Here is a 72,089-nt window from a genome sequence, read left to right on the forward strand (position 1 = left end):
AATTCTTTTTTTTTATTGCAGGATATATAGTTAAAGTCTGCTGTAGAATTAATTATGTCGATCAACACATATGATGATGCAGGATTTAAGAATTCATATGTGAATCACGAGCAAATTAACTAACGAGATATTGGGATTATTCTAAATTACGTGTTTTGTGTATTTTTTTTTCCGGTAACTTGTTGATTAATAATTTAATATGAGACTTCTTTATCTTATTTTCTTAATTTTGTCATTTGTGTGAATCATACTTTAATTTTTAAATGTATTCACATATTTTAATAATCAGAGACATCTGAAATATCTATTTCAAAACCTAAATGGATGAATTCAAATTTGAGATGTTTTTTTATTAAAATGAGTTTTTAAAGAGCAACCTTCATTCGTATTCCTTAATTTATCTCCAATAATATGTTGTAATTTTCAATTAATAATTGGATGAGTCAATGACCCGTCAGTGATCTAAATGACTCTTAAAACAATTTTACGTTTTTACAAACTTTTTAATGCTTTATCTCAAATAATCATTCTGATTAAGTTAATCTTATAGCAGAAAATGCATAAAATTGTGCAACATAAAATACTATATGTTTAATATTATTTTTGTAATTTTCTTAGGACTTAAATGTAATAAAGGTCATTTATACATAACAATATTCAAATGTAGACCTAAATATATCAAGAAAAGAAAATTTAGGTATAAGAAGTAGGTGCTGAACAACCTATAATCGAGCCACATACGTATATACCACCATATAGATTTCTGACTTAAACCTTAAGTAGTTTTTTTCATAGGGAATATTTGAGACATAACACCTCTATGTTAAGGAAATAATATGTAAGTCAGTTAAATAGAAGGTCGGTATAGTCGGACCGCAATGGATTAGACCAACCATATTCGCACATGTATGTTATGATTCAGACCTAGATCACGCGCTCTTTTAAAGAAGAAAAATGCAGTTGTAACTTGTTTGCACATTGTTATAACTAGTTTAAAAGCATTATTGTATCTATACGTAAATGACAAACATAGACACATTGTTGTAACTAGTTTACACACACCATTGTGTTTAAAAAAGCATCAACATCTTAAAAGCACCGTCTTTTTGGCAAAAAAATAAAAATAAAATAGAAATTGAAAATAGAATTACGTACTTTGACTCTCCAACGACAATGAAGATTGAATATCTGTTTTATCTTTTTATTTCACATTTATGTTTGCTAAGTATTTTTTTATGTTATATATTATTTGTATCTAAAAAATAAATAAAGGGTTATTGAAAACGGACTTTAAAGTTGTTTGTATAGGTGAAATATAATTGCGCACTTCGTATGTTTATTCCATGGTTAATTATTTGTTAGCAATGCTTTAGCATGTTATGAAGAAGTGATTGATATGGCTACTTGTTGATCTATTGATATAGTTACAAAGAAATGATTGATCTAGTTTTTATAAAGTATAAATTTATTGTTTATAGATAACCTCAAAATATATTTATAATATCTTATCAAGGATTTAATACTTACCCGCACAAGCTATATTTATTTTACCTGGGTTCGTTATATTTCCTTTTCTGTTACTTTTAGCTCATTGAATTTACCTTTTGGTTGTGATATTTAGTATATACTTTGATTTGGAAACGAATCGTGCTTACGATTATTATGATACATCTCTCTTCAATGTTACTGATCCTCTAGTACTGTCTATTAATTATCTTGTATTAATGTACTACATATTTATATGTTTTGGAGTGTTTCGAAACCAAGATCAATAAAGAATTATCATGGTTTTGTAATCATTCTTGGGCTCTTTGTAATCCTAAAGCTGATTAAACTAAGCAATAATCATACACTTTTTCAACTTATGATTGATGTTCATGTCAAGATTACATAAATTAGAAGTTCGTGTCAACAAACCATAACACCTAATATGACAAATCATAGCAAGTCCTTTTGTCTTTCCAAACATAAGCATCATGATATATGCACATTCAAGAGTATTATAAATAATCAAGATTTCATGATTTACCATTTCTAGTTCAATAAACATATATGAATCCATGAATAGATGCTTAAATCATGAGTTTTTCAATATTGCATACCCCCCCCCCCTCCCAACAGTTGAATGTCATAACAAAGACATGGTCATGGTGAAGGATTCGATTTATGACATGGTCACTCTTGTTTAACATGATCATGCAAAGCATAAAGGCTGGTTTTTTCTTGTTCTTTTTTTTTCTTCACATAACATTCAAAGTCTTATAAACACCAATCAAACCTAGAAACTCACAAATAAAATAAATATAAGTGGTTGATCTCATAAAATTTCCAATACATGTGCAGGGCCGGCTCAACGAATGTGGGGGCCAAAATTAAAACAAGATTTTGGGGCCTTTTGATAACAATTGTTAAGAACAAAAAATTGATTATTACAAGTTTTGAACTCATAATCTATACTTTAATAACAACCAAGTTTACCGCCACACCAATTAATACATTAATTTGAGTTTACTATACTCATTATAATATATCTATATATAATGTTTTTTTTCTGGATTTGGAAGCCTTAACTGAGTGTGGGCCTAAAATCTTAACTTGTTTTCGCTGTCCCACGAGACACCCCTCTACATGAGTACATGTACATCATATGGGGTCAAGAATGTGTAATAAATTTGTGTAATTTTAGGCACAAACTTGCTTTAAAGTGTGGTTGCATAAACTTGCTTTAAAACGTGGTTCATAAGCTTAAATAATTCAAATTTTCTCATAAAGTGCGCACGCACACACCTCAAATCGTGTTTGGATTAACTTGTGAGTTTTAGTAACAAATAACGGTCGCTTTCTACAATAACAAGTACAAGAAAGCCAAGTCATAGGCAAGAAGCCAACAGCCTAATAGCTATCTCTCAACCTCTCCTTTATTAACAAAATGAAAGGACGACACCTTTATAGGTGATGAAGAAAGAAGAATCATGGTTAACTTTAGAGAAAAATAACTCAAATATGCCCAAATTAGAGCTTTTGGAAAACTAATAAACAAAACCCTTTTGGTTTCATTCACTCATTTTAAAAAAGTCATCACGTTTAGATAATGCAACAAACTAATAAACTAACCCAACCATCTTCTAAATGTATGTTCAAGGTAAGGTAAACTTTGTACCGAGAGGGGCGAATCAACCGACTTATAAGTTCAAGACGAAATTAAACGGAGTTAACACTTTGAAAGTAATTGACAAGAAGTGAGAAACCTCGATGGTTCAGTTGACACTTGCACAAAGGAAAGTTTTTGGACGAAAGTTTATTAAATGATTAAACCTTAAGGATGATTTTGACATGTACTCAAAAGGTTTTTTCAAATTAAAGTTATTAAAATATTATTTAAGATCCACGATTTTCACAGAAAATATTATATAATTTAGCTATTTTGACAATTGAAAAAGATTTGTTAGTTGACTACAAAATATTCAATTAATCTGTTTATATATAAAGCTAGAAAAATATATATACTTAATCTAAGCATTTTTATGCACATAATTATATTATAAATATACAAAAACAAATATGTTTTAAACTACGCAAACTATAAACTTTTTAGTTATTATTACGGGTCCTCAACCGGAATAAAGGAGAAGCTGTTATACCAATAAAGTTTAAAATAGAGTAAGAATTTTTTATTTTGGTTTTAAGAATAACATGTGATATATATATATATATATATAGGTTTAAGTTCAAGAAAGAAATCAAATTATTGCAAGAAATGAGTGAAATGAATATGAGCCACTAATTTTATTTTAGGTTTTAAATATTTAAAAATAAATAAAAAAGATGTAAATGCAACAATAAATTCACTATCTCTCTCCAATTAATACAACTAATATAACCATAATAAATATCTCTAATTAATATATCTAACTATTTTAACTATAATAATTAAAAGGATAAAAGCACTACTTTAGTTTTATTTTTTATTTACACATTTTTCATTTTATTCAACATAAATACAATTTATTCATATAATACCATTTCTTTATATTAAAAAAATAATTTCCACTCAATATATTAGCATATATCAACGTATTTAAGTTCAATAAATATACAACCTACACAGAGTTATATAACCTACACTTGTTTCGAGCAATAAAAACGTAAAATATACAAAAAGCATATAACTTACATATGTAATTCGACATCAACAATTATATAAACTACACAAAAATACGCATACCCTTCACATGCGTAGGTCATATGTTTTTCGTATGTAAGCTATATGTTTTCTTATTCTTAGAGCAAATGTAGGTTATATGTTTTTGTGTAGGTTATATATTTTTTATTGACATTTAATGCAACCATGTGTAAGATAGTTTTTTGTATTATTCATCACAATGTAACTACATGTTGATAGATATTGATATGTTGAGTTTGAAGAAATTGGTTTTGAATAAAAGAAATTAGTGTATGAATAAATTATATTTGTGTAAGTTAAAATTTTCGTGTGTAGGTTATATGTTTTTTATGTGTAGGTTATATGTTTTTGTGTACGTGTGCGTGTGCATTTTATTGATGATGAATTTTGTGTGTAGGTTAAATGTTTTTCGTGTGTAGGTTATATGTTGTCTTATTCTTAGAACAAGTGTAGATTATACGCTTTTATGTAGGTTGTATGTTTTTTGGTTGATATCTAATTCAAACACATGTAAAATTATTTTTTGGTATTATTCATCATAATGTAAGTATGTGTTGATGGATATTAATATATTGAGTTGGAAGAAATTAGTTTTGGATAGAAAGAAATTTTAATATATGAACAAATTATTCTTGTGTAGGATAAAAATTCAAGAAACAAAAAGTAAGTTATAAAAATAAATGAGTTCTTAATATTTTCCAATTATAATAATTTAATTAGTTATATTAATTAAATAAATAAGTATTATGGTTTATTAGTTATATTAATTGAACAAAGAGAATAATTAATAGTTTCTTTATTTAGCTTTAAACATTTAAAACTTAAAACAAAACTAGTGGTCCATATTCATTTCTTACATTTCTTACAATAATATCATTTCTCTCTTGAATCATCCCATATATATATATATATATATATATATATATATATATATATATATATATACACACACACTCAACACCATCCATAAAATTCTTTAGAACTTAAGAACTTGCATTTTCAAAACCAAAAATGCATTTTCTTGTCACAACACATATAAAACTATTTGGACTCATCAAGTGTCATAGAGTCACTACTTCACCATGTTTAGCCACCTTAATATGCCCCTTCTTTCTGAAAGTTATAATGAGTTTGAGTCCAGTCCAAGACATTGTTAAATCCATGGTTCAAGATTCAAGACTTTTCGTGTTTCAGTTAAGCCGGATCATCGGCTTAGAGGCCAGTAATGGAGGAGGAGAAAGAAGATTGAGTCGAGTTCGTCGCCTTGTTTACGACCGGTTGGTTTACACTGGAAGATCAATAGCTTCTTTAGGAGATGAACACAACTTGCATACTGTATCAATGGTGGCTCTCTAAGGTTAATTATAAGCTTGTTGTATAATCAAATAATAATAATATTATAGATTTTGGAATTAATGCTGATGGATCCAAAATGTACTTCATTATTATTCCAAAACTTGTTTGTTAGCCTTGACTGCTAGAAATGGTGACAACAGCTAAATCATTACATTTTTGGATCAGCAGTGGGCTGCCACGTCCCTGTTATTTTGTTGTTACTTTTGAAACCTTTTTTTTTGTTTTTTATGATTTGTTTATTTTTGATAATATATGCTGTAATTTTCAGATCTTAGTTATCTTTATTTCATTATAAGTTTATAACTGGTAAACGTAACTACGTGTTGTGGTGGGGTTTTACCTTGATTGAAAACCATAAAGACGAATATCGATACCGGTTGTGAAGGATATCGGCATGTGTTTTACATTGATTGAAAACCAAAATAACGACACTCATATCTATGTTGTTTGTCGGCATCGGTTCACTTCGTCATGGAATCGGTATGTTAGCGACACTCAGTATTGTTTACAATAGAAAAAAATTGTTTAAATATAGTTAGCATGGTTTATAAATGTCACACCCCGACCAAAGGCGGCGGAACATGCCAGGGTGCAACATGATTGGACAAATACACAAGACACTATTTAAAGTGACAATAGTTAATCAACTCATTTATTTCATAAATCAATAAACAAACACATCTCGTTCATATAAGCAAATTTGGAAACAAGTAGTAATCATATTGTTCGTTTTACTAATACCCTAATAGTCTTGGTAACGTTTTTCATCAAGTTCTCGAGTCAACAAAAGTCAAACCTGTAACATGCATAAAATAATATTTTGTCAACACGTATGTTGGTGAGCAATTTCATAGTTTGAGTATATAGAATACGAGCGAAATCCACAAACGTATATGAGACTATAAATAAAAGCATCAATCGTGGAATATAAAACATATGTAATGAGGATCCTTTCTATTCGATAACAACCGACATACTCGGATAATGAGGCCCTATTCTACTAGCACAAGGTTAAGTAGTTAGGGGAGCGTATGATCATACTTAATGAGGCTCAACAACAACATAAAAATAAACACTCGCTCACGTAAAGCATATGAGGCATATAACATACAATAGAGCAAGTATTCCAAGTATCATATACCCTAAAGTTTGTGGTTTGAGAAAAGTGCATAATAAATCATTCTTGTTTTGAATAAGTATGCATGTTACCCCCAAAACATAAAAGGGAAAACGGGGGATGAAATGTACTCACCTCGATTGACGAATCGAAAAATAATAAATGATCGAAATGTAGAAAGCTTGTGAACGAAACGAACGAATCCAACTTGAAAGCTAAATGAAAACGAATAAATAAAATATATTAATGAACTTGAACTTTAGTTGAAACTTCATTTGAAACATTGAACGAGAAGGTTCGGTTGTTAATCAGGTTATCGGTTAATTTGTTAACAATTAGGGACTCGTACTTAATTGGTAATTTAAAATAAAATAATATTATTTTATTGGGGCTTTTAAATAATTAAACCAATATTAAATAAAAACAAGACGGGTTTAATTTAAGAATTCGGTTTTATAAAAATGAATTGATAATAAAGTTTATAATAATATTATTAATGATAGGATAGTAATGATAATAATAATTCTAAAAAAAAGATATGTTATATATATATAGATATATAAGATAATAATGATAACAATAACTATTTCTAATAATATTAATATAATTATTGTTAATAACACTAATATTAATAGTTAAGGAATAAAAATCTTTGATACAAATTTAAAGTGATGTTGATAAAAATAGTAATAATAATAAGTAATATTGATAGAAAAAACGATATCATTTGGTTCGATTTCTAAACGAGTTCACAAAGTAACCATATTAATACCATTGGTAGTAATTAATGATAAAGTATGATTTTGATAGATAATAATAATATGATCTTTTATAATATTAATAACAACTTTAATATTTATAATAATAGTAAGAGCATTCTCAACCATCCTCTATAATTTTGTGAGGGGAATTTGTAAATTATAGGGTGGGGTTGTAAGTGGTTGTGAGTTTAAATTATAGGGTGGAGAGAGAAAAGATAGTGATTTTTTGTAAATTTGGGGGAAGGTAGTGATTTTTTGTAAATTATAGGGTGGAGAGAGAGAACTGTAATGATAAAAGTATAAAAAAATATTATTTAATTAAACTGTAGAGAGAAATATGATGTTATATAGTGCAATTATGAAGATGGAGATAGAGAACGGGCTGGGAATGCTCTAACATCAACAATAATACTAATACTAATAATAAAATAGTATTAATAGTTTTAAAAATAATTCTTTTATATTATATATATATATAATGATAATAATAATTGTGATAGTAATATATAATAGTAATAATACGAATTAAACCTAAAATAAAAATATAACTTTTATATATATTTATTTTTAAACATAAATCCAAGACCGATTTTAAGTGGTTAGTAACCCGGGTATATTCCGTCTTAGCTAACCAAACCCGATTTTCATCTTATCCCCAATTCAAAACAACACCAATATTCATCAAACCCGTTTCAAAGTTTAACCAAAAATTAACCAATACTACCAAACCAATTATTAACAATTTAAATCCGATAAATATGTAAAAACTAATAATACCAAAATCCCAAATTAAATTTACCTATTATATGTTCATGAGTCGTGGCTCTATACCGAGAAGGAACCGAGCCGAAACGGGGTCGTCGGAGGGAGATGACGAGAAGAGAGAGAGAGAACCGTAGAGAGAGAGAGACGCGAGAGTGAGATACGGAGGGAGAAAGAGACCGAGAGGAAGAGAGCCGAGGGAGAGAGCGAGAGAGGCGGAGCTGCAGTGCCAGGTAGGCGGCGGCCGGTTTTCCGGTCGCTGGAAAACGAAACCGAAGGAGAAAGGGGGAGCGGGTGGCTGGGGTTTCGGACCAGAGGGAGGTGGGTAGTAGTGGTGGTGTGTCGGAGGTGGGGAAGGAGAGGATGGTGGCCGGAATTCGCGTCGCCGGAGATTCGCGGCCGCCGGAAAACACAAAGGGGAAATGGGGGCGGCTGGATGTTATGTGTGTGTGTAGGGTTTGGTTTTGTTTATATATGTATATACATATTTTCACAACAGGCCCCTCAAGTTTCAATGAATGTTTAAAACGAGTTTAAAGGTTTTAAAAGCTCATAACAACTTAACGAAAATTAGTTTGAACCACTTATGTTTTTCTTGACGACTCTATAATATGACAAACATCGATTTATTGGTGATCGAGATATATAATAATATTATACAATAATTAAATAAGGTTTTAAAAGTATTGAGTCGGGTTTACAATATGAAAGTTTACAAAACGAATATAAATCGAGACTCAAATTTGACGAATGTCACAATAAACTTTTGGGTTCAAAAGATTTCAAAACAAACCATAAGGTAAATATTAAGGTTCACATTGTGCATCTTAATACCATAATTAAGGAGGTAACTAAAAATTCAGAAATTAATTGAGTTAACAAATTGCAAACAAACCAAAGGTTTGTGTCCAAATTGTAAAATAACCAAAGGTACTGTAGCATTTTGGTTCTACTTTAGTATACAGTATGATATATTTCTAATAAACAAACCAAAGGTCTGGTGACAGTTGTTGGTCTGGTGGGATGACGGAAGTTGTGGAGGTTGTTTGGTTGGTGATGGTATGGTGGTGGTTTTATGGTGTAGAGAGAGAAAGAAGAGGGGTGGACGGTGGTGGTTAGGAGAGATAGGAAGGAGACATATTTTTATTTTTATATTTCTAATTATTAAATAAATATGTAAATTTATTAAACTACTCTCATGTGCCTTGCACGTGACTGTATTTAACGAGAAAAAGTTAAATGCGTTAGAAAAAACGTGCAAACATAGATGACGAGTTTTTTCATTTTGTCTTTCTTATATATACGCAGAAAAACAGAAAATACATGAAGATAAAATTACTATATCTTTGTTATTTTTGTAGGGTTTTTTTTTAAGAATTTAAGTGGAAATGAGGTATTTATACAAACTAGTTTTTATCTTTATAAAAAGGAAATCAAGATCAATGATAGAGGCTAGTCTTTAAAAACTACTATAGTTTATTTCACATGGGTACATCTTTATTTCCCTCTTCTGTTCCTTTTATAGCTCAATAGTTCATCGGATATACCTTTTAGATGAGATATCTGTAATGTGCTTTAACTGACAAACTAATGGGATCTCATACCTATAGTTTTATAAGGGAAGGTTAAGTACAAAAAAATTAGCATGCTAAACGTGAGAATCAAGTAGAATAATTATATGAGTTATAATAAGAAGATTAGTTTTCCTTAGGAAGGATAAGAAGTGATCTTGTCCACTCATTTGAGAATTGAATGGTTGAGATCAGATTAGAGAGAAAATCAAGTGTAAAACAAGGGTAAGGGCGTAATAGAGATAACACATTTGTTGACTTTCTCTCTCCACATGCAAGGCACATGTCAAATACCTCTATCATTTTAAAACGTCCATAACTTTTTTATACGACATTTTTTTCAAAACAGCTTCACCATAATAACGAGTGTTTTTTTTATCTTCTATATGAGTACCATATTGCTATATAAAAATAAAAAAAAATTCGTGGGTTTTTACAAATTGTGTTTTGATACAATTGTGTTTTATTTTTTCATAGTGTTATTTGCATTGTGTTTTTGTCATTGTGTTTTTATTTTCGTAGTGTTTTTTCCATCGTGTTTTTTTCATTGTGTTTCCATTGTGTTTTACCGGTGATTTTCCGGCGAAATTTTCGAAGACTTTTCCGTCAAGGTGATGGCGGTGAGCGGTGGTGGTTAGAGGTGCACAAATCGGGTTCAAATGGAAAACCCGAACCGGTTCCAAACCGGTTTTTTCACACCGGGTTGTAAAATGGCACCGGTTCCAATCAAGAACCGGTTCGGTTCCCGACCCGAACCGATGCCCAGATATGCGAACTTTTAAGAACCGGGTAGGGTATGAACCGGAACCGGTTTTTACGTAAAAACCGGTTCCACCGGTTTTTTTTGAAATTTAAATATTAGAGCCGTTAGGAACCGGTTCCAACGGCTATATAGCCGTTTTTGACCATTGGAACCGGTTTTTTAACTATAAATAGGTTATTTTAGTTTGTTTTTGAGTTTGGTGGTGAAACAAGTAATGGAAACAAGTTATATATAGGTTTGGGCATCAAAAACCGGTTCCAACGGCTATATTACCGTTGGAACCGGTTCCAACGGATCTATTGTCTCAAAAACCGGTTCCAACGGCTATATTACCGTTGGAACCGGTTCCAACGGCTAATTGGTGTCTAAAAAACCGGTTCCAACGGCTATATTACCGTTGGAACCGGTTCCAACGGCTAGTTTGACTTTTGTTTGACCCTTCAAAAAAAACCCGTCGGAACCGGTTTTTCCGGGTACGAACCGAACCGGTTCCAATTAAGAACCGGGTAGGAACCGGGTTGGAACTGGTACTGACATACAAATAGGAGAATCGGGTACGATTTTCGGGTACAAAAATACCCAAACCGGGTATTGTTCCAACCGGGTTGGAACCCGAACCGGTTCCGGTTCGGTTCCACCAGTTAGGTTCCGGAACCGGTTTTTTTGTGCACCTCTAGTGGTGGTTGTAGGAGATTAGTGAAAATTTAAGTGGGTTTTTAAGATTAATTAAGTGGGTTTTTAAAATTAAATTAAATGGGTTTTCAATATTAAGGTAGTAGACTAAAATACCCTCTATCCTAGCCTTCTTAGGAAAAAACAAACTTCTTATTTAAACCTTTTAGAAACTTCAATCAGGCTACTTAACTTCATTAACTAACAATATTTATAGCCTCAACAATATGAAAAACTGATAAACCTCACTTGTTTTCTAACATATGTAATTATTTTATTTAAATACTTATGAAAGATATTCCAGTAAGAAACAGTAAAAAAAATCAAAATAATAAATACAAAACCTGTTCAAAATCATCCAACAAACATGATATAAAGCCATCTAGATCAATCCACAGCCTGATCTTTTTAACCACAGATACATAAAAGATAACATTTTTTTATTGTTGCAAGAATTTGAATTCAAAATAATCTTATAGTGCTTAGATAGCCAACCAAACAACTTGATGCTGAAGAAAAGTGATTAACCGATTAACGCCTATCGGAGGCAACAGATTCAGTTGAGAAGAGGTACTTGACACGCGATAGGACAGAATCATGTGCAGGATCATACGGGTGGTCCTTTGAAGGAATCTCCAAAATAGCTGGAACTGGTTTGTTGTAGCTGTCGACTAAGAACCGTATCATATTTGCAACCTGTAATAATAAAAACATTGCAGTAAAGACCAAGCAACCGTGTCATAGTTGCAACCGAATCATTATGAGTAAACCGAATTCAGTAGTGACTGTTTTTATAACTAAGTGACGTGATTACTTACATATTGACTGATCAAGACTATCGCCACGTCATCTCGTGTGGTGAATTCCTTGAATGCATCCTCAATTTGTTTAACGGTTGTTTCTGAAACAATATGATACAATGTTTTCAAGTAAGCAAAGTGACTCTTTTGATTAACAAAACACGAATAAGAGTTTTAACAGAAATTTAGTTTTTGGGTGTGACTCAAAATGATCTTTTATCAACACTCATAGATCGAAAATCAATGTGATTAAATGTGTCTAGATGGCATCAGAAAACTTTAATGGAAAATTTAAAAAAATGTTGAAAGAAGGAATAATACTTGAATCAACAATGAGGTAATTCGTCTTCCTCCTCAAGTCAACGTTACCAACTCCAGCAAGTAAAAATCCAGTTACAGTATCCTGCATAAGATATAAATCGTTACAACTTAAAACTTTGCAAAAATATCCAAAAACATGGAGCGTTACTTGAATTTCCCAAGAAAACGAAATCACCAGCAGCCAAAACCAAAAAAATAAAAATAAATAAAGTTTATTATTACTAACCAAGAAAACATGGCAAATACAGCGTATATAATATAAATATTACATAATGTATCTCATATTATCTTGAAAGTCATCAAAAAGCATAAAAAGAAAGTTTTGATGTACAGGATTAATCTTGAAAAACCAGTCAAATAAACGCATATCAATTAGAAGAATTATACAAATTATGAGTTTGTGTTTAAAAAAATCATAATAAGATATGATCAAGCTAGTTCAATTCATCTCAATTGGAGAATTTTATTCTCTCTTCGCTGCATATATATATATATATATATATATATATATATCTCAAAGTCAAAGGGATGAAATATATACACTTCATCTAGGAACTAAAAATATAAATAAGCAAAGAATAGAGTGAAAAATCTTGGTAAAATGTAAACAGAGAAGTAGATATTAATATTACCTCATCTGCAATCATAGCAATGAGTGCTGAGTTATTAGTAGGAATTTGAGCTCGGCCCGCCATTTGAGATGCAAGATAAAACTACATGAAATAAACAAATGTTAACAAAGCAGATGATAAACATGGAATGCGTATGTGACTACACAAATACCTAACAATATGTGCTTTCTCATCTTCCTTTGATCACACACTTTCCATTCTTATAATATATCATTATATTGATCCATTAAAAAATAATTGAGACCACTAATTAGTAATAATGCACAACTTGAAGTTAAGAACAAATTTGATCAAGCATCATGTCTATCGTAAACAATAACAATTCAACATGCTACCTCATATCATAAATGATGAAAAACAACTATGACAGGAAGAAATTAGGGCTCAATTCTATTCAGCATGATTTTCCAGAAGTTAGGGTTGTAAACGAACTGAACCAAACGAGGCCTCATGATCTTTCGTTAAGCTTTTATCGGACAAATAACTGAACGAAATTTCTTGCCCGTGTTCATTCATTAAGGAAATACCATGTTTGTGAACGGTTCACAAACACAGACAATGTTTTATTTGATTTGGCTAACCGAAAATGATCAGTGTCAACGGTTAGAAAAAGTCATTACAAAGTATTAAAAACCTTCAATGAACAAACAAAATTAACGGACACATTATCAAACGTTTACGAACACAATTAAACGAAATTTTTTGTTCATGCTCGTTTAATCACATATTAAACAAACGAACAAAAACGAATACTCGGTTTGTTTACAGCCATACCAGAATTAAGAAGTGAGCAGAATATTACAAGGTGTTTTTTATGATTGATGAAATTAGGGATTCAACAAACAGTGTGATCTATTCAATAATTAATCGATTGCACCGGCAATTATAAATCCTAAGATCTCTATCATAATCTAAATTCTAGGGTTTCTGTGTTGTAATTGAATCTGTAGGCTAAAACATAATAATAAGAACCAGATCGAAATGAATTCGATTCATATTACTGTTCGCATACATCGATCTTAATCGAATCAGCAGATGAGTGTGTGAGAAATAAAGATCATACATACCTGGTGATGGTTTCTACAGAGCAATCGTAGTGATGAGATTTTATTATGTGAAAATTTTTATTTATTTTGGGGCTGCTTAATTTCTACAGATCGAAAAATATATTTAATATTATTTTATAATAATAATAATAATAATAATAATAAATCAAACCGGTTTAAAACCAATTATGTAGAAACATGTTTGGAACCGATTGAAACCGTAAGTTCGGAACTGGTTTGTAATTTTCTTCACCGAAACCGGTTCCAAACCGGTTAACTGAATCTAAATCGGTCAAAACCCCAACTGAAACCGGTCGTAAGCTGGTCAAGAAACCAGTTTCAACCCAGACCGAAACCTATCATAAACCGATTTTGACTTTTGTTTACCAAACCAAGTTGGTTTCAATCCAAACAGATTTTAATTTTTAAACCGGTTTGTGCACATCTAACTGTATGTTACGATCAGGCGAGTTGTATGTTGTAAAAGCATAACACGGTTAGTCTAGTCATAACGAGAGGAGCTTTTTTTTTCTGAGTTCAACTTTCGACGTGAAAGCAGGTATTCATTTACAAGAGAGAGATGTTCTAGTCTTTTCTCTCAAGGTTGCTACACCAACTATATCGATGTTCGTGATCGTGACACAATATGAGCATGTCGTTCAAACGTGCGAAGTAACCGTTGGTACATAGGTTAGTTGTCAAGCCTTGTTTCTCACATGTCGCACACTCACACCCCGCCCTATTTGGACTAATTCGAGCTAGGTCGGTTACGAATTATATCCGGAATTATTCTCTCTCCAAAGAAAGAATATGAGGTTATTTGTATGTGATAATTTTGGAAAAAAAAAATTGGTTTAATAAAACCAAACCTACTTAGTTTTGTTTGTCATTTCTTAAAACCATAGATAACATTTGACTATCTATAAAGTGTTAAAATTGTCTCTATGATAGACCGTTTTAGTTACACAAGGGTGGTGGGTGGGTGGGGGGGGGGGGTTGGGGGGGGGGGGCTTGTCACGTAGGACTCAAGCTCACCTAGACACTTCGGGGTGCGAGTAGGGAGTGAGCATTCCGTGAGTATACAAAGTGATAAAATTTGATAAATTTAGCAAACCAATTGCATGGAGACACCTAGCTAATTTTTTTTATAATACTACATACTTGATATTTAAAAGGAAAATCCACTCACTAGGTTTAATACGTTGTTAGTAAACTGTAAAAGTAGTCATTCATCACTCACTAGGTGTAACACATTGTTAGTTAAAGCTTGTTGTTTCCATGACGCCTACATAACCGGGCTCACTCCTCGCCATCTAACAGGCTAACAAGTATAACAATTCTATAAACCTATGAGTCTATAAATTTTCAGACTTATTCTTCGTTGTATGGTACATGGACGGCTACAACTTTCTCATATCACACCAGATCGCCTGGCCAAAAACACACACCAGCAACAAGCTTCCCATAGCCCACAAATAGACATCATATCAGACACAAACACAGCCACAACCACAAACAAAACACCAACCGAATTGAGGGTAGCTGTGGACGCTTGTTGGTTGATTGTTTATGACAAGCAGTATCGCATTGCCACAATTGCGATTAGACTGTAATAACAATCAACACCACTTTAAATTTGAGAAACAGTTTGACTTAAAAGGTCAAAGCATGCCTCTCACAACGTGGTACTGTTTGTCATAAATCATCGATTGTCCTCGGCCTCAAAAGAAACATACAAAAACATGATCGAATGGCAATTGAAATAAAAAGTCAAATTTCCAATTCAAAACAACTTTATTTTCTTGATAATCTAATAAGAAACAATACATCAAATGTAATAAACGACAGTACCGATATCCTTATCTCACATTATACAACAGTTCTCTTGAGAACCAGACATTTCAGGCGATCTGCAAGCCAATAGATCACAAGTCAGATCACATTAAATAAAAAAATTACCAATAAAAATATTTAACAAATTGAATAGTAAACAAGAAATGAAAAAAGTAACTACTCACAGTTGACCAAGAGCAGATATATCAAAGTCAGGAGCGAGTTCTTTGACAATATCATTAGGGGGTTGACCACATTCTTGCATTTTTTGCATGAGCTCAATGATCTTGTTGAAATTGCTCGGCTCAGTCTCATAGACCACGTTTAAATCCTTAATGAGCTCATGTTGATGAACATAACGGTTGTATTCCTCTTGGCTTAGTTTTGATTTATTATCTTCTAACCATTTCGGGTATCTTTCTCCAATTTCTTTCATGGGCTCATGAAGAACTTCTTTTGACAAAAGTTGCTGCATCATGGTCTCTACTATAGACTCCATATCCTACCAAAGTGGCAGATATAATATTGAGTAAATATATTACAGTTTTCGTACTTTATGTATGTACGAAATTTCACTTTTCATCCTTAAACTAAGAAAATAACATAAATCACCCTTTATGTTCATAGGTTGTCACAGAAAGGAGACGACTGCACATGAGAGCATTTTGGTCTTTTGACCCCAAAAGGTCTATTTTAACGATTCCTAGATGATCAAATAAATTTCATCCACAAGGCGCTCTTTATTGTTTTGTTACTTTCGTATAAAGAGGCAAATTAGATATGCAACTAATAACAAAGTTAGCGCAAAATATTTAAAAAATCACAAATATCAAGAAACAGCTTATTTCATAACAAACCATGCGTCAAATATTTAGATATTATATTATTTGGTGACAATCGAGGTTTTATACATTAAGAATACACTTCAGTCAACTTCCGACATGTTTAACTGACCCGTTAGAGATGACATATTTTGAGGTATTTTTTAAAGTCATAATTTATCTCGAAATGGGCCCTAGTAGTTGCTTGTTTCTTTAAACAATTTTTAATCTTTATCCATTTGGCGAGTTACAGATAAAACATTCGTGAATCAACCCATTCAAAAGTAATTGAGTAAAAATTTGCCACCCCAACAGTATTAAAAGTACCTGAGATTTTGCAAGTTCCTTGAAGTGCTTAACCAAATCCTCCATCATTTGGTCATCACCCAATCCATCAACACCACCTGGCTTCAATCCCGCTATAGACTCCAACCCCTTTACGGTCTCCCGAGTTTGCTCTCTCAACTTATTAAGAGTCTCTGAAGCATTTGACTCCTTCGGTGCCACCTTCTTCTTTCCTTTGCTCTTGCTTCTTAAATCAGGCAGACCCAGCCCTAATCCTTGAACCTCACTAGGTAATGAAGACGCCTCTTCTTTGTTCCCTCCACCATCTCTACTTCAATTATTAAATGAAATACAGAAAGAAAGCAAACCCTTAATTATTTATAGCTCAACCCAAACAGAAAGCATAAAAAACTTCATACACACAAGAATCACAGTTTTGTTTCTTTAAATGCAACATACATGTACAGATGTACTGATGCCACCTAAATTTGGTTTTACAAAGCACGCATAGGCAGCGCTTCCATCTACAAAAAAACATGGGGCGTGCAAATAGCGCATAAAAGTCGACCTAAGGCGCAGTCTTGACGCGCGCCTTTCGTGCGGGAGAAGGTTTTGTGAAACAGAATGTTATGCATATAGGTTCTTTATATATTAATTCTTATATAGTGCTTACTTATGTCTAAATTTTGAGTAACTGACGCCAAAAACCTATGATATTAAATAGATAAAAACTGTGCCTCAGTTTTAGACCCTGTCACCTTGGTGCGCCTCATGCACTTTAAAGAGAAAATAACCAAAATTAACTTTTTTGACGAAGCAGCTAAACAAAATAGACTTTGGCTTTCAGCCTTCATCACAATAGACATATCCAAAATGGCCAATCAAGAGATGACAAACAGAATATACAAACTAACACAGCTAAAATTCAGCCGACCCAAAAACTCATTGTTAAATACAAAGGGGTGCACACAATAGCCATTCAGACTTAAAGAAATTTAGGTGGAAGCTGGGATTTAGCTCGTGCTTTTATATCCGCCAGCTAAATTTCGCCCCCGCATTACACATGCATCTTTTTAATTCGTTTTCTTGTGTGCCCCATTGGACTTTTAAGGTTATTTGTGCCAGCTACATTCCAGCTGTCTTAGCTGCCACTTCCTATTTATCATCTATCGGATGGCTGGTTTTAACATGTCTACTTTGGCTAAGGCTGAAAATCAAAGTTTATTTTGTCAAGTTGTATGGTCAAGAAAGCCTATCTTGGACAGTTTCCCCTTTTATAAAACCAAGCTCCTAAATAAATAGTTAACCGATACATAGTGATATAAAACATTACGTCGTCTTGAGCATAACTTAAAGTAGAATAATCCACCTTTAGAACATACTTTCAACAAATAAGTAGTGATTCTGGACTAAAAAGTGTCAACCATGATTCATTTATTTAGCAATGAATTCCACAAAATTCCAAAATCAAAGCCCTTGCAAAGTGTATATTGAAACATATGCAAAAATGAAAGCTTGTTTGCAAAATATTATCCAATAATAGTTCACAACTTCACATGTCAAATCACTCTTATCAAATATCTAAAAATTGTATGTTTATACACAATTAACCACAAAACAAGTACAAACCTTTGGGAAGAAGAAGCAAGATTTAGGGTTTGGAAATCGTCCAAAGCACCTAATTGATTAGATTAAACACACAATTAATCAATTAATTAGTAGAAATGAACAAAATTAAAGTTAGTTTGATGCACTTACTGTCTAGAAGTTGGTCTAATTCATCTGAGTGGTCGGCCATGGTTTACTCTCTCTCTCTATAAACGCTTTTTTCTCTCTCTCTAAAAAAGAAAAAGATTCTGATTATGGAATTTGGGGGAAATCTTGATTGGGGAGAGTGGTGACGTCGCCCGACGGGATATTTTCACATAAGATATTATATAGTTGTGAGCAGGCTCTGTCCGGTTTGGTTTGTAAATGAGTCAAGCAACGAGCAAAAGTCTTCTCGGTTCGATTCAGCTCGAATGTATTTAATTTATTTTATATATAATTATATAGAAAAAAAAATAAAAATATATTGACAAAACACATAAATATAAATATATACAATTGTTTAGCCCTTTAAAAATTTTCCGGCATTTTTATGGTTTCGTTTGTTCGCTTCAAGTTTTCAGAATACCAGAAGTTTGTTTACGTGTTCATTATATCTCACGTCACACTTATTTTTCATAAATATACAACTTATTACACATTGTCTAACAACTACTAATTTGTTTACAAAATATATTATTACAATCTTTAAACTTGTTTCTTATTGAAAGTTTTTAAAAACATAATTGAAAATATACATATATAAAATATGAAAAATAATTAACAAGAAATAAACAAGTTGAGCATGCGCAGAGCTTGAAAAACAACTCATGAGCCAAGCTCGGTCATTAGAGATAGATATCAAAACAAGACAAACTCGAGCTCGTCTTGTCTAGCTTGCAAACGCTATTTAAAAAACAAGATAAAGTTTATGGACTATAGAAAGAGAGATGAATTTCTATAATGATCATGTTATCGTGATTCAGGAATACTTTTGTCGACAAAACCGAATTAAGATTATCATTAGTTAATGTGTAAGTATGAATTAATATCGTCAATATCACATGCAAGTATGGAATATTATCAACACCATATGATAGTTTGAATTAGAGGTGTGCGTGGTGTGGTTCAGTGCGGTTATTTACTAATACCGAACCAAAAACCAAACTTTCGGTTTTATGATTTTTTAAAACCGTCGCTTTCGGTTTTTTTGGTTCGGTTCGATTTTGGACGTGGTTTGTTTGGTTTTGCTAATCGAGCCAAAACATTTTGTGCAAAAAAAAAACAGTTGACCCAAGATATTGAAATTGGGCATTATTTTTTTTCCTTTAAACTAATGAATAATATAATATTGAATATTGGGGCTTCAAATATTAAAAGCTAAGAAAAGATACATTTAAAATCAAAATAAAAAATCAAAACTAAAAGTACTAGTATTATTAGCTATTAACCACAAATATATTTGTTAATAACCATATGTTAAAACTAAACCAATGGTCATCGGTATATTTTGTTTTAATGGTTACGGTTAAGATATTTTGGTTATTTCAATTTTTTGGTTATTTCGGTTCGGTTTTTTCGGTTCTTAACAAAATACAAAACCGAACCCAAACCAACATTTCGGTGTTTGCTAAAGTTCAAAACCGAACTGTCGGTTTCTAATTTGGTTTGGCTTTTTCGGTTCGGTATATTTGATTTTATCGGTTTCGATTCAATTTTTTCGGTTTTGTGCCGACCCTTGGTTTAAATTATTAAAATTCATTTTTTTAATTAAAAAATAAAAAAAATAAAAAAACTAAAAAAGAGATGCAAAATATGGGCCAAAAATCCTTTATGCGGTAAACCACAAGCAGCTCAGATAGACATACATACAGGTCAGCAGTGAAGTAAACCAATGGCTACGGCGGCGTTGTCACCGGCCACCGCATCCCTCCGCCTGAAACCCTTCTCATCCACTGTACGCTTCCTATCCTTCTACAACAACCACAAACCAAAACCTAACAACAGCATATTCCATTTCATCACCACTCCTCATCACCCGCTTAAACTCCCCAACCGCTTTAACGGCTTTGTAACTACCAGCCGATGCTTCTCCACGGCGTCCGTAACGTCGAACGAGGTTGTTGAGAAGTTGAAAACAGAATCTGTTGGTGAGTTCCGTAAGCGGTTGAGGATAGGTGATATTAAAGGTGGGGAGAGTGAGGGTTTGGATAAGTTAGGGCAGACGTTAACCGTTAAGGGATGGGTTCGAACGCTTCGGGTTCAAAGCAGTGTTACTTTCATTGAGGTAACTAACTAACTAATTGCTGAATTGTTTGTTAATTCATTGAGACTTTGTTTAGTTTAAGGTAAAAGTTAACTGGACTTAAGTGAATATGATTAACCGATCATTTTGCGTCTTCGTTTCAACTGAAATCGAACTGAATTTTGTATGTTTATGTTTTTCCAAATTTCAGCTTTGAACATTTAAATATATGTTGTTGCATAACTGTGCTTGGAGCCTTGGAACCGGCATATTTCAACTTAGAAGCTTTGTAATTGAGCTCGGGAAGACTATAATCGAATCAGTTTCAACTAGAACAAAAGAAAAAAAATTACATTGGACCAAAACCAACCTATAGCCGACGGTTAAACGGCCTATGGTTAACCGATCATTCCGTTATGGTTATGGTTTAGCTCCCATAACCGAACCAAACCGACTTTGAACACCGCTGTTTTAAGCAGTAGATGATATTATATGTGCTCATTTTGGTATTGTTAGGGCCCCTGTTATAAATAAAAGGCTAAATTACAATATAGTCTCAAACCTATTACCTTAGGAATGCAAACTTGATATGATTTGCTGCAAACTATATATACGCTACATCTGATTAAAGATTTAAAAAATTGGTACCTTTTTGTTAGAATAAGTTATAACCATGTAAGGTAAATTACATCTATATGTATTTGGTAGATAGTTAATTAGTGATGCATTCAGTGCAGGTGAATGATGGTTCATGCGTTTCAAACATGCAATGTGTGATTGATTCAGATGCTGAAGGTTATGATCAGGTAACATATCGAAACCATATAGAAAAGAAAAAGAAGAAACATTTGGCACTTGATTTCCAAAATTTCCCATTTTTATTTATCACATAATATATTCTTCATGTACTGAGTTGTTGATAGGTTGAGAATGGTTTTATAACAACGGGTGCATCAGTCTGTGTACAAGGAGTTGTGGTACCTAGTCAAGGAAAGAAGCAAAAAATAGAGTTGAAAATTAGCAAACTTGTTACGGTATATATTTGACACATCATTAAAATATATTTGTACCAAGTTATTTGTAAAAAAAAAATTATGATCAGATTTTTTGATTCACTTGTAGGTTGGTAAAAGTGATCCATCGTTTCCCATTCAGAAGAAGAAGGTCACCCGAGAATTTTTAAGAAGTAAGGCACATCTGCGTCCTAGAACAAACACGTTTGGTGCGGTATGATTTTATCATGTAATGGTAATTGGTTTAGTAGAATATTAGTTGTGTTCGTTTTATTATGCTGATTAAACTTGTTTAATATTTGTTTTAACTTTAGGTAGCAAGGGTTAGAAATGCTTTAGCCTATGCTACACACAAATTCTTTCAAGAAAGCGGGTTCGTTTGGGTCGCAAGTCCTATTATTACCGCTTCAGATTGTGAAGGTGCTGGCGATCAGTTTTGTGTAACCACATTGGTATGTACCTTATGTATTTTTCATTTTTGTAACATTATTTTATTAGTCAGTTCAATTTTATTTTACTTCTTGATCTTAATTGTTGTGGTAACAGATACCTACTTCCAAAGAAGTTGTTAATTCTCGGGCTGATGCCATTCCAAGAACAGAAAATGGCTTAATTGATTGGTCACAAGTGAGTCTCGCTTTTTTCTTCATTTTTAAATGTATTTTTAGATTTAATTTAATTCATGAGTTGTTTTCTGATTTGACAGGATTTTTTTGAAAAACCAGCGTTCTTGACAGTCTGGTCAACTCAATGGTGAAACATATGCGACTGCTCTTTCTGATGTACATCTTTCTTCATATGATAACAAAGTTTTTGAATCCGATTAATGAATGCGGTTATTTTATTATTTACAAAAACATTGAAAATTTACTTTCAGGTGTATACATTTGGTCCTACATTCCGAGCAGAAAATTCCAACACATCTAGACATTTAGCTGAATTTTGGGTATTCTTTTGGTTTTTCTCTATAACCATTTGAGTTTTGTATTTTACATTACAGAATTAAAGAATGCGTTTTTTGTTTTTTAATTTTCTATTTATATTTTGAAGATGATTGAACCCGAGCTTGCATTTGCGGACTTGAATGATGACATGGCATGTGCCACTGCCAATCTACAGTATGTCGTATGTTACTTCATCGACCCTTGATAGCTAGTAAATTACCGTATAACCCCTCTGCCCTGAAAAAAGTTTTATTGTCTAAAGGTGTCATATTAAAATTCCACTTTAGAAGCTTTGATATAAACTTAATATGTAATTTTCCACATTTTAGGTGAAACATGTTCTTGAAAATTGCAAGGAAGATATGGATTTCTTCAATAACTGGATTGAGAAAGGAATCATTGACCGCTTGAGTGTATGTTTGTTTGTGCAACTTATAATCATCCATCTGTAAATTATAATTTATTGTTTTCACTGTTATATATGCCTACATCCCACCCTCCCCAGACCCTACTTATAGCTTTGCTATTGGCGGGACTACACTGGGTATGATTGATTGATTGATATGTATAACTTGTGATTTTGTTCAACAGGATGTTGTTGACAAAAGCTTTGTGCGAATGAATTACACAGATGCAGTTGACCTGCTTCTAAAATCAAAGAAGAAATTTGAATTTCCGGTACTTAATTTTAATTTTGTTATGTACATCTTAAAGTTGCCAAATACTTTGCTTTTGAGAGTCAAACCTGTTATATTGTAGGTGAAATGGGGATGTGACTTGCAAAGTGTGCATGAACGTTATATAACCGAGGAGGCTTTTAACGGATGTCCTGTTATTATAACCGACTACCCAAAGGCATGATCTTTCCCCTACTGTACGAAAGTTAAAACTATTACCAGTTAATAAGTGGCTGTTTTTGAAAACATTCAGGATATCAAGGCGTTCTACATGCGACTAAATGATGATGGGAAACCCGTTGCGGCCATGGATATGCTGGTCCCACGGGTAATATTATTTGCATTCATTTAATACCATGTTCCTAATAACTTCTTAGTTATTAAATTTTTTTTGTCTGTTAGGTTGGTGAGCTTATTGGTGGGAGTCAAAGGGAAGAACGTCTCGATTTTTTGGAAGCCCGCTTAAATGAACTCAACCTCAATAAGGAGAGCTTTTGGTGGTATTTGGATCTTCGGCGTTATGGTACAGGTCAGCATTGTTTTTCTTTTAAAATTTTATAAAAGTTAGTTTCTTGAAATCAGCCTGTTGTATGCTCATACAAGTGTCAATGTTAAGTGAATAAAACATAATTGCTTTGTCCTATGCAGTTCCACACGCGGGATTTGGATTAGGTTTTGAAAGGCTTGTGCAATTTGCAACTGGAGTCGATAACATTCGGGACACGATTCCATTCCCCCGAGCACCTAGTTCAGCTGAATTTTAGGTTCATTTTTATCCAGGAAACACGTTTTTTCTCATTGTAACTTCTTCATATGCAAATTTAGACATAAAAGGGATGGTTCTTTTATCATAAGCATATTCAATTGTTTATTACAACTTATTTTTAATTATTCATTACAAATTTAGTTGTATACATGCATGATTGCAGTTATATTAGTTACATATTTTGACTTACGAACATCTTGAAGGGTGGCTTATTTCATTGATAACAAAACAGTAAACTGTACACTTTAAACCAAAACTTATTACTATGCAAGTGATTATGCTATATAAAACATTAGAAACCAGAAACAAGGGGTGCAAACGAGCCAACTGCTTGCGAGCTACTCGAGCTTGGTCTATAAAAAATCTCAAAATGTGCAGTGTTTTCGAGCCCAAGCCTCAAACAAAGCTCGTTTAGCTGTCGGGTTTGAGCTCTAGGCTTTAGTCTTGTATGGAAAGCTTGTTTAGATTTGTCGAGCCTTGAATATTTTTGAGTTTTAAACACCCCCCCCCCCTGGACTTATGTGTATTAACTTAATACTTCACAGCCGAGCTTAATGTCACGAACCAAATATTTGAAGATCGAGATGCTTTATTTGTGTTGTAACGCTTGGGTTTGTTGGCTCGTCCCGGACTTCATTGGGCACGGCCTCAGCGGGACGAGCTGTTGCCGCTAGCCTGATGAGTTTAAGGCAGGACGAAACCAGCAAGCCCTGATCATGAGCGGACCGATTGGCTGGCCTTCGGGCGCCACACTGAGTCAAAGGGATAGCTCCGTGACATTAAGCTCGTTTAGGGTTTTTCTCAAAGTAAACATTTTAAAAAAATGTAGATAAGTTAATTGATAAATAATAAATGAGTACATAACAGCTCACGAGTCAAACTCGTACTTTAAAAAAGGAGCTCTAAACAAGTCGAGTTGGGGCTTGGCTTTGCTCGTTTACACCCATACTAGAGACCATATTAAACTTGGTTTCTAAAGTTTAACATTATCAAGATCATCACCATTAGGAATACATAATCATGCGTACCTAAATAGATATTCCAACATATCGGTATCTAGTGAATATATCATTTTACGTTTAATATTGTCGGACTCCATTATCGATTTAAATTCGCAATTTAACAAAACTATGTAATTACTTGTCGTGTTCATTCTAATCTATCTAAAATAATCAAAAATAGCAATAATCATCCTTATCCTTTGATAATTAATGCCATCCCCTTAAAGAGAAACATTAGACTTTTTGTCAAAACCAATTTTAATGAATTTGATACGTAAAATAGTGGTACATTACATAATTAAATAAATAAAGAGAAGCATGCGTTTCGTTCTTGTGATATGTTCAAATTTACCTATCTACATATTCTAATAAAGTAAAATAATTGTGATACGTGTAAGTTAATACCTAAGCCTCACAATCTTTTTCCCTCCAAAAACTAAGATCTTAATTGACCATAATAAATGTCCACATTCACTTTCCTTTTTTCATTTTATTTATATTATATTTATACATTTTTATAAAAATAGATATTTACATATTATTTAACTATACATTCCAAAATACTTGGTGAAATGCAAACATTAACAACAAACCATGTTTGTTAAAGATTGAAAATAATATATAATTTCAAATGTTATCATTAAATATTTTTCTATGTATATTGTTGAAGATTATACATAAAAAGAAACTCGAACATGCTTTCATTTTACAAAGTAATTTTTTTAATTATTAGATCATAAATCTATGCTTAAAAGTTGATCCATTTATAAAATCAATTTATTTATCTATTATTATTATTATTATTTTAAATTGTCATATAAATTTATAAATTTTAAATATATGCTTTAAATCTATCAATATATTTTTTGGTTAACTTAGTAACTATATATTTCTTCAGTTAATTTAGTAAATATATATCAATCATTTTCATATATAACAAAGTTTATCATATTTAATTTCTTAGTTTTTTTTATCAAGGATTGTTTCGGGTTTTGTGGAACCGAAATTTGGTTTTTACAGTAAAATTTAATTTGATAGATAGATTGTTTGGTACATGCTAACTACATCTGGGTTAAAAATTTTTATTGGTAAAAAATGAGAAATTTAAGTATTTTTAAATTTTGAGAATATTAATAGATTTATCATCACATTTGTTATGGGTTCAACGTGTTGACTTGAAATGTCAAACATATGAAAGTTAAAATTTTAAGCATGACTTGGGTTCAAATTTATTCTCAAGAACATTTTTGAAAAAAATTAAAAGGTTATGGATTTAGTAAATTGACTATTTTTCCCTCGACTATTGAAATTTAAGAATAAATTGTGAACACTTAAGACATGCTACCCTCAGTCATATCAATGCTTCTAACTTGTATCAAATTTGAAGCATTTGTGTTTGAATTAATTTTTTCTTCAATAGTGATCCAAACATTGTATGAGAAATATGTCATGCAACACTATCCTCAAATGAATCAAAATAATCACAAAATTAAATGAGTCAACATGTTATTTTTTGTGTTGTCAAACTTATCAAAATCTTTTTCATGGTTTATCTCAGAGAAACATAGTTTTTAAAGAACAACTGTCGTTATAATTTTAATGTTCTCATTTCCTTCTATGGGTTGCAAATTCATAAATATATCAATAAAGGTAACATTCCTTTAGTATTTAGGCTGAATGGCCAAAACTACTATTGTATGAGAAGTCCTCTTCCTGCATTATTTCAATTATACATACATGATACTGACAATGAAAGTTTCAATAAAAAGAGCGTTCTCAGGTACGTTTTTGAGCATGCATTTTTTTATTAAGTTTATTTAAAAAATCATTTTGTGATATAAATAAAATCAATTTATATATACATAATATAGACACAAGCATAGATGTAATACATTTTTTCATATACGTTATGTAATTATTTTCTTACTTGTAATTTTATTATTTGGATAATCCCGTGTGTTACATGGGCTCTAAAACTAGTTTGTTATATTAGTCTAAAAGCTTAAAATTTATCTTTTCGTTGTAAATTTCGTCCATCTCATTAACATATTTTGGACTGAAATAACAAATGTAACAAACCAAATGAACGAAAATTGTAACGAAATGAAACTCTATGAACAAACATAACAAAATTTTAAACTTTTGAACTAAAATAGCAAATTTAATAAAGCATTGAGACGATAACCACACTTTAATCGTAAATAAAACTGCCAACATATTTTCCCAAACAACTGCATAATTCAATATAAAAAATATAAATTTGTAAAACTACCGAACATATAAAAAATATATTTGTAAAACAGCACAACATATTTTCTAAAAATGGAGTACGACACAGCATTAAAAATAATATACAAATATAAATTAATATATTATATTATCAACTCCCTCAACTTGGAGTAAACCTAATATACTTTTTAATGACGGAAGACCATCACAAAGTTTTGTTGAAACGTGTGGCGGTTAATTCGGTTAAACTTAGGGGTTGTTTGAGATTTCTTATTTTACCTCCTTTTAATTTATTTAAGACATAAGTTATAAGTTACAAAGTTGTAACTTATACCTTATACATTCACAAAATCTAACTTTTTCAAACACCTTATAACTTATAACCCCTAAGTTATAAGAAGCTATAATAAGGAACCTCAAACACCCTCTAGCTGAAACTTTGTCGGCTATCTACGATAATATGGTTATTGCTGACTACTTGATTAGTGTTAACCGTCCATGTAGGCATGTCAACTTAACCGTAGTAATTTGGTTGGTTAAATTGTTATGCTTTTTAGGTTTCTGGTTAACCCAAAAAACTCAATTAAAGTATACTGCGTTCTAAATACCATATATCAGGTATAGTCTTTCAATTCACATTTCACAAGGGGCATCGATATCGAACTAGTTTCAAACCTTTTAACTTGTGTCAATGTTTATTCAGATTTCACTTTGATATTAAATAAACCCACTTAATCAAAATCCCTTAATAACACTAAAACTCTACCAATGATTTTATTTTATTTTTTAATATTTAAACCTCTTTCGTTATTACAAAAACCAGGTGAAAAGGTCCTTCACCATAATTACACGTAATACATTAAGATATATGTTCAACTTTGTAACGTTGAAAAACACCTTTTATCTTAATTATAAAGAAGCAGCATACCTTTAATTATTTTTAGTAAGACTTGTATAAACCTTAGAAGAACCGTTTGTTAATTGAAGAGTAGAAGTAACCCATTGCCACATCATCCTACTTCTAATCTAAGCATGTCCCACATATAATAAACATGCTTATATATACATGCACTTATACACACACCTCAATAAGTTTCACAACCTATATTTCTTTATACCAGGTTTTATTTAAATTTGCTATTTCAGTTCAAAAGTTAAAATACGATGAAAATGGCCACCACGACCATAAAAGACAAGACATTCTCTGGCGTCGGAAACCTAATAAAACTCCTTCCGACTGCGACCGTCTTCACATTCCAGTTCCTACACCCGGTCCTAACGAACAACGGCCACTGCTCGACCGTCAACAAATACCTCTCCGCGGCCCTCATCACCGTCTGCGGCCTCTCATGCATATTCTCCTCATTCACAGACAGCTACGAAGACGAAGACGGCACTACCCATTATGGGGTAGCCACCCCGAATGGGTTCTGGCCGTCTCCGTCTCCGTCTGACTCTGTGGATGTCTCGAAATATAAGCTTAGGATCGGGGACTTTGTGCATGCGGCTTTTGCCGCGGTGGTTTTTGCAGTGGTAGCATTGCTGGATGATAATACTGTCCAGTGTTTTTACCCCGGGTTCGAGACGAATGAGAAGACGTTGATGATGGTGATCCCGCCTGTGATCGGGACGATTTCGGGTTCGGTGTTTGTGGTGTTTCCGAATACTCGGCATGGAATTGGGTACCCATCATCATCTTCAAGCAGCCAGAGCTAAGTGACCAAATGAAACATGCATGCATAATATTAATATTATGTATAGGTTTCATGCTTAAAGAAGGAGACATGCATGTTGTTTAATACTATGTTATTATGTTTGGGTTTGAAGTGTGACATAAATTTTTAAATTTTAATTTCAGGATATTCTGTTTGATGTATTTGATGAATATGGGATAGGTTCGGTTCGGTTATGAAACAAAACTGAATGATAACCAAAGTTGTATTCAAGTCCTAGTGTATTAGTGATGTCTTGTTTTATTAATTGGTAAAGTCTTGCAATAATCCTATATATAAGATTATCATCAAAAGTTTAAAACCAATATCCATCACTAATGAAAACAATCACTAAACAAATCTAACATAAAAGTAATAACTAAAATGTAATACTTTAAAAATAGTAAAAAAAAAATATCCGTTGTCAGAGATTTTTGTTCTTGTGGCAGGACTGGCAACACAACGACTGTTAAGTGACAACTGAAAGTATGGTTCCCGGAGGAACCCCAAAGCCAACTCTGAAGTTTGCGTGCTTACGATTAAGACAACATAGTCTAGCTAGAGTGGGGTAAGGGAGCTCTCCAAATTAAAGAGTGTGACGACCTATACACAAATATAAAGTCGTTCTAAAGAAAAAAGATAGCCTCTTGATGGAATGTCCATCGATGAAACGTGTGTATCAGACCATCAGTGAAATCCTTACTTACACCCGTCACCTCATGGTTTATCAATCGTAATTCAAATAACGTACAAGATGCATATTAAGATTGCTTATGTCATATTACTCATATCTCAATCGTAATTCAAATAACATACAAGATGCATATTAAGATTACTTAAGTCATATTACTAATTATATGCCAATCATAATAATTCAAATAACGTACAAGATCATACTAAGATTACTTAGTCATTATCTGTATAACCACTTTTATATAATTTTTTAAAACCTAAAGCCCTCACTCACGTATATGATATAATAACTTGTGCGTTATTTTAAAAATTAAAAGGTCAATTATGGGTTGTGTATTCACTTTAACTCACGTATCTGACATAATAAGTAATATTAAAATGCATCTTGTACGTTATTTTAAAAACCGAAAGGCCAATTTTGTAAGTAACTCCAATATGCATTAGCGTGATATCTGATATGGTCAACTATGTATATACATCATACACAAATAAGATAACTACTCGTGTGAACTTCACGGGCGACCCAACTATTTTGATGGCCTAAAGCGTATAAAAATCGAGACTCTTAATAGATGAATTCACATAATTTATAATTTTTCCTTTAAATTTCATCGAGCAATTTTCGTGTATCGTATATATACTTACAAAATTTTCAATTTTTGTTTTAGAATATAATACAAGTCAAAGGAGTACAAGTGAGAGATATATATGTGTGTGTGAAGAAATAAATTAGAAATAAAGTGAATAAAAGATGACCAAAGAAACAACTACAACAAAATTCATAAGAGAGTCGAACATGAATTAAATTAATTTCGACTAAGACGATGGGGGTTAGGTTAGTGTCCTCTCAAAGAGTCAAATTTAGCCCTTTTATCAAAATGATGGTGACCCTTTAAACTTTAAAGTAGAAAATGATAGTTTTTGAAAAAAGATTAGCTATTCATCACATGCTTAGATCTTGGTCATCTATTCCCAACAACAAACGATTAAATGACACATGGGATAGAATGGTAAAGATTGAAAAATCATTGGCAACCGCTCAGGCTTCGTTAACCGGAACTATCAAAGGGCATGTGGGTAATGGGTTTAATATTCTGTTTTGGTTGGATGCTTGGTTAACCGATGATACTTTGAAAAACCGGTTCCCTACTTTGTTCTCGTTAGAAGGGGTGAAGTCTTGTGTGGTGGTTGATCGTGTTAAAGTTAATGATGGAAGTTATTCGATAAAAATGGAATTGGAAAACTAAGCCCCTGTATGAGGAAGCGGTAACCAAACTAATGGCATTGTTAAATTTGCTTTATTATTTCAGTTTTAAGGGTGGGAAGACAACTGGGTGTGGGGTGGTGATGCTTCAGGGTCTTTCTCAGTTGCTTCGATGAAGAAGTTACTTTATAGGGTTGATCCTCCTTGCCCTAAGAGTATCTTAAAATTGAATAATTGGGTTCCGATGAAGGTGAACGTGATTGTTTGGCGGGCCCTTCAGAACCGTCTCCCAAATAGCGATAATCTGATAAAAAGAAAAATGTTTTTTGGTCCAGATATATATAGTAATTGTCTTGCGGCAGAGGAATCGCTCGACCAAATTTTTACATCTTGCTATGTCGCAACTATGGTGTGGCAAAGAATTGGAAAGTGGTGTAGTATTCAACCGTTTCAGGTTAAAGGAGTCCAAGACTTAATTGAGGTTGTAAAACTGATTCCAGGCACGGGGCATAAAAGAAAATTGGTATATTCCGTTGTTATGGTGGCCATTTGGTGCTTATGGAAGGTTAGAAACGAGTACATTTTCGAAAACAAGCCGGTGAAGATTGTTAAAGAGCTTGGAGACATAAAGGTTTTGTCATTCAAAAGGAGTGACGGTGCAACTTGTTGACCGCTTACCTGCCTCTCTATTGTAATTGGATCATTTTATATGTTTACGGAATAGAAAAATTCCTACACATTAAACTTTTTGTTCAGTTTAACTTTCGCTTTTATTTCTTATGTTTTACGAGTTATTCCAATATAGGTGGTCGTTTACAACAATGCGGCAATGATGCTACTTGGCATGATTTTAGACCTCCATCGCAACGCGGGTGGCTTAATACTAGTTCTAAGGGACCTTATGAAGGTTTTTGCTGCAGTAACAAAATCATATTTACCAAACCATAAACATCTACAACACATTTTATATCCAAAACAATTCATAACCAGCACTGAATTCACCCAATTAAACCCTTTTAATTCTTATTCTAATAATGGTACCAAACCAAATGAATATGATCTGGTTCACAAGATCCGAGAATGCACGAATTCGGGTCTTTATAACCATGGGTTACAGCTTCATTGCTACGTTTTAAAATCTGAGTTAACTGCCAATGGGTTTATTTCATCTGCATTGATCAATTTCTATGTTAAAATGGACTTGGTAAAAGATGCCCACCAACTGTTTGATGAAATTCCTGAACCGGGTTTAGTTGCTTGGAACACATTGATCTCGGGGTATGTTCGTTCGGGGAAGTTTCGTCGGGGCTTGAGTTTGTTTCTTGAGCTAGAAAGGTCGGGAATTTGTTCGGATTCATACTCGTATACTGCGGTTTTAGCTGTTTGTGGACGGTTGAATTTTATATGGTTAGGTAAGTCTGTTCACTCCAAGGTTGTTAAATCTGGTGTGGAATGTAGTACATTTGTGTCTAATTGTTTGATTGATATGTATGGAAAATGTGAGGTTGTTGAAGACGCGATCAAGATTTTCAACGAAATGTGGTTTAAGGACACGTTTTCGTGGAACTCGGTGATTGATGCGTGCACTCGAAATGAAAGGATCGAGCAAGCAGTCGGGTTTTTGAATCAAATGCCTAACCCAGATACGATAACATATAACGAGATCATCACGGGCATTGCAAGGTTTGGTGACATGGAACAAGCCATTGAGATTCTGTTGACAATGCCGAACCCTAATTCATCTTCGTGGAACTCGATTCTAACCGGATACGTGAACCATAACAGTCCAAGAAATGCCCTTAAGGTGTTTAATTTAATGCACTCGAATGGGGTTCAAATGGACGAGTTCACGTTTTCAAGTATTTTAAGTGGTGTGGCGCGTGTTGGTGCATATACATCAGGGATTTTAATCCATTGTTGTGTTTTGAAGCTCGGTTTTGATGAATCAGTAGTCGTTGGAAGTGCTTTGATTGACATGTACTCTAAATGTGGGCAAGTAAACATAGCCGAATTCATTTTTGAATCGGTGCCCGACAAAAATTTAGTAACTTGGAACGCAATGATATCGGGATTTGCTCATAATGAGAATTCAAGTAAAGTGATTGAACTATTCAAGCAAATGAAACAAACAAAAGATATACACCCAGACGGGATCACGTTTTTGAATGTGTTATCGGCTTGTTGGCATAACAAGACGCCGTTAGAAGTTGCAATCCAATACTTTGAATCAATGATACACAGTTACAACATAGACCCAACGGTTGAGCATTGTTCTTGCATGATCAGGCTTATGGGTCATGAAGGTGAGGTTTGGAGAGCTGAAGGAATGATAAGCCAGCTCGGGTTTGAGTCGTGTGGGGGTGTTTGGAGGGCATTGCTTGCAGCTTGTGTCGATTGTGGGGATTTAAAAGTGGCTGAAACTGCAGCTAGAAAGGTGGTTGATCTTGAAGGTGACGGTGACTTTGTTTATGTTATGATGAATAATATTTATGCGCGATTTGGTAAGTGGGAGGATGCAGATGCCATGAGGAAGATGATGAGAGACAAAAAGGTGTCGAAAGAGGCCGGTTTTAGCTGGATTGAATGATAACTTAATACTATAGCTGATATGATATTAGTTTAACTTATAGTCAATCATTTGTATGTAGATTTTGGAATTTTCTATAAAACGCATTTGTTCATTTCGTTTCATTTAGCCTTAATTGAGCACATGTACAAAAACGAATGATATCACACAAAATAAGGTAAAATTAAGCCAAATAATTGGTGAAAACACGAGAGCAATCAACAAAAGAAACATCTTAAAGTTATGTGTAAACATCTTAATGCGAGACTTGTTCAGGCATCTATTATGAGCTGCAAAAATAACTGGGATGAATCACAAAACCTGCCTTCTTGTTCAATGATTTCGGTCTGCTAACGGGTCACCTTGGAACCGATAAACCTAGCTCTAGTTCAAACAAAAAGAACCCATATCAGATACGGATACGACCCTCTATGTAGTCATGTTACAATCAAATATTTCAAGATCATGCAAAAATTGATTTAAAAAGAATCTTGTTTTGAATCTATATAAATGGTTTCGACTTCCTAATACTTGTGAACATCAATAAACATTAATTATATATAATCCAAGTAGGGTTCCATCTTATTAGCACGATGAAGCAAGCCCGTCTCTAATAACAGCATAATGTATCACGTTCCATCAAATTCATCTGAGGAAAACGAGAATCTCGTGTTACTATAAATACTCTACTCTCATCATGAATGCAAATACTTATAGATTTATATTATTTCCGCAGTTATGTTGTTACAGGTTCAAATAACAAGGAGCCTACTTTCAAACAAATCACAGGGTTCAACAAACAGTTCACATTTCAAGATCATGACTTGAGCCCACCTCTACAAACAGCAAAACGTATCACGATCCATCAAATGCATCTGGGAAAACGAGAATTCTTGTTACTATATACTCTAGTTTCAGCTAATTAAGCACAAATACGCGTCTTGTTGCAACACATTCAAATTATAACTATCCAGGTATGTCACAAATAATATATGCATCTAATAGGTGTGCCACCACAAAACTACCATCAAAGTCAATGTATTGATAGAGTAAGTTTAAATTAACCAACAGAATGAACACTAAAGACTTCTAGTGAAATAAAGCTCTTATCAAATGTTTGTGCTTTTGCATATAATAGCAAATAAACAAGAGTCGAAAACACTCAAAAAGTTCCCCTCATTGACTTGGGCAGAGTTTAATAATAATCTTAAAACTTCTAATTTGGTAAATATTCATACTTAACACGAACACAGGTCTTGTAAATCCCACTTTATTTCTTTCATGCGTTGAGAAAATTATGTGCCTGCAGGAACCAAACTCCAGTCAGATACCTGATCAATGCATCCTCTCACACTCTAGATACTTAATCAACTCGGTAATGTGTTTCTACTTTCTCTGATGCATAATGACTTTAACCACACTTATTTCATAAAACAAACGTCTATTCTAGCATCTTTTGATTCCACATCAACCTAGAAAGCAATGGGACTTTTTCCCTGAACAAATTACTTACTTCTATAACATATATAATTATTATTTAAATAAACTAAACCACATTTACTAAGCTAATCTTTGACAAAAGATAAAAATTTACTAACTACTTACAAGCATACACTATCAATGCAGCACTAAAGCACTAAGCTTTGCACAGTAGAAATCTAATTCATACACGCTACTCTCATAATGCACATTTAATATAAACAATGAGAAAAGAAAAATGATGACTATCATCTTATATAGCCTTTAGGTTAAGACATGCAACACTCTTGTTTCATATAGCATGCACACACAAATATTTTCACATGCATCAAAGAATCATGTCTACAGCAATGCAATATCGCGATTCGTATCCGACAAACATGATACAGAAAGTGAGAAAACATACTATCATGAACACAAGCTATAGAAGCAACACACGGATCGCATGGGAGAAGTTGTGACTCACAGTAAAACAACACAAAACATATTAGAGGCCAGGAGAGGTACGGCAGAGTGTACCCTGTGAAAGAGATCTGCAACTCCTTGAACTAGTGCTCAAGCAGGATGTCAATCTTGCTGCAGCAACTGCATTATGTAGAGGCAATAGCGACTGCACGCATCCAAGTTCTGACGGGAACCTACCAAATACATCATCACAAACTCTTTAATATTGAGTATTTGCAAACTACTGATCGGCAGAAAACTATTCAAAATCTCTTAAATTAAATTCAACCACAACTAGAGATTCAAACGAGGCAAGCCGCTCATGAGCTACTCGATATTGGCTCGTTAAAGGCCCGAGTCGAGCTGAGTTTAAACGAGCTTGAGCCTAAAATTAAGCTTGTTTTGTAAACAAGCCCAAGCCCTAGTTTCACTTGCTGAGCTCGAGTCGGATCGTGTGCCTAAACGAGCCTATTACTTATAGATTTTTATATAATATGTTAAATATATAGCTTTAGAATAGTTTTATAAAATTATGATAAAATTGAGTAAATAACATATATTATGATGTGTGAGAAATAACTGAACTGTTAACCAAAAACCGACGAAACTGAACCAAAATTTACTGAAAACCGAGAAAACCGAATTAAATGAAAATTGGTTACCGGTTTTTCTGTACCCAACCGAAATTAACCGAACCGTACCATTCATACTTTCATATATTTCTAGCTTTTATATCTGCATTTCATTGATTTCATATTTTATAGCTCCATTTCATGTATTTCTAAGCAAAAATTTTAGCATAAACCAAACAAGTTAACCGAAAACCGATTGGTTAAGAAAACAAATTAACTGATGACTTCAGTTCGGTTATATTATGTTATCTATAAATAATAAATGAGCCGAGCTCACAATTAAAAGATAATTTTTTGGTGAAATTGCTTGTCATTTCAAATAAAAGGATCCAATTACAATAAAGAGGCAGGTAAGCGGGCAACAAGCTGCGCCGCCACCCCCTTTTGAATGGCAAAACTGATCCTACTGAAAATAAATTTATCGTTCTTTGGCGTCGTTGAGTTACTGTGCACGACCCGCTGAACTCTTTTTAGAAACGCAGCAGCATCGGGAGCAAGAGACCCAAATGTATCAAAAGCAAAAGGAATGAAGGCGTGTTGATTCTCCCCACACGCCTTCTCGTGCTTAGCAATTTTTCCTGCTTCTGCCTTTAACACGGCCCGCCTAGCAACAAACCCGGTGTCCCTAAGCCCGACAAGAGGGGACACCCCAGTAAGGTCCACACAAGCATGCTTCCCCCGGCCCAGTAAAGAGATTTAAACTCCCAACAAATGAACAACTAAAATCAAATGATTATACCTTGAGATTGAAAAGCGAGGAACAGGTGAGGCGGTCGGAAGAGAAAACTTTGGGGACGAAGGTGCAGATTTGGGAACAGAGGCGGACTTAAATGCTGATTTGAGATTTGAAATTGAAGCTTTATTCATGAATCTGTTGCATCTTGAAGCCATGGCCGATATCCTCAGATCTGAATATTGATTTCAATTGGATTGATTGATTGTTAGGGTTTAGGGTTTTATGAAGTCGCCTATGGGGTGTTATGTGCGGGTAAACGGTGTGCGGATAAGATCCGACCCGATTGAAGTGACACTAGGGGTGCAAACGTGCGAAGCTATACTCGAGTAGCTCGGATCGATAAAAGGCTCCAAATGAGCTGAGCCTTTTCGAGCTCTAGCTAAGCCTGGTCATCAAATAAAGCTTGTTTAGTGATCGAGCCAGAGTGTGAGCCTTTGATAGGAAGCTTGTTTAGACTCTTTGAGGCTTGTCGAGTCTTTTGTGTTTTTAAGTTTTATTCTTTTTTGGGACTTTGATGTAATCATTACACTGCACAGCCAAGCTCGATATGAGCCCTGACTAATTTAAGGTACTGCACGAGCTCGAGCCAATCTTAAGAAACATGTATGGTTTACTAAATAAATAAATAATAAATGAGACGACCGTGAGCTTAAAAAACAACTTACAAGCCGAACTCGAGCTTTAGAGAAAGAGTTCGAAATGAACCAAGTTGGGGCTCTAGTAAGTCAAAACACGTTGAGCTCAAGCCTAGTCAAGCTCGAGCTCGGCTCGCTTACACCCCCATGTGACTCCAACAAAGAATTATATTAGGCGAGTTGTTAATTGTTAATTACGGGGTAAAATAAAGACAGAATTACAGAAATTGTCCTTTATGTTTGCATTAAATGTCAGAGGTTGTTCTTTATCTTTAAAAGTAACATATTTTGTACTTTACGTTTCAAAATGTTACACCGTTTGTCCTTTAGCCCTAACCTAATTAGTTTTTATCGTTAACTCAGGTCACATGCTTTGTACATGAGGGCAAATTGGATTTTACTTATTTTAATTTTTTAAAACAGTTTAGAAAAATTAATATATTACATAATTATAATATAGATATATATGATACTCTCTCTCTCTTACCCTTCTCTTTCCCTCTATCTGAACCACCATGTCTGTTACCACCACCACCACTCCTTCAAACACGGCGACTGGAGGATTCACAACAAAGTGCAAATCACACGGCCACGAGTCGAAAGGTTCTTTCCCTCTATCATCTCCCCCGTCTCTCTCTCTACCACCAGCCACCACCGCCCCCACTTGCCATCACCACCAGGTTTCACCGTCGTTCCCCACCTCCAAATCCAAACCCTACAACCACCCACTAACTGCCGCCGATGCATCTACCGTCGGCATCTCTCTCCCTCTCTCTCAGTTGACTATCTCTTTATCTCAGATCTACTCTCTTCGATCTCCGACGGCAACAACAAAAACGCACCATCACAGATCTGGTGGCCAGCAAGAAGACCACCGCCTGTTTACCCCCCCCCCCCCCCACTATCACTGGTATGTTGTTTGAAATCAGTGATAGATCCGAAATCGGGTCGAAACCCTAGTAAATTGGGGATTTAAACTGTTGTAGAGGCTTGATTGATGAGGGATAAATAGACCAACGAGCCTTTTGCGGTTGTGAGGTGGTGGTCCGGTGGTTGTATGGGGGTGGGGTGGGTTATGGTATGGTGGTGGTGGTCGCAGGTGGGAGAGAAAACGGTGGGTGAGTTTCGGTGGCTGTGGTGGCTCACCGGAGAAGACGGTAGTGGTGTATGAACGGAAGAGAGAAATATATAAATATATATATTCTTTTATTTTTTAAAATGTTTTTTAATAAGGGGGTAAAATGACCAATTTACCCTCATGTGCAATGCAGATGAGCAGACTTAACGATAAAAACTAACTGGGTTAGGACTAAAGGACAAATGGTGTAACATTTTAAAACGTAAAGTACAAAATATGTTACTTTTAAAGATAAAGGACAACCTCTGATGTTTAATGCAAACATAAAGGACAATTTCTGTAATTCTGTTTAAAATAAAGTATAAAAGGTGTCTATACACTTTATTTATTTACTATGAAACCATTTTATATAATAAATAACTTTTTTTAGTATATAGTCTTTGTTTATGACACCATGGGTATGTTTGGCAATGAGCTTTTGGGAGCTTCAAGCTTTAAGCTTTTAAGAAAAAACTCATATTTAGTAAAAAGTTTTGTTTGGTAGAAGTAGCTTCAAGCTTTTAAATTGGTAGAAAAAGCTCCATATTAACGTTTGAGAAAAAGCTAGCTACAAGCTTTTACATTTAAATTTACAAGTTTAGCACTTGAACTTCTATCAACTTTTGTTAATTTATATAATAGTTACACATTTAACACTTATTCAAAACTAACTATCCCCACGGCTTTTTTAAGGGGCGTAACTTTTTCACACGTTAATAATTTTTTAAACAAATTACATCATAAAAACGAGTATTTTATTTTCTTTAATTTGAGTATGATATTGTTATACTTCTTTAACTTTAAAAAATTAACATACTACGTGATTATCGGTTATGATCAGTAACAAGTTGAGTCAGGTGAGCACGAGTCATGTGTAAGACCAAATTAGGAGTCGAGTCAGATGAACTTGTGTCATATGTAAGACCAAATTAGGGTCAGAACGAGTCGATACAAAATGGGTTAAATTAGTTCGGTTCGTGTCGGTACGTTATTGAGTCGAAAATGGTCAGGTCAGAACATGTTTCAGATTAGAACAATGCATGTTCAGAGAGGGATTCTTATCAAAATAGGTTGGTTTAAAAAATTATTTTTGAAATTACTGTATATTTCAGCTTTGTTTCTTGATCTTCGCCATCATTTACACACTTACGGCATTTCCATGAATTACACGTCTACATTCAGGTTATGCATGCACTGTCATCAAGTGAATCATGTACTGACACTAATTATGCGGTTGATATTAGGTTGTGCGCCCATTCCGCCGCACCACGCGGGCACCCAACTAGTTTTATTAAAAGCTTCTACTAATCTGTCAAACACCTAAACAAATTTATAAAGCTACAGCTAGCAGCTACCAGCTTCCAGCCTTCAGCTACCAGCTTCCAGCCTTCAGCTTCCAGCTTACAGCTAACAGCCACCAGCTAGTTTTGCCAAACATACCCTTAGATGTTTGGCAGAGTAGATGGAGCTTTTAATAAAACGTATAAAATTACTAAAATGGGCATAACTAAAATCAATAATAGTAAATGTATTTATTTTGGAAGGTTATTTAAGTAAATTAGCATACTAAAAGCTTGTAGCTCTTTCTAAACGCTACTAGTAGAAGCTTTAAGCTTTTTCTCCTGACCTAAAAGCTTCAAGCTCCTTGAACCAAACAGAGCTTTTAATTGAGTATGAGCTTTTTCTTAAAAGCTTGAAGCTTGTAGCTCCTAAAAGCTTCATGCCAAACATACCCCATGTCGCATGAGATGTTTCAAACCATCATTGATGTTATCTATAGTAGATCATATGTTTTTAGGATATATGTAATGGGAGGTTTGTCCACCTATATGACATGTGAAACATGCCTTACACAGTTACACCACTACCCATTTTCGAAATATGGGCTTTGCCCCTCCTACATTATCTAAAGAACGTCGACTCTCCACCCTTCAATACCACTTTTCTACAAATATACATATTTTTTAATTTAAGCCTTATCATAAACCATAGAAGCCTAAAATCAGAATTAAGAAATACGATCAAAACTAAATTTTCACCGGCTTTTCTAATCTAAATTCATCTAAGTAGCTCGATTGTAGATTCAAAGAAAGCCAATCACTTTGATGTTTTCACTTTTTTCAAACTTAGAGCAATGGAAATACCTCTCACAGGGGCATCGTGAGAGGCCTTTTGGCGGCGTGAAAGTGGCAGAACACCACCCCCCTTCATCGTGAAGGGGGCTCCAAATTGATTCCGCCAAAAGTTTGGCGATGGTGAAAAGGTGGTGTGCATGTGGGCCCATCATTTTGAAGGTGGTGATTGGTGAATGTGATTAAAGTGGGTCTAAAAAATGGGGTTGAAAGTATTATGGGGTATTTCTAGTGAAATTTGGAAGTGTGAAAATGGTATGTGAAAACTGATGTGGCGTATACGTGGCGTTTTCACCCCCTGTTTCACACAACCCATTTCCATTGCTTTTATATAGGAGAAAACCCCTTATGTCAAACTCGTGAAATTCTCCAACATGTTGTGAGAATCATTAATTGCTTTATTGATATCACAAGGTTATTGACCCGTGTACGACACAGGTGGAAATATATAAATCGTGTAGCAATTACACGTAATTTTAAACGATAAAATAGTTTTGATATATATTTGTTGTGACAGAATCATGATATATAGTTGTTAATAATACCAGTACCAGAATAAATTATTATTAAACATAGTTTTCAACCAAAATAACATTCAATTTACAATTGCTTTTCCCGGTCGTCGAGCCTGATCGACTCGACTCTTTTCTATGCCCCCCGGCCTCTCACTTCGTTTTGTTCTTCTTCTGTGCTTAGAAACATAATTAAAACTTAAAAATAAAAATTCACAAACTACTAAACACTACCTTATAAACCACATTTGTAGTTTTATTTGTAACTTTACCTTCATTGTCTAAGCATTTTAACATTGTCTCTACTCTTCACTCGTGATAAAGCTACATATAGTTGACCATGTGTAAACACCGGTTCTCGTAGGTCTATGCCAACTCTTGCTAGTGACTGACCTTGATTTTTGTTAATGTTCATTGCAAAATAAACTGCAACTGCAATTTTCTTCGTTTGAGTTTGAATGGAAGTTTCGTAACTAAAGGGGTTAAACCACTACGAGTTATATAAGCGCGATAACCAATGTTAGTACCTGAAATAACCTTTACTTCAATAAAACGCCAGTCCAAGTTAATTACTAGTAATCTAGTGTTGTTGCACAAACCGTTCTTCTATTCAATATTCCATAATAACATTATTGGGACACCAACTTTTAGAACCAATCTATGGTTAGGCATTCCTGACATCTTTAAACCATTTAGGAAATCTGGTGAGTATGTTGGATCGAAACCAGACCCAACACTATCAGACTGATCTATACTATCAGAACTGACGTATTCAACTTCTTTTCCGAAAAAAAAACAATAAAAAACTGCCATTAATGTCTTGGACAACCTCATTTAAAAGTGCAAGTATGGCAATTTCTTGAAAGTATGCAATATCATTAAAATTATCCAATAATGATGGATATACAAAATCAATCGAATAAGAAATCGGATCAGATGTCTCACCAATCAAAAGATCATCTGGTATATCTATAATGCCTTGGCCGTCATCTTGACCGTTAAGTTTTCCTTCACCAAGTTCTAACAATCATTCTGCAAATCTTCTAGTAGCTTCCATATCTAATGATTGACACCCGACAACTAACCTCATCTTTTTTGTTAACCTAAGCACCTTGTATTTGGACCAAATGTGGGACGAACTAAGTGAAGCATTAACAATGTCACTCTGTGATCCATTTTGTACCACTGGTAGGATTTGTCTAAAATCACCCCAAAAACAATAACCCCCCCCCCCAAAAAAAAAAGATCTTCACAACTGTTACGGTTACCACCTTTTAAAACATATTTTAAAGTCTCATCTAAGGCTTCAAAAGCATGTTTATGTGTCATAGGATCCTCGTACCATATAATCAGATCTGTTTTCTTCATTAAGTTGCAAATATCTGGATTTCTTGTTATTGAACAGGTAGAATCTAATAACAAAACAAAATACATATAAAGATTTGAAATCCTATTAACTCATAAAAATTGAAATACTAACACGTTGGAAATGATACTCAGTGGTGTCTTGTCGTTGATACTGCACGTTTCAAAAAATGCATTGTTATGTAGCGTTTAAATGGTATACAAAATATATTAAATTGACTAACCGTTTGAATTACTTCTCTTACTGGAAGTGAATGATTCAATAATATTTCGCTTCTTTGATTTTGAAAACATCTATAATATAATATAATAAGGTTATCATATAAAAATATGAATAACTTAAAAATGTAGATAATAACAACGTATATAACGTGGCATATGATTGTATTGTTATAACGAAGGATTTTACTACAAAAAAACCAACATACATTTGTCAACTCCGAACAAAGAATATCGTTTAACTTAAAACGGCATGAACAATTAGAAAAGCTTTCATTAAAAAAAAATATAGACCACCAAGATTGACTGTTGACATATTTTGTGTTGAATGGAGATAAAAAAAAATGTGTAGATTAAATACTATTTAAGTTTTCATAGGTAACTTATGGTTGGTAACTTTATGTCAAACCTATGTTAAGAAAAAGCAAAGCTAACTCTTTGTCATAAATAATGTTTTGCATTAACAAAAAATTCTACCAATTTAACTAATTAAATGGGATAGCTGGTTTTGCTCCTCTATCGCCATAATTTGATTCATAAAGTTCATTTGATTCGGTCAAAACATTGACTAAGTTCATGGGTAATTAGTTAGACTAAATTTCTGAATAAGAAAGTGATTATCATTAATACACAAATTATATATCTTTAACTAATTAGTTACCAAAAATGTGTTTCAAATATTTAACTAACAAATTAATTATAAAAAGATAAGCCTCTAATTTAGGGTAATAAATTGTTTATCGGTTTTTGAATTTGAAATTTTAAGATTCATGGTAATAAATAAACATATTTAGGAAAATGTAATTATGACTTCCTATTATAAAATCATCTCAAAATAAATATTATATGATCTTAACAAAACAAATCATCTACCAAAAGTAGGTTCTGTAAAAAAGATGTTGAAAACATAATTTATAGCATAAGATTCAACGTGCGAAAATATACGGTACAAGATAAAAAAAAAGGTTTTTCATGTTGGTAAAGCGTACGAATTATAATGCAGTAAAATACATTAAATTATGTCAAACTATATATATTGGGATTTATGGTAACTCCATATATATTTAAAACAACCCATATTGTGTATTCAATATTATTAGTGTGCCGTGAATTTATATGAAAGAAAAATGTGTTGACAAAAAATGTAAACATCTTGATAGTTTAAAAAGTAAGAATATACAAAAAGTTTATTGGTAGACATTTGATAACCAAAACCATACATTGATTTAATAAATCTATGTTTTTTCTAAATGTTGTTTGAGTTTTATAAAAACGAAATTACATGTGTTAATACAAATCGCACAATCTTTTCATAAACGGAAAAATTATGAGGGTTTTTTATGAGAGTTAGAATTATAACTGGAAGAAAAATAATATTTAAGACAAAATATAAGCCTCCAGTTATTAGAAGACGAATATTAAAATTTTGAACCCGCTTAAAATCTATGTATAATAATAGAAGCATCAAATCCGGGTAATTTTGAGGTCTACTTGTTTCGTTTAATAAAGTTTGTTAAGTGAAACTAAAATTTTATTGGAAGGATATATATATATATATATATATATATATTGGAAACTAAATGTAATGTTTGACTTTTTAATATAAATTCAATGCATAATAATACTATATAACATCAAACACATAATTTAAGAAAAATATAACATGTAAATGACTTTGTAGTAAATATGTATTTTTTGACTTTGTAATGTAGAATCAATCCTATATGATCTTTAATAAAACATATCATCTACCAAAAAAAAGTTTTGTAACAAATACGTCGAAAATATAATTTATAATGTAAGTATTAAATATAATAAAATATATTGTACCATATAAAACATAGTCAAAATTTTAAATATAAATAAGAATCAAGATGCAATAAAATACATTACCTTGTTAAAAAGTAAATATAATTGGATTTATTGTAACTTATAAATTAAAATGGACGATATAAATAACAAAATGACAAATTGTATACAATATAGTTTCTTCTAATATAGAAACCCCATTTTTAAATTACAACAGGTTTTTAGTAGTTATTAATCTTTTTATATTTAATATAATTAACATATTAACATAATTTGATGGTTACAACACATGACATGATTTCCTAACATAAATCGTGGTACACAAACACCAAAATCCAAAAATTCCAATAATTTGATGATTTACATAAACTTAAATATTTTAAAATGATATGAAATTAAAACTTAATACTTTATTTTAATGATAACAATCCAAATGTAACATAAAAAAAAGAACATTTGAAGAAGTCATAACACGAAATCAAAAATAACATAAAAGTGACTGAATAAGATAACGAATTGTTGTTTCAAATCAATTCATTATCCTCTTCTTCCGTGCCACAAACATCAACTTTTGGCTTCTCATCTTCGATAGCCATGTTCAGCTTCTTTCCAAAAAGGTCTGCCTTGTTATCATCAATAACATTGTTAGAAAATAAAAATACAAACAAACTATTAATTTTATAATAATTAACATGTTTGAATAAGGCTTATAATGTAATAAATTAATTACCTAAGTAGGACAAAGGATATCTACCTTACAAAGAAACAAACAGAATATTACAAAAGCTTGTGTGATGGTGTGAAAATTTTGGGGTGAAGGTAACAATATATATAGATAGGTAATAGGAGTAATATATATGGATAGTTAAATAAAAGAGGAATGTAAAATATAAATATTATTATATAAAATAATTATGGATTTTGAAAGCCTTGAAATATGGAACAAATTGAAGAAACTAATGGAAACATAATCAATTGATAAACTAATAACCCTCTAAATTAGCCAAAATTGTGTGCTTATATTATTATAGTTAATTTGTTAGTTACATACTTTAAAAACGGTTTTGGTAACTAATTATGCCAAATAATGATTCATAAAATTAGTCAAACAAGTTACCAGTCAATGTTGTTTTGAATTTGAGAAACATAAGTTATGCCAAATAAACAGTTGGTCTTCCTATAACAGACATTTTACATAAACTTCCTCTACCATAAGTTACCTATGTAAAATGAAATATTATTTAATCTACACAATTTGTTGATACAATTGATTTCATTTTTTATACGATTTAGTTAAGCTATATAAAGTATATAATAGGCTATATAATGTATATAATTATTATATATAAGTATAAAAAAAATTTAAAAATTAAAAAAATTGATCAAGTTATAAGATATAAATTGTAAAAATTAATAAATTTTTTGAATTAATAGTCAAAACAAAGTTTGATCATATAAAAATACGTTAATTTGCATGAATTGTGTAAGTTACATAAATAAATTTTTTAACTTTATTAGTCTTTAGTATATCGGGAAACATTGACTAAAATTTTTACATAATATAACAATATTCAAAACAAAATTAGTAAATAAATATAATTAGGTTATTCAACACATTTTATAATAATAAACGATTGTTGTAGAAATGTTCATGTTCTTATTTTTTTCATTATCATACATAATATTATAACAGAATTAAAAAACATGGCTAAAGAAAGTAATGAAATTTTGAATATACAATAAAAAACACTCATAAATTTGCCTTTATTGGGTTTTATTCTTAAAAGTTTTCTCAATTTAATGTCCATGTATGTTATCATATCCTTCAAAAAACCATATTACACACACATACACACACACACACATATATATATCGGTGTGTAGGGAATATCGTACACTTAAAATCATGGTGTCTGAACATCATAAACATGTGAAAATATCATTCTTGACATCTATCTTATATAGTAAATATTTTTTTTTAAATAGTGTAAAAATAGAAAGATTGTTAATTTCATAATAATAATAAGAAGAATAATAAAATTCGTAAGTTATGGAAATTAAGAGATCAAATTGTTGCTATTTTTAGGAGTGAATTTGAAAAAAAATTCATATTTATTATGATATCTAACTAATAATTTTCAATATCAAGATTGGTCAAATTCAGAATTTGAAATGAGTTTAAACACGTGTATATATATGTTATTTTTGAAATTTTAGATTAATTAGAAAACAGTCAAATATTAAAATTGAAAACGTTATTGATAATGGAGAGTAACAAAACATTTAAAACTTTCCAAAAACAATGGTGTAAATCGATTTTTAAAATGACTATTAAATATGTTATCAATATTAATAAAAAATAATGGGTATTAAATAAAAACATAAACACATAAATGGGTATTATTTTAAAATGTAAAGTCCGATAATACTGGAAACTATAAAAATGTTTTAAATTTCGTTAATATTGGTGATTTAATTGCCTATGATATTGAATTAAAATTAAATATATGGAAACATATTAAATAGAATTTGACCAATCATGATAACCATGGAAATATAATAAAACGATTTTGAAAACGAATCAAAATCATGGAAATATATTAAATGGACTTTGACCAACAACGATGTAAGATTGATTATATAAAATTAATTAAATTACATGAAGTGTGAAAAATACATAACTACATGAATAATAAAAAAATATATATTCATCCAATCTTGTTCAAAATGTAAGACATTTTTGAATACTCCATCCATAAATAGCTATTCTAGTTTGGGGCCATAAACTGAAATGATAAAATTAAATAAATATTAAACAATATATCATTTGGACTAAACAAAACTTTGGTTATTAACCGGAATATCATAATTAAATACAATAACAATTAATAGTACATAATAATTGAATTACCAATTATTTAATATATGAATTATGTGAACAAATGTAAAATTGATGTTCTAATGTATAACCGGAATAATTACCAATAGTCGGGGAAATTGATTTTGCAATGACTAAACCCTGAATAATTAACAATGACAGAAATAATTTAATTTCAAATAGATGTACCAAAAACAATAAAAATAATAAAACCAATAACTGAAAGAACAAAGAAAATGAATGGACAATGACATAATGAATAATATGAGAATCGGGCATTTGAGTATCAAAGAACCTTACTGGAAAAACGTAACAGTTAAGCATCTCCATTGAATCTTGGATTTGATATAGAACCTAAAGAGATTATAAAAAAAATCATATAATAAATAGTATCAATACAAACAAAAACGGAAAAGAAGAAGAATTGTTATTGAAATAATGAATAATATGAGAATCAACCGTTATAGTACCAAATAAAACCTTACCGGAAAACCGAAATAGTTCAACTTCTCCGTTAAATATTGGATTTTGATATACAACCTGAAATGAAAAAAAAAATCATATAATAATTAAAATCAATGCAAACAAAAACGGAAAAGAAAAAAATTGTCAATGAAATAATGAATAATGTGAGAATCGTCCATTAGAGTATCATATAAAATCTTTACGGAGAATGATTAATCTCCCTTACCGGAATAGGCGATGGTGGAGGTAGTAATCCGAAATAGAGAGAGAGAGAGAGAGAGAGAGATATTAAAATGAATATGGTTTTCAATCTTAGGGTTTATATATTGTGAATGAGATAATTTAGTAAGTTTTTGAATTGTAATAATAATTGGAATAATTAATATCATAATTACATTAACAAGTTATCAATCAATCAATCAATCATACCCAGTAAAATCCCACCGACAGCAGAGCTATAGGTAGGGTCTGGGAGGGGGGGATGTAGGCACACCGTACCTCTATCCAAAGGAATAAAGAGGTGGCTTCCAGAGAGACCCTCGGCTCTAAGAACATGTGTATGAAGCAAAAAAAGGAAATCAAAGTTTAACAGTTATATAAAAAACTACTACTAATTATAATAATATTAATAAAAAGGTCACAGTTTAACCGCAATATAAAAACTAATAATAATAATAATAAAATATGTAAGGGAAATACCATTATGGTATGTGACCTAAATAAGTTAAGTCTAAGCCCTCAGGTATTCAATTATCTCTAAAAATCCTTAACTTTAATTCTACTTCTTCATGAATTCCTATTCTCAACCATGTCCTCGGAGAGGTTTAAGTCTATCAAATCATGCCTAATCCTCTCATCCCAAGTCAATTTCGGATAGGAGGGAATATGGAAATTTAACAAGTTACACAAATATAAAAGTCAATATCATTGATTTAAAATTTAATTAATATAGGAGGGAATATGGAAATTTAAATTTAAAATTTTGAAGGATAAGAAGGAAGGAATATCATAATTTAGTCAACTTTAGACCTGGTGTTACAAATCTGTAAATTACTCTTTCCTTAATACACAAATTTAAAATTTTACAAAGCATAATTAAGCCTTTCCTTAAAACAATTGGTCATCCTTTCCTAATATCCTTAAATTAATATTGAATTTGACTAATTTTACAAAGCATAATTTAAAATTTTTCTTTTTTTTTTCATAAAAGGAAGTAGTATATGAATAGAGTAGCTTTAAGAAAATGACCTAATGAGGACTTTCGGCCAAGGTGGCTTTAAGAAAATCACCAATAATATAATATTTTTAAAAACTAAACATATATTATATAGAAAGTCGTTGACCACAAACATATAGAAGTAATGAAAAATAACATATATTAAAAAATAGGTTAATTCAAAATATGTTAGTCTAATAGATAGAAGCCTTTGGTGTATGAAATCAACAAAAAATATAACAAAGGTGGTGAATGAAATAAAACAAAAATAATAAAATTTTCAATTTTTTTAATATTTCGAATTCAAAATATAGATACAATTTTAAAATATTCAATTAAAAATAATTTTTTGTCTTCTTATTTAATTAATATAAATTTACACTTTTAGGTAATGTAATATCAATTAAAATTAAAAGAAAAGAGTTCAAGATAATAATGTATGAGCATTAATGAATCTTAATTTAAATTATTATTGATTTATTTTATTCAATTGGAAATTAGAGAAGGCCTTGATATTATTGGAAACTATGAGAATCAACCAATAGGAAGAGGAGATTTTGACATAAAGCCTATTGCTTTAATAGTATAGTTAGATAGTTAGATTTTCTTCCTTCAACAACATGGGATTTCAATTTTTTTTTTCAAATTTTATTTTTGTTAATTTTCAGTTTACCAATTTACTTGATTATAAAACTTATTTGAAGTTGAAATTAAAAAAAATACAATTTATGTGGTCGAGAAAACATAAACACTAAATGTCAAACCTTAACATGTATGGTTTGTTCTTGTAACCTGCTTGTTCTAATGTTTCTCACCATGTTCGGTTCTATCAAATGTGATGTCTATTGTTTCCCACAAGGTCAAACACTAAATAAAAAAAAAAAGTAATTGTAAAAACACTTTAATCGGTTCAACCCAACCTGACCCGTATTAATCATTGGATCCGTATTCATGTTTTATTTTATGTAAAGAAAAGAATAAATTAAATGAACCTACAAGTAAACCCAACAAAGAAACCCACTTGACCCATCTTCCTCTCCCGGGTTGATAACCCGAAGAAATATCCGACTCCATAGACGGACTAACCTAAAATTCGGGTTCGACCCGTATAAATTCTGCACCCCCATAATATCATCCATTTTAAGATCCACTTTTCGGGTCCGCGGACCCAAACTCGGGTACATAACCGCTTCCTTAACCGACGAATGGGCTAACCCGAGCACATGCCCGATTTCATGAGTCGCGACCGACTCCAAATCAACAGCCACACTCGATTGACTCATTTTTAAATCAACGGCCCACGTTTCCGTTTCGTCCAAGTGGAGCCCACCATTTTCGGGCGAGAAAGCGTGGGCCAACACCCCTAAAACCCCATCAAATGGGACACCGTCCCCGTGGTCCCCTTCATAAAACCCGATTTTTATATCCGCTTTTCGATAATCATCCACATCATTAAAGTCCACGGGATCGTCGCTGCCCACCGCGCGAACGCCCGTTGGAACGCACCTCGTATATAGGGAAAACTAAGGTAATTTATCATATGACTCTCTGAAAAAGCGTAAGTCAACGTCAACGTCAACGTCTCGGTTTTCGTGCGTTTTCGCCACCTCGGCTCCCCACTAAAATACGCGTAATGTTTACTCTCGTGGAAACTATTCCTATAAATACGCTTACGAAAAATATTATCCGAGACGCCACACCGCGGCGACATTATCTCGGTAAGCGTGTCAGGATCGAGCTTTCCTGTCACGGGTAACCCGAGTTTTGTTTGGTAGGTTAAAACCGCGGTCTCTAGAGTTTCGTCAAACACGTCCGTAAAGTTGTTGTTTTTGTTGAGGTAACCGAACCGATGGAAGTACCATTTGAGGTCGGACATGCAGGGTAAGTTAGCGCCTTTGCCGGCGTCAGTGAACTTCGAAAACTCTTGCCATTTGTTGGTCTTGGAGAGGTCTTTGATGGCTAAGTTTGATGGAGGTGATGGAGGTACAATTCTGGCGTGTAAAATGCATGGGATAATATTAGAGAGGAAGAAAAAAATGACATGACAGAAAAACCTTTGCATGGCGGTTATGTTAGTTTTGTTTTAGGATATGGAACGTTGTTTATATATATGCTTAGGTACAAGTACAAGGTAACCTACAACTTCTGTCATATGATGTACAAAACTATTGCAAATTGCAAAGGTGTTTTTAAATTTATTATTATTATTATGAAAGATAAATGTTAATCTTGCCTTATTTTACGTCAATAATTATAAACTAGGCTTTTTATCAGGTTTGAACATGAGACCTTCCTTCTTACAGACATGTGGCCTACCATCGGGTGGGCTCCGTAACAATTCAAATCAAAATAAAATAGCTATGTGATTGAAGAGTTATAAAAGCAGGCCCGCCCCAAGGGTGTGGCTGGGTAGTCGACGGCCATAGGCCCGACACTCCGATAGGCCCGAATTTTTTTTTAAATATGTATTTTTATCAAAAAAAAAAATATATGTATAATTAATGTTTAAACACATTTACATAAACACTAACTTGGTCTAGTGGTAAAGAGGTATGACTTATAACCAACAGGTTGTGGGTTCTAATCTTATTTAAGACATTTTTTAGTTTTTTTTACACAAAAGTTTTTTACACAACTCAAATTATAACCAAGCCTACGTAAAATTAAATTGTTTAAACACAACAAAATGTTCCATTTCTTAAGGCCCCAAAAAAATTTCGCATTTGGCCCAAAAAAAATTTCGACTTCTTGGAGCCGGCCCTGTATAACAGTTATATGTTGATTTTTGCTATTATCAACTGTGATAATTAAATATTTACTTGTTAATATACCATATATATAGTGTGTTTAATATCGATCAATTTTATTGTTAGAAGCGTATAATATTTGTGCATAATATTGTCGAAAGTATAGTGGAAAAATGAAAGGAGGACGGTTATATGCAAGTTATATACCAATATTATCGTTGACATATTTTGTTTGTGTTTTTTTTTCTTAATATATGTCTAATATTGAACGGTTGTATATATGACGCCTAGCTAATGAACAATGCATACGGCTTATATGGTATTAAGATATGTTCCATAATATAAACAATCTTTGTTAAGAACTAATACGATGATTTACTTTGTTTTTATCGTAAAATTATATGACACTTTTTTTTCCTTCTTTTTTTGGCTTTGATGTGTTTATACAAGTAATGATGCATATATATTAGACAAGATTAATATACATTTTGTGGATAGTTTCAAGGTTATGAAGTGATCCAAAATTGGTGACAACCCTAATTACAAAGGTTGCATTGTGAGGGTTGGACAAATTTAATGCAACAAAGAAAAGGGTGGAGAAAGTTAGGAAGATTCTTTGATTCAAACCTTGCAATTTTCAATATTCTGACCAGCTTTCATGGGTGCACATTGGTTGGGTCAACCACTTGGGTGGGATTCTATTTTTTATTCATATAAACGTGAATATAGGGTTTATAGTTCTAAATATATAACTTGGCTAATTATGATTTTAATTTTAAAATAAACCTATTTACAAACATCATGGAACAAAACAAGTGAGACACGTACATGGAATTTGGTAGTAATGTCCATATTCGAAGTTTCTTTTGATTAGAAAATTTAGTTGAATACGTTAAATAAACAGAAATAGTGTTCTTTAATTTTAAGTTCTACGCACGCACAAGATGGTGTTACATTTGGTTTAAATGACTAAAATCCTCGAATTTGTGCATTTTTAGATCTCCGAGACATCCAAGCTCTATTAGAGTAGCTATTATACTCCCTGCCTAATACGAATACTCGGTCCTCTTCTTCATTCTCTTTCTTCTTTGAATAATCGCTCTTCTTTTGCGGCAAAAGTACTAATGAAATAAACAAAAGAAGAAAGAGAATGAAGCTTAACTGTGGAAATATAGATCTAATAATATATTGTGTAATCGCTCTTCTTCGCCCATAGCTATTATTCTTCTTTTGTTTAATTAATTAACTTTGAATAATCGCTCTTCTTTTGCAGCAATTTCTTATATTTGTCTCCAAAGTTAATAACTATGACCATAAACCAAACATTAAAGAGCGATTATTCCAAATAATTGCATTAGATAAAGCTTAATTGTGGAAATATAGATCTAATAATATATTGGGTAAAGCTTAAATAAAAGTACAAATGATCAAAAGTTCTGATTAACAATTAATAAGACACCAACAATAAGTTGTTGGGCTTTCAGTATTTTTCATGGTCATAACTCACAAATCACAACGCTGTTTTCTTTTCCTAGTTAGATGTATTGCACTAGCCCACACTTGTTTGCCTGGGCTGCAACCCAGCTTAAGATATAAGTAATTAAGCAGGCCTTATTTCAGCCCACTTAAGAAAATCCAGTTTCTCAATAAATTTGCTTACTAAATTTTCTTGATTTCTTCTATCCACTTAGAAGACTACCTGTCCAACTCAAACTACGTTTTACTCATGATTTTAGTTAAAAGGTTCCCCTGATGTGCGCTAGGTGCGAGACGTGCTCACGCGCAGTGGCATGAAACGTGCCACTTATACATCGGCAGATTTTGTGCATCTATGTATAGCCTTTTAGGTTCACTTGTGCACATAGAGATAATATTTTAAATTGTATATAGAAATTATTTGTAGCTAGATTTTGGATACACAATAACAGAAATCTACGATAAATGTAAAAGAAAATTATATAAATACAATGGGGCCATAGTCCACAAACGTTATGTGCGCATATTGCACCTCACGCCTTGACTATGAGGACTCTATCGTCTCGTTGCGACATATGCTTTTCTAAACCAAGGTTTTATATAATTTTATTGGCTACTAGATGGCTGCTAGAGTTTTGGTGTGGTCTTGTGAGTTTACCGGATTGGGTAACATAATAGTAATGTATAATTAATGGTGTACTATAAACTTATAGTTAATGATATAAAAATCACCTACCCTTTTTTAAAGAGGTGTTAAGGTATATTGTTTTTGGATTATCACTATCACGTGCAAGAATTTGTTTGAAAGTGTCCCATGTGCATGATAATAAAGTATTGACTTTGACACTCAAGCGCACATAAGGCTGAGGGGTGTGGGGCGCTAACCGGGGCGCTAGAGCCCCTCCGCTCGCGCTCCGGGGCGTTAACCCCACACCACCGGGGCGCGAGCAGGGGCGCGAGCGGGGCGCGAGCGCGGAAATCCAGGCAGGCGTGAGGCTGGTCGCGGGAGAAGAGAGATAAAAGGTGTCTTGGAGTTCGAAAAAGAGCCGTTGAGGGGTGTGGAATTAATTAAAAAATATATATTAGCTGGAGCCCCTCCACACCAGGGCCAGGGGCTCCAACGGGGGCTCCAACACCCCCCTTATCCAGTTTCTCTCTCTGCCACACGTCATAATATTATTGGCTGGAGCCCCCACTAGAGCCCCCATTAGAGCCCCCCACACCCCTTAGCCTAACACTCATTCTATCATATTCCATACAATTATTCATATTAATTAACTAATAAAATATGTTTTGACCAATTTAATTCACCTTTTTTGGATTTGAAGTCAAAACACACAATTTGCTTAAAAAAGTAATTGCTTTGAGATCTTATCAAAGTCATGGCTATAGTATACAGCTGGTTTTAATTTAGTTGGTTATAATATAATAATGTGAAAATATAAAAGTATATATATTCGAAAATTCGGATTGACTAGGGCCGCAAATGAACCGAGCTACTTAAAATGGGATCGATAAAAAGCTAGAAACAAGCCTAGCTTCTTTGAGCTCGAGCCGAGTCGGAGCCTGAAATGAAGCTCGCTTGCTTATCGATCCCGAGCACAAGTCTTGTATGGGAAGCTCGATTAGGCTCCTCGAGCATTGTGAATTTATAAGTTTACTTCTTTTATAATCATATGTACTATTAAGTTAACACTTCACAACCAAGCTCAAGCCAAACTTAGATGGTTTAAAGTTTTTCTTATAAGTATAAAAAATAAACAAATAAAAGATGTATAAAAATTAACATAAAGATAATAACAGAGCTTTAGAAAAAGAGTTTAAAATGAGCTGAACTCAAGCTTAATTAAGCCTATGTAAGTTAAAACGAGCCGAGCTGAGTCTCGACTCGTCTAGTGACTAGTGTACACCCCTAGGTTCAACTTGTTATAAAAATTATAAATTTAGAATTCATTTAGAAAACACGTTACATTTTTTATATGTTTGAGTTGCAAGAGAGAGTCAGTTTTTTAAGGGTTTTGACTTTTGATTGCATCTTTCACTTAATATTTTTTTTTTGTTGGAAATGAATGATTTGAATTAATAGTTCTTGAATTCAGTATCCCAGTATAAGAATATTATTCCATTAATATGGTTCAGCTTATACGCTATCCCGTTTAATAATCCAAAATCATTTTTGTGTGCTTCTTCAAAGTTAAATGATGTTCACATCTATAGGTATTCTCATTTGAAAAGAAAGCAATAAATTTTGTTTTAACTACAAACTTAATTGAAAAGGCAACGAAGTAGCAAGAAGCTAGACCCGCAAACAAAACACCCGAAAAAGAAGGCATATATATGACATAGCTTGAAAATTATCTAAAGTCGCTAGAAGATCAACTAGATATTTTCTAAATCAAGTTGCATCAATTGCTTCATTTCAAGTTGTTCCTTTTCGATGTTTGCTTTTATCCAAAGATAACCGAGTGTCTTTATCTCTTCTAAGACGTTAATAACGAACATGCTTTTGTTATTGAAAACCTTGTCGTTTCATTCTCTCCAAATACACCAACACGGGAATAGGGAATATTGCTTAAATTAACACCCTTTTCATGTTAGTTTCACTCACAAAATTATAAAAATTCATAATATCTCGGACCAAATAGGCATGTGTTGGTTGTATTTTACACCAATTGCTTATGTCACCATAACTGCAATAACCGCATAATATACTTGTATAATGTGTTAAACGTGATACATAAATCAGTCTCTTAAGTTTTGCACTTATCCTCTCCGACCACTTTGATTATCTTTTATATGCACGTATGAATTATGCGTTTCTCGCAGTTTTCAATACATTGTTAATTATGACTTATGAGAAGAAGAATACATATGTAAGTCACAATAATATTTAAACCCATATTTATATTTGGGGAAAGTGAATACGGTGTTGTTAGCCGTATAAGCTTACACGCAAAACCAATCAAAACTACGTAGTTTTGATTAAAATTCTCTAAAAACCCTTTTGGAGTAAAATCACTTCTTCACCTCTTCCACAATTGCTCTTTCTCCCTTTCCATATAATCTTGCTGATGCGATCTTTCATATGTTTATGTATGATTTTATGTTTCGACTTTTCTTTTTTTCAATCCTACAAATTATTTACTGTCATCAAATGTTTCGAGTTTGTCGGTTCGGCTCGGGTTCTTTTCCATCCCTGATTAGATTAAAATAATTTGTAAAAGTAAAATCAAATAAACTAATGAATGGATGAATGAATGAATAAGCAAGTGCTATGAAATTAATTTCGACACTAAATGTTGCTTTTGATTTTGTGAAGAATTGCATCAGTTAATTTGAATATGAAGCAATTACTATCAAGCTAATTTCAATTGTGTTGAAACCCTTATTGAACCCGACATGATTTGTGTGAGGTGTTCGATGGTGGGTTTTAACGAGAATGATGATCAAGCCAGGAGGAAGATAAGAATGTAAAAACCCCAATTGAAATGACTGTTTGATTATGAGTGCTCGAGTGTTAGTGTGAGATGACTCTTAATGACCATGCAAAATGAGTATATTATTTCATTTCTCCTGAACTTGATATTACAAAAGAAATGTATACAATATATATAGGGTCCAGGGAGAATCTCCCTATAGACTGTTGCTCTTGAGGCTCCCTCTATTATCCGCTGGTCCCTCTGACCCAGGCAGGGGACTGGCTATTATCCACTGGACACTCTTTTCCCTCCAAAACTGGACACTCTTTTCCCTCCAATACTGGACACTCTTTTCCCTCCAAGATTCTGTCAACCTCATATTAACAAGGACAGATCGTTAGTTGACCTTGGACCTTGCCTGAAGTACTTGGGCTGCTGTTGGGTTGGGCCGGACTTCTTGGGCTCTGCTTGGGCTCAGTTCGACCTAGTCTCTTCAAGTCCCCCAGTCTATTATTGTTGTTATTTATGACAACGGTAATAGACTTGTTTCAAGTCCGCCTTCCTTCTTCTTTTTTCTTTTTGTTGGGTTCCGTGGTCTTTCCTTACTGATCTTATGTTAACCTCTTCATCCATCTGGGCCGCCTCAGAAGCCCAAACCCGAGGTAGGCTCTTCAGGTCTTCCCGGTCGGTTGTGGTCACTATTTATGGCAAGTATAATGGACTTGCAATAAGTCTCTATTCTACCTTTGTCGTGACCTCTTGAGTGATCCACCATAAACTTCAATTGGATGTTGATTCTTGATCTAGGAGCTTTCTTTCGGAACAATTGCTCCTTTTGACTTTGCCTCGTCTATTCCAACAACATGACCTAGGACATGTGTTGTTCTAACCATTTCTTTTAGGTTGATACTACCAACTTGTTTAGATCAATTGGATAAGACCTTAATTCCCCTAGAACCTCTTATTTTGTTTAGTTACTTTGAGAGGTATCTTGAATACTCTCTTTTGTGCTTTCTTACTTTAGCCATACTTAACCTAGGCCCGTGTTGGCCACTGGGCATATTTCTCTTATCATTCGGAGAACCCATTTCTAATGTAACCTCTTCAGCCCATTACTGGCTCACGCCTGAGCCGACGACATTTTGAAAAAGCCTCTCATACTTCCCTCAATATATCATGATACATTTCGGATCGTCTGCCTTTCTCTTAACTGTTGGCTCCCTTTTCCCACTTTCAAATTTACATTTCATGTCTTCTTATCCGTCTAGTAGGATGTTTGGTTGGAGTAGCTGGTACTCTCCATGCATTTTGGTTTCTCCTGGGCTTTCTTTGCATGGTCCCAATCATGGGACGGAGATCCACTTTCATAGGAAGCTTTACAAGTCCCCATAGTCCTTATTTTTTATGATGCGAACAAAAGACTAATGTGGCTTCAGCTCATTTTTCTCATAACATACGGGATAAGTTCCTCCCTTCTAGACTCATTCATTGGGCTAGTTTCGGACGAGATCTTTTTTCGATACATGGCTGAGGTAGACGATATTTAGTTTCCATGAGCCTGACCCAGTTCTCTTGGTAGTTTAAACCTACCATGACATAAATACACAGCCCCTCTTCTATATATATAATAAAGGATGAGTAAACCATAAACACCATGGGTTGATTCCATTTTGACTCATCAAATTTGGACCCAGTAAGGTTGAGATGGCGGAGTCATGGGGTGAAACCTTCTGTGACACCCGGTAATTTTCCATATTCTTTAATCTTTATAATTGATCAAAATTACGTGTCATTTATATAATTTATATGAGGTATAAACCATAGTATACTTGAAATGTGGACGAGAACAGTCGTTAATGCCTATAGGATTGTATAAAGTGCCGATGAGAACGGCTATATGATGAAGATAGCCCAGTAATAGTTTAGAGGTGACAAATATATCAAGCTAAATATATATCTATGATCCAATATAAGGGGTAATGGTAAGACCATGCCCAGTAATGTCCTAATTCCCTAATTTGGACCAAAACGCCATAAACGTTTAAATAATGGAATATAGTCGCTGAACCGGCCAAATCAATGATACATTATACAGTGAGACGACCAAGATATGAAACTATGAAGGAATTAAAGGTATACTAGTCAAAATAATATGAAGTTAATAATTTAAACAATCCATGAAAGATTACAATATGGAGCACTATTTAACCGAATATAACTCCGGGCTAAATTTAAATATACATCATACCGGGAACCGAAATAAATACCGGGTTCCATACCATCTATAATACTTTATAGGTGACCAAATAAATTAAGAGAAGCTCATAATACCCAAGTCCAATATAAATTCCATAACTTGTTTACTCGATGATCAACTCGTCCTAACGACTATCCACTTAAGACCCGAACCAAGATTGAACTTAGCACTACATTTGGACAACCAATATATTTATTAAATGACCATAATACCTTCCCTTTGCAGCCCAAAGCCGAACCCCAACCTCTTCCCATTCAGTTTTAATGTACAAGGAACAAACACCACATTAAATCTTATAAACCATTATCCATGCATCCATATGTATCATGATCATGTATCATCATCATCTTCAACATCATAATTGTGAATGTGCTACATGATCAAGCAAAAATCTTCCTAACCATTCCCTATGGCCGCCTCCCCCATCCCTCAAATAAACAACAATAAACACCATACTTTGATCACTATTGCACTTGATTTGATAAGATTATAATCGCCCAAACCAAGGGATGTGTTCCCTTGGGTTTTCCTATAAATAAGACCAAGTACTTGGATGGAAAACACCACACAAAAACATAGCTCCAAACCAACCTCTTCTTCTCTCGGCCGAAGGCAGCAGCAGAGCACCACCACAGCCGCCTCTTTGCAACCCGTTTTCTCTATAATGCTGCTCTGAACATCTTGAACCCTATATATCGTTGGAAAGCTAGAAGAAATCCTTAAACCGTGGTAGAAAGCCTTGAACGGATCTCTGCCCGGAAAACTCGGTAAGAAGCTTTGAACCTTCGAAGGTCACTACTGGAAACTGCATTTTCCAGCAGTACCCCCCCTCTCTTCTTTGTTCATATCTCACAAACCACTTGGTATTTTTGGGTGATTCTTGTTTAGGAATCCAAGGAAACTCGCAAGGATCACGAACCACCTTTTGAACATCCATTTCCGGCTTCATTTCAGCATTAGGTAAGCCGAAAACTCGAGTTGTAACAGTTTATGGTGGCTGGAAAAACACAGATTCTGTCCAGCCACGGTCTCATCATTTTACTTGACCCTAATCCACCTATTTCATGTTATTTGAACATATTGTAGACTCTTAACATCGTGGTTAACGTCAAGGAACTTGGATCTCGTCTTAAATCGCTCAAAAACCGACATTCCCAAGGTACTAATGCCATATAATGTTTAGTAGAAAAACGTGGACTAAGCCTAAGATACATATACATAATGAGGTGATTAGACATAAACATAAACTTGAAGTGTGTTGAAATGACATATAATTAAGGATAAATCATGTTAAGTAAAAGATATAAAGGATTTAAAGGGTGTTTAAGGAAGGTTAAGGTTAATAGAACACCTAGTTAAGGTAAAAATGATCTTGAGTAGTAAAACCCACTTATAAATAAACAAGATGATATAAATGTAAAGATGGAATTTTGGTTATGTTAAACTTTAAAAAGGGTATAACTAACGTATTAAAAACCGTATCGGGTTTGTCATAAAAGTAAAAATAACAATACTAATAATAATAGTAATAATAATAATAATGATAAAATATGAGTACTAGTAATAAAGATAAAAGTATAAATAAAAGTGCACATTAAACATAAGGTGCAATCCTTGCATCAAGTCTTGGAAATAAAAATAACGATGATTGTACGGGTAAAATACAAGGTACACGTATATTCCTATATACGCAAATGAAAATATAAATACCCATGTATAATGTTATAAAAACAAAGGATGTGATAACTATATGTTACGAAGACGAAAATACTAATAATACTTATCGTATACATGAGGAAATGATATATACAATTAATACACATATATTCCTATATATGTGCCATACGTATAAATATAAAATACGGGTTTTTGTGATGGACATTGCGAGTAACTGGAAGGGTGGAGGTGCCGGTAGTCGGGACGTCCTGTCTAGGCTGGTAACTGAATATATCATAGATGGGCCCGTTACCTACCTGGGGACTAACGATGAGAGCTCCAAAACCTATTAGGCTAAAGCATGTCACGAACGTCATGATTACCGACGAATAATTTGTATCGAGCATTCCCTAATGCTCGGAGGATATATATATAAAGAGGATATAACGGAAATACATAACAAGTATAAGACGTTGTCTAACGTCCGTATCGCTAATGTATAAAAAGTATACATATATACCGTCACCTCATAAGTATGTATCGGGCTAAGTATTAATAGTTATATATTATGTACTGAAGTGCATACGTATACGATATAATACAGGAAACTCACCAAGTATAACGGAACATTATTCCTCATTTAAGGTGAGTCTCACAGCCCCTATTTTCACTATTTTCACTATGTTTTAAACTGTTTTCGGGGCGAGGGACACGTGTTTAAATATGTTTTATCATGGTGTATATCTTGATTTACAATGTGCGTGTACATGAGATATTTGGCGCGCTCATGGTACATAAAGTCCCCGGTATATATTGTAACCATAAACTATAGGCAACTATAGCCGAGGAACTCTACGGGTAGTACTACTGGTCTGACCAACCCACTCGTAAGTGGTCGCGCCACTTTATAAGACGGGTGCTTAGTTTTCCGATTTATTTATTCCCTCGTGGACTCGTGGGATGTTATGTGGGGCTTTATGGTGTATATATATAGTCAAGGAATGGTTACGAACTCATGTATTCACGTTACACTGCAAGTCACGGATACTGCATTCATGACGTTATGAGAATTATATTATAAAGCATTTTATCAAGTCACAAAACTTGTGAACTCACTCAGTTTATACTGATTAAATTATTTTACGTGTCTTTCAGGTATTTAGCTACGTGGAGAGGTCACGGTGTCTCACTACGGTTTTATGTTTAACTATGGAAATTTCATGTATGAGGATTTTATATTTTGGAGTTTTCACGGTTATATCTCCCTTCGGCAGGACATAACTGTGAAATCTCAATATGTTATATGTAAACCTTTTTATGGATATTTTTGTAAAACTTATATTATGAATGAAATCCTCATGTATTTTATCATATAGTTGTTGCTTAACCGCGCTCTCGAAAAACCTTTCATGAGTCGCACACCGGTTGTTTCCGCCTATGGACCGGGTGTGACTCCTTCAATCAAGAAGGTCCCACGGATGGCGCCAATGTTGAAACTCTTATTGAACCCAACATGATTTGTGTGAGGTGTTCGATGGTGGGTTTTAACGAGAATGATGATCAAGCCAGGATGAAGATAAGAATGTAAAAACCCCAATTGAAATGTCTGTTTGATTATGAGTGCTCGAGTGTTAGTGTGTGAGATGACTCTTAATGACCATGCAAAATGAGTATATTATTTCATTTCTCCTGAACTTGGTATTACAAAAGAAATGTATACAATATATATAGGGTCCAGGGAGAATCTCCCTATAGACTGTTGCTCTTGAGGCTCCCTCTATTATCCGCTGGTCCCTCTGACCCAGGCAGGGGACTGGCTATTATCCACTGGACACTCTTTTCCCTTCAAGAATGGACACTCTTTTCCCTCCAAGATTCTGTCAACCTCATATTAACAAGGACAGATCGTTAGTTGACCTTGGACCTTGCCTGAAGTACTTGGGCTGCTGTTGGGTTGGGCCGGACTTCTTGGGCTCTGCTTGGGTTCAGTTCGACCTAGTCTCTTCAAATTGCAAATGATACTTTGCTAATTTCAATCAAGTTTCAGAATGAACCATCCAATTCAGCCAACAGTGGGTTTATTAATAAATTTGTGCTCGGTTGAATTAAGGATTGAGAAGATTTTAACCAAAAGTGAGCAATTGAAACCATTGACGGAAAGGGAGAAAAAGCAACTGTGGAAGAGGTGAAGACGTGATTTACTCCAAAAGGGTTTCTAGAGAACTTTAATCAAAACTACGTAGTTTTGATTGGTTTTGCGTGAAAGCTTACACGCCTAACAGCACCGTATTCACTTTTCCCTTTATATTTGTATATGAAACTTAATGTCAATTTTTGCCATAGTCTACCCATTCCTGGCTACCCGTATAAATAAAAAGGTAGTGATATTATATTAGTATTAATAGAAATAACGGCCAACTTGGCTATAACTATAAGAATAAGAATATTATATGGTAAGATGCAAGTGTTGGTTGTGTTTCTATGACGTACTGCATATGTTAGTGCTCACCAACAATGATCTTTAATAAAATTATAATACGGCGCTCAGGCCATAATACTTTAGTTTGTATTAGCTGTAATTTGTGTTTGACTTTCTGATCTTATGAAACATTTGACTTTAATCATATTCATATTATATATAACATTTATATTCATCTGTATGTATAATATAAACAATTTAATGAAGTTAATGGATCACATGATAGTATTATGTTTGGAGCACTAGTGTCTGGAATCCTTACAAGTAAAGTGCAAAACAAGTCGACACATTCATGAGCTACTTGAAATTGTCTCGCTTAAAACTCGAATTAAACTGAACTTGAACGGGCTTATTATTAAACTAAAGTTCATCTAAGAAACAAGCTCAAGCTTGTGCTTTTCATACTTTGTTTGACTAGATTAGTGAGTTTAAACAAGCCTAATATTAATATAAATATAACAACTCGAGTAGCCATCGCGTCAAAGATCTACTAGATGTGTTTCTCACTTTCTCTGTAGGTAAGTGTCTTGATAAAATAATGAACCCAACTACATACAAAATGAGTAGATTGTTTTTAGGATAACAAATTTAACTTTAGTCCTTAATTACATCCATTTTGACAATCATGAGACCTGAATCTACATCATTATCCAATACCTTGATGCCGCTAGACCTATTTCAAGTGGACCCTAATTCGTAATTTTCCATTTTGTTGCAAGGATTGTTTGTGAAACCCAACCGACAAAAAAAACAAATAAAACTTAAAACTAATCTTAGTAATAAGCTAGTTAACTTTTTTACTAATTCATCCGACATAAAACTACATATGGACTTATGTATTGGGCTTATGACGCTTGATTCAGAGAGAATACTTACACTGTTAAACCAATAAAACTAATAAAACTCGTAATTTGGCGTGTAATTATGAAATAATTGTCCCAAAAGTTAAATTATTGGTCTACTATTTACTAGTTTTAATGAGGCAGTACCATAAAATGGTTGGGGTCTATAGGTTATATAGCTTACCAAACCACAACAAAAATGGTTCAATAACCATAATGATGAATAAAATGTTTAATGGGCCACTTATACAGGGACTAGAAAGACCTTTATGGTCAAGGTCCCCAGTCCAAATACCTTCCAAATAAAATAGGCAAATCATTCACTTCATCTTATTTGTTGTCTTTTGATGTCTTGATCGTTACATTTTTTTCTCCTGTCTTCGTCGTATAAAATTTATTAAAGAGTTGTCACTACTTTTGTGGGGTAAGGAGTTCCCTCAACGCACGTTTTGGGGCTCACATGAAGGAGAAAGCAAGGATATGCAATTACTGTGAAGAAGAGAGAAAGACAAGCCATGTTTATTTTAAAAAGCGTATTATGTTAGATATGGGGGGGGGGGGGGAGTTGATTTTGGCTGCAAGACGGACGAGGTGGGTGCGGGTGACGTGACTGCGTTCTTCAAGCTTCTCGTTGTAGATGCTATGAGTAAAAAAAATACCAAATCACAAATTAAGTATATTTTTATATACCTAACTAAATTTATTATAAATTGAAGTTATAAGATACATTTTAAAAAAGAAATAAAAATTAACGATTAATCTTGTAAACTCGATAATTTTGCCTAAACCCTATAACTGATACAAGAGCGTCTCTCACTTTAGCATTAGTTCACAATCATATATGCAATTTGAATCAAGTTCATATTAGACCGATTATTTGCAATGTTGTTAAAAATCGTTGGGTTAGTCGCTTGGATTGGTAATCAGACCACTTGTCAGTTCTATTCATATGGGTTAACCTAACTTATCAGACCGGTTGATTTTAGAGAGTGCTGACTGATTCAATGACCCGGTTTGATGGTTGGATCAGTTTTAAGTAAATGAATCTTGATTCTTTTTCATTTAACTATTGTTTCATTATAAAATTTAGCTTATAACCTTGCATAAACACATGAACCTAAATTACACTTTCCACTAAAAGAATATCTTTTCATATATGTTTCTTTCTTTTGTTCTTTTAAACATGTAACATTTAAATATTCGGTTCAAAGAGTTGTTCATGTATAAAGGTACTGCCTAGATGCTTTGATTTGAAATATAAGGAAAGAATAAGTAGCCAATTTCACCTTTAGCGAATAAGTCGAAACAATATGATAACGATAGTGAAATTGTGGTGTCTCCCAATAACTTATCACCATCACATATTTTACCTTTAAGCAATCCAACAGTAAAGTAAGACCACATGTCACATGATTCCACTTTGTTTGGTCAGTAAATGTGATCCTCACATAGGAGAGAGAGAGAGTGAAAGAGAACATCTTCTCATCCATCTATTCTTGTACGAAAACATCTTTATTATTATAAAGTTTTCAACGTATATAAACCTTTTACATATTTTTGTTTGTTGTTAATTAATACTTGATAGTGCCGACATTTTTTTAAACGAACCTGTTTATATGGCATGTGACGGAGTTTGAACAGGTTTCGTGTCATAAACATACGTTTAAAAATAATTATAATAATATCTAAACATGTCTTAACACCTTTAAACCTGATTATATCTATTCATATTTTTAACTTTTTTAAAACAAATATACATACATATTTATACTACTAAACCTATGTTTCTTCCTTTAGTCGGTGACTCCGAGACGCCTATGATTTTGTTTTTATTAAAAAAAGGTCGTGTATTGTTAGTTAAGACTTTTATAAATTTTTAAATAAATGTTAAGGGTTGTTCTTAAAGAATATTATTATTAGACTATGTGTTGTAGTGAGTTGAAGAACACCGTTCCTTAACTCACCTTTTTTATCACAAAACCATGTCCACCGATTTAAGAAACGCCAAACCCGTCTTAAACCTTTTTTGAGTGCTAGTGAAGTAATGAGCAAAGAGGCTCAAGGTGGTGGGACCACAATCAAATCCACCCAATGATAATAAACTTTTTTATCCAACTAATATATTAATAAAATCAAAATTATTATAAAGTTGGTTAGGCTACCCTCCACTACACATGATTTATAAGTTGATTAGTTAATTCCTTAGCGTTTAGTGACAGCGACGTGACAACATTTTTGGTTAACTAATTATGCTCCACAATACATAGTCTTATGAATTATAATTTCGGTGGTCATTATCTTATCTTGTTACTTGTTAGATATATTAATGATTCGGGTCGGGTCATGCCATTAAATTGGTGGTATTAATCGTGTTATAGATGTCGTGTATCACGTTTATAAACAAGATCATGTTTTAAAGAAAATAACACAATTTGTTGATCATGTTGTGTTCTTGTTTAACATACATTTTAATTATGTCATGTCGTATCTGATTGTCTGACACGTTTGACACATTTTTGGATGGTTTGATAGCCTAAGTTCAAAAATTTAAGTTTAGATTGCATAAACCCACAATTCTAGTTTTTTTTCCGTATATGCCTGTGAAGATACTAGTTTTCTATAACAAATATTGTAAACTGTGATCTTTTTAGTTGTTTTAATTATAGTTTAGTTTTTTATAAACTTTTATACACTTTACCATATTAGTGTTTTTTTTTTCGGAATTAGTTCTTTTATACACTATATACACTTTACCATATGCTATAAAATTTGATTTTTATAAGAATATTTAAAGCAAAAATCTAAACAGATGCTTTTGTACATATACGGGCAATGGTCAAAACTCAAAAAGCGACAGATTTTCTTATTGCAATGTCGCTCGCAAACTTCCAAATTTCTTTAAAAAAAATCTCACCAATATCAATATTGAATAGTGGGTAATAATTATCCAAATGTACTTAAAGCTTAAGTTTAAACATATACTTTATGAGTGGAAAATAAAGTATTAACTTAAATCAATTAGGCTATGTGTAGTGGAGAGGCTACAAATGGGGACGAATTGTGACACGTGACATTTAGTCAGCATGGGATGAGAATTTGTTTTTGGGGTGTAATGGTGTATGGGCTACAAATTGGGCTCATAGTATCTTTTTTTATTATTTACTTTTTATAGTTAAACTAATCAAATAAAAACCAATTTCTTCAAATAATTAAATAAAAAGGATTAAAATTAAAAAGAAATACAAAAAAATACATAACTAAAAATATAAAAAAACATATAGCTCGGTTGGCGTACATATTTAGGTTCGGGTCGGGAAATTGAAACGGATAGCTCGGTTGATTTAGGTTCATCGGGTTCCATTGTAAGTTCACGTTCGGTTGGTTTTGCGAATCATGGTGTTGACCGAAAGGAGGGAATGGATGGTTCGGTTGGTTCGGGTTGTTTCTAGGATTCATTTTGCATATACATATATACACACACACAACATATATACATATACATATATACATATATACAATAGTAATATAATAATATATAATATAATAATAATAATCTTCATCTCTTCCAGGCGACAATCTAACCCCGCCCCCGCCCCAATTCACCCACATATCGCCCCGGGGGGCGGTGTTCTCGCCCCTTCGCGCCCACAATTCACCCGAGCCCACGCCCACTACACATGGCCTTAATAGCTAATTAGCTTTAGCTCAATTTTGTATATTAAAAGGAAAGTGAAGGCTTACGATAAATTTATAAGGTCTCAAATTCGAATTTAGTTTCAACTGAGTTTTATCGTAACGGGTATTTGGGTGGGTTTTTCCCCGAGACAGAAAATTGTTGGCTTGGTCACTTGTGCTACCCATGGGTGCTGCAATTGGGGTTGTATGGGGCCGCCTTTTATTATTGGGGCTACTCCCATAACCAAACTTTATCAGTTGGTCGTTCAATAAAATATTATTATTTAGATATTTTTTTTTTAACATTTGAGTACAAATTACTTGCTTCATACATGACTGTAAAATTTCCGTCTATGCATCGATTAATGCCCGACTAGTCGCTGGTCGGTATCACATCGACTAATCGTTGATCAATCGTTATTTGATCAAAATTCGTGCATATATGTATATTTGAAAAATTACATATAAATTTCAATCCGATTAATCGAGACTGATTGTTAGTCTCTACCCTATCAGCCGACTAGCGTAGTCGCCTAACGATTTTTACAACGTTGATTTTATATATCGACATCTGGCTTTTTATATTTTCCAGTGTGCTTTATTTTTTTTATAAATTAATTAATTATTTTTCATATTTGTTACATGTCACTTAATTTTGAATTTGACACTTCGGTTTACAATGCATGTTGTAGCTATAACTTCCTTTGAAATTAATCAATTGTCATCACATGGTATATTTGAATACAATCACATGCTCATCGCATACAATCAATTGTGATAACTTGTTAACACACTTGTGATATAGCGTATCTAAATATGCTTTAATTATTTCAAATTCATATTATATGTTTTGATTCGACTTTTATACTCCACATTAACCACCAATGAGGGTGCTCATAATGTTACACTATAAGTAAATCTCACATTGTTTCAGTCTATTTTGTCTACAAGAGAAACACTGATTTATAAGAAATATCTATACTCAAAAATCACATTGAATAAATCCCACATTTTGATTAAAATGTATTTGTATATGAGTAAAATGAATATGTTGTAATTGTTTATATACCTCATAAAAGTATGAGAACTGAAAAATAGGAATGCGATCGGTACCAAATATCTTATCGAATGTATTGGTTTGGTTTGTTACGGTGCGGTATATTAGTACTGTACCCGTATTAGATTTTCTTTTCATAATCTCCATTGATCGTATAAACTTTATTCGTAACCAAAGGTAACAATGAAACCAAAAATCATATCACATGTTCTGGAGGCGTCAAAAGGGGTGGCACCATCCACCTCAGGCCTTTAACCAGTTGTAACCCCACAACACCATGCCGGCACCAAACCAGTTGTCATTCTCTCGCCATTGTCGCCACCCCAACGACCAAAAGAGGCAAATCTATACTCGCCTGAACCATACTCGTTCACCGGAAAAATGATTTCCTGGTTTCGACAAGTATAGATCTGTTTCTTTTGGTAGTTGTGGTGGCTACCATGGTGGTGGTGCAATCTGTCACATAAACACAACACGTATATGCCACGTAATTAAGTTTTTGACACGCAAGCTTGTAACATAATAAAAAAACTAACGACGTTAAAATTTTGTTAAATAAATGATAAAAGATAAGACTGTCACCAACCGTTTTATTAATTAAGACCGAAATAAAAAGGGTAATAATTAAGATTATTTAAAACCTATATAGCAAAAAAAAAGGAATTTTTACATATTTCCCCTTGTTAAATACCCTTTAATTACATATATCCTCAACCCCAAAAATCAATTACATATTTTCACTTTTTATATGTGTTAGGAAGAAAAAATATGTAATTATTTTTTTAGTTAGGGAAATATGCAATGTATGATTCATACACAATACTGGGTTGAGGTGAATGGTGAGAAGTAGTCCCACTATAATAATGTTTTAATCCGTTATTTACCTGCAAACATGTCGCACTTGACATAAACAAATTACAATCCAGTGGACCCCCACTGGCAGATTAATTTACGTAATCATTTAAATCACATAATCCAAGACACACACTTTCTTTTTCTCTCACACTCAACATTCTCCTTTTTTCTCTCTCTAAAACTCCCACTTCTCCATACTTCATTTCCCAATTATTAATTCCAATAATAATAATAATAATAATAAAAAGCCCGTTAGACCCGTTACTTAAACCCTTTAAACTCCACAAAACACCCATCTATAAACTGTTTCTGTTTCTTTCAAGAGGTTATGAAACTACTTCAACAACACCACAAAAATAATAATATTATTATTAACAATAATATTATTGTTCAATGGGGGTAGCTAAAGCTAAAGATAAATCTTGGATATATACTGGAAGAGTGTTGGTGTTGGCTAATAATAATAAACAAGCTGCTGCTACTGCTGAGGTTCATCATTGTTTGTTATGGACACCGACGGACAGTGGACAGAGGCGGCGGATCTCATGGACGGTGGTGACTGGGGTGATGTTGTTTGTGATGGGTTTGATGTCTTTCTTAACTGGGCATGTGGCTTCTGATCTTGAATGGTGTTCACATAAAGTTGTTGCTAAACGAAGACTCTTGAAGAACAAAAAACAAGTATATCTTATATATATTTTCTCTTTCTATTTATCTCTCATACATACATACATGATTCATTCATCAACACTTGTCATGATATGTGTGAGAGATCTAGCTACCTTTATCTTGTAACTTTTTTCATGATGTTTGGTGGTGGCTTTTTTTTAATGATATAATTTTACCTGAAAAATCGGTCTAGGCGGTTGAGTACTAATGGTGCCGAGACGAGTTTCTTCAACTCGGCAGACATTAACTGGTCAGACTTGGATTTTCGCTGTTTTTCATGTATTTTTATCGATTTTCGTTGTTTTTCACGAAGATACATTAAAAGACGAGAAGTAAATTATTACTATGTTTATAATATTAAAGAATGAGTATCAAAATTTTAAATATTTTAGTATTTTTTTGATATTAATGTATTTTGTTATAATTTCCAGAAAATTAATTTCTTTGGAATTTACCATGTCCATGTCTGGGTACTACCCGCCAGTGTTGTACGCACTAGTCGAGCAGTGGGGGTAGGGACTAGCGATTAATCATGATTAATCATATTCGAATTTATATGTTAATTTTCAAATATACATATATGTACCAAATTTTATATATATATATGTTTTTCAATTTTGACCGATTTTGCCCAAACTGCGATTAATCGACGACTAGTCGGTGATTAATCGACGCCTATGTGCATTTTTACAACCACGCAGTCCCCGGCTAGGCGAGTATTCACAACTCCCTAGTCGACTGACTTGGCAGCGCCTAGCGACTTCTGCAACCATGATTTTAGCAATGTTTATGAGCATCTATTTTCTTGAGATTTTGTATTTAGATATGTAATCTATTGAAAATGTGATATCTTTGAACCTGGGTTATTTTTCATATTGGAAGATATTAACGAACACGTTCGGTTTGTTGTTTAAACACAGGACCGGTTAAATGATGTACAAGTTGACATATGGGAATCCAATTTCTCAAAATCATACTATGGATGCAGTGAGAGAAGCCCTTACTATGCAAGTCAGTCTTTTTAAATTATAATAATTACAATATTTGTCTCTAATTTGACACTATTAATTACTCACTTTTTTGAAGTGCATATGTTGCTAAGGAATTTATGTTGAAAAGCATTCATAAGTTGTTAGTTTTGTCTTTGTGGTATTAATTACATAACTTTTTACTATTATGACATGTGCAGCTCATAATCATCAACTGGTTTCAAATGGTTATCTGCTAATTGCTGCGAGTGGTGGATTGAACCAGCAAAGAACAGGGGTAAATATTTCTACTCTTGAATCAAACGGGTCAAATGACTCGAACGGGCTCAATGGATCAAACGGGCTGAAAGTTACTTAAAGTGTATTTAAAACACAAACACCCTTGTAAATCACTTTATTTAAAGATTTGAAGAATTATTATTATTAAACGAATAAGAGAGGGACAAAAGGGTTTTTGGGTCAACACAGTTCGACCCGGTTTATAATAAAAATGACCCGTTTTGATCTGTAGCGTGTTACACATACATTCACCTCTAGCATTCTTTTTTTTTAAATAAATTTCTTTCTTGCAGATTACTGATGCTGTAGTCGTTGCACGGATTCTAAATGCTACATTAGTGATTCCCGAGTTGGATCATCACTCGTACTGGAAGGATGATAGGTGAGTGAACAAAAATATTATTTTGTTAACTTATGCTGCATTTTTGAAAAAAAAAAGGTTTAGAACTTACCTTAACTTTTATAAATTTGCAGTGATTTTGCCAACATA

The 72,089-nt window shown here is 33.1% G+C and overlaps 6 protein-coding genes and 3 pseudogenes across 17 annotated transcripts in view; 5 read left to right on the forward strand and 4 right to left on the reverse strand.

Annotated features, from left to right (window-relative positions):
* Positions 1 to 11,500: 11,500 nt before the first annotated feature.
* Positions 11,501 to 13,048, reverse strand: LOC143581932 (V-type proton ATPase subunit F). The gene is made up of 4 exons (XM_077064614.1): positions 12,939 to 13,048; positions 12,307 to 12,388; positions 12,004 to 12,086; positions 11,501 to 11,881 (listed from the first exon to the last, which is right to left on the reverse strand). The coding sequence occupies exons 1-4, from the start codon at positions 12,999 to 13,001 to the stop codon at positions 11,717 to 11,719; spliced, it is 393 nt and encodes a 130-aa protein (XP_076920729.1). The 5' UTR covers positions 13,002 to 13,048; the 3' UTR covers positions 11,501 to 11,716.
* Positions 13,049 to 15,717: 2,669 nt separating this feature from the next.
* Positions 15,718 to 18,843, reverse strand: LOC143581920 (peroxisome biogenesis protein 19-2-like). 2 transcript variants are annotated; one of them, XM_077064594.1, is made up of 5 exons: positions 18,682 to 18,843; positions 18,553 to 18,601; positions 16,966 to 17,254; positions 16,003 to 16,319; positions 15,718 to 15,894 (listed from the first exon to the last, which is right to left on the reverse strand). In XM_077064594.1, the coding sequence occupies exons 1-5, from the start codon at positions 18,719 to 18,721 to the stop codon at positions 15,849 to 15,851; spliced, it is 741 nt and encodes a 246-aa protein (XP_076920709.1). In that variant the 5' UTR covers positions 18,722 to 18,843; the 3' UTR covers positions 15,718 to 15,848. The 2 variants fall into 2 exon arrangements, with proteins under 2 accessions (XP_076920709.1, XP_076920710.1); XM_077064595.1 differs by having other exon boundaries at positions 16,966 to 17,251; positions 18,682 to 18,841.
* A 1,480-nt stretch (positions 18,844 to 20,323) lies between these two features.
* LOC143581921 (asparagine--tRNA ligase, chloroplastic/mitochondrial-like) lies at positions 20,324 to 24,301 on the forward strand (annotated as a pseudogene). Its single transcript, XR_013143900.1, has 15 exons — positions 20,324 to 20,797; positions 21,493 to 21,561; positions 21,679 to 21,789; positions 21,878 to 21,982; positions 22,083 to 22,220; positions 22,315 to 22,395; positions 22,475 to 22,550; positions 22,646 to 22,714; positions 22,819 to 22,893; positions 23,042 to 23,125; positions 23,304 to 23,390; positions 23,472 to 23,567; positions 23,643 to 23,717; positions 23,792 to 23,918; positions 24,038 to 24,301. The product of XR_013143900.1 is annotated as an asparagine--tRNA ligase, chloroplastic/mitochondrial-like (transcript).
* Positions 24,302 to 28,555: 4,254 nt separating this feature from the next.
* LOC143581934 (protein DMP2 pseudogene) lies at positions 28,556 to 29,311 on the forward strand (annotated as a pseudogene).
* Positions 29,312 to 30,797: 1,486 nt separating this feature from the next.
* Positions 30,798 to 31,664, forward strand: LOC143581927 (uncharacterized). Its single transcript, XM_077064610.1, has 2 exons — positions 30,798 to 31,005; positions 31,108 to 31,664. Exons 1-2 carry the CDS (start codon positions 30,798 to 30,800, stop codon positions 31,662 to 31,664), a joined length of 765 nt encoding a protein of 254 aa, XP_076920725.1.
* Positions 31,665 to 31,881: 217 nt separating this feature from the next.
* Positions 31,882 to 33,758, forward strand: LOC143581922 (putative pentatricopeptide repeat-containing protein At5g47460). Its single transcript, XM_077064597.1, has one exon. The coding sequence runs from the start codon at positions 31,896 to 31,898 to the stop codon at positions 33,579 to 33,581; it is 1,686 nt and encodes a 561-aa protein (XP_076920712.1). The 5' UTR covers positions 31,882 to 31,895; the 3' UTR covers positions 33,582 to 33,758.
* LOC143581923 (protein NONRESPONDING TO OXYLIPINS 2, mitochondrial-like) lies at positions 33,725 to 37,070 on the reverse strand. Of its 10 annotated transcripts, none has more exons than XR_013143902.1 (4): positions 36,855 to 37,070; positions 35,559 to 35,677; positions 34,799 to 34,863; positions 33,725 to 33,944 (listed from the first exon to the last, which is right to left on the reverse strand). XR_013143902.1 is itself a non-coding variant. In XM_077064602.1 (3 exons), exons 1-3 carry the CDS (start codon positions 37,004 to 37,006, stop codon positions 33,919 to 33,921), a joined length of 297 nt encoding a protein of 98 aa, XP_076920717.1. In that variant the 5' UTR covers positions 37,007 to 37,070; the 3' UTR covers positions 33,725 to 33,918. The 10 variants fall into 10 exon arrangements, 8 of the variants coding, with proteins under 8 accessions (XP_076920717.1, XP_076920714.1, XP_076920718.1 ...); XR_013143901.1 differs by having other exon boundaries at positions 35,506 to 35,677; XM_077064602.1 differs by lacking the exon at positions 34,799 to 34,863.
* Positions 37,071 to 49,978: 12,908 nt separating this feature from the next.
* On the reverse strand, positions 49,979 to 51,306 carry LOC143581935 (metalloendoproteinase 1-MMP pseudogene; annotated as a pseudogene).
* An 18,365-nt stretch (positions 51,307 to 69,671) lies between these two features.
* The window catches only part of LOC143581928 (O-fucosyltransferase 29-like), a 3,713-nt gene continuing 1,295 nt past the window's right edge, over positions 69,672 to 72,089 (forward strand). The window contains exons 1-5 of the mRNA XM_077064611.1: positions 69,672 to 70,343; positions 71,252 to 71,342; positions 71,521 to 71,597; positions 71,893 to 71,981; positions 72,074 to 72,089. The exon at positions 72,074 to 72,089 is cut by the window's right edge and continues 174 nt beyond it. Coding sequence (XP_076920726.1) covers positions 70,056 to 70,343; positions 71,252 to 71,342; positions 71,521 to 71,597; positions 71,893 to 71,981; positions 72,074 to 72,089 — 561 coding nt within the window. The 5' untranslated portion in view covers positions 69,672 to 70,055. The remainder of the gene's footprint in view (positions 70,344 to 71,251; positions 71,343 to 71,520; positions 71,598 to 71,892; positions 71,982 to 72,073) is intronic.

The sequence above is a fragment of the Bidens hawaiensis genome, unplaced genomic scaffold, assembly GCF_021521415.1.
Source record: "Bidens hawaiensis isolate Kalapana, Puna unplaced genomic scaffold, B.hawaiensis_p1.1 tig00031258_1, whole genome shotgun sequence".
NCBI lineage: Eukaryota > Viridiplantae > Streptophyta > Magnoliopsida > Asterales > Asteraceae > Bidens > Bidens hawaiensis.

What these genes read in the sequence shown, in the direction of transcription:
- LOC143581932 (XM_077064614.1), bottom strand. Translation starts at nt 13,001, where the DNA reads ATGGCGGGCCGAGCTCAAATTCCTACTAATAACTCAGCACTCATTGCT. An exon ending in TTACCTCATTGTTGATTCAA is followed by an intron (nt 12,087 to 12,306) that starts GTATTATTCCTT and finishes ATATTGTTTCAG; the next exon opens with AAACAACCGTTAAACAAATT. An exon ending in TAGTCTTGATCAGTCAATAT is followed by an intron (nt 11,882 to 12,003) that starts GTAAGTAATCAC and finishes TTATTATTACAG; the next exon opens with GTTGCAAATATGATACGGTT.
- LOC143581920 (XM_077064594.1), bottom strand. Translation starts at nt 18,721, where the DNA reads ATGGCCGACCACTCAGATGAATTAGACCAACTTCTAGACA. An exon ending in ATTAGACCAACTTCTAGACA is followed by an intron (nt 18,602 to 18,681) that starts GTAAGTGCATCA and finishes CTAATCAATTAG; the next exon opens with GTGCTTTGGACGATTTCCAA. An exon ending in CTTGCTTCTTCTTCCCAAAG is followed by an intron (nt 17,255 to 18,552) that starts GTTTGTACTTGT and finishes TAATAATTGAAG; the next exon opens with TAGAGATGGTGGAGGGAACA.
- LOC143581927 (XM_077064610.1), top strand. Translation starts at nt 30,798, where the DNA reads ATGGTAAAGATTGAAAAATCATTGGCAACCGCTCAGGCTTCGTTAACC. An exon ending in TGTTAAAGTTAATGATGGAA is followed by an intron (nt 31,006 to 31,107) that starts GTTATTCGATAA and finishes TTCAGTTTTAAG; the next exon opens with GGTGGGAAGACAACTGGGTG.
- LOC143581922 (XM_077064597.1), top strand. Translation starts at nt 31,896, where the DNA reads ATGAAGGTTTTTGCTGCAGTAACAAAATCATATTTACCAAACCATAAA.
- LOC143581923 (XM_077064599.1), bottom strand. Translation starts at nt 37,006, where the DNA reads ATGGCTTCAAGATGCAACAGATTCATGAATAAAGCTTCAATTTCAAAT. An exon ending in CCTCGCTTTTCAATCTCAAG is followed by an intron (nt 35,678 to 36,854) that starts GTATAATCATTT and finishes TGTATTTGGTAG; the next exon opens with GTTCCCGTCAGAACTTGGAT.